At 53.3% G+C, this 70707-nt stretch overlaps 1 protein-coding gene across 2 annotated transcripts; it reads right to left on the bottom strand.

The window, feature by feature from the left end:
• Positions 1–15305: 15305 nt before the first annotated feature.
• On the bottom strand, positions 15306–66743 carry ACOX3 (acyl-CoA oxidase 3, pristanoyl). 2 transcript variants are annotated; one of them, XM_069496621.1, is made up of 18 exons: positions 66696–66743; positions 61001–61158; positions 60473–60706; positions 59387–59461; positions 58818–58907; positions 56264–56407; positions 50931–51019; positions 44688–44784; positions 41833–42015; positions 40127–40249; positions 38456–38576; positions 36416–36538; positions 36041–36154; positions 28860–28975; positions 23206–23380; positions 21975–22042; positions 19928–20014; positions 15306–17409 (listed from the first exon to the last, which is right to left on the bottom strand). In XM_069496621.1, exons 2-18 carry the CDS (start codon positions 61142–61144, stop codon positions 17290–17292), a joined length of 2103 nt encoding a protein of 700 aa, XP_069352722.1. In that variant the 5' UTR covers positions 61145–61158; positions 66696–66743; the 3' UTR covers positions 15306–17289. The 2 variants fall into 2 exon arrangements, with proteins under 2 accessions (XP_069352722.1, XP_069352720.1); XM_069496619.1 differs by lacking the exon at positions 66696–66743 and adding an exon at positions 66600–66680.
• Between the last annotated feature and the right edge of the window lie 3964 nt (positions 66744–70707).

Raw genomic sequence — 70707 nt, 5'->3', positions numbered from 1 at the left:
TACATCCTCTCCAGCGGCGCCAGGGCCCTCGGGCTCTGCTTCGAGTTACATTTACGTGATCATGCATGTATAAGTAGTGAATCCCTATGATTTCATGCCGCTTCAGCATCCACTGTGAATATAAGCGGGACTTTCTCACACTGAAGCAGGGCTCAGTCGCCCTTGACACAGTTTCCAGCCCTGCACCGCGTCCGGTACCCAGGTGTGGCCAATCCATTATCAACCTTATGTGACACCCTCCTGGTCACCTGTGGGGCAGCCGGTGTGACCTTCTAGACTCACCCCACTGACCCCTGCACCCCGCGTGGACTGTGCAGACATGCCACAGTGACACCTCTTAGTCATAGTGTGACCTCCTGGAACTTGTGTCTGCTTGCTTTAAACGCACCAATCAAACCCCCGCAGGAAATCTGTTTGGATAATGCCCAGGACCCAGTGAAGGTGTTGGCCCACGAGTCTGTCTCTCTCCCCCTTACTCGCTTCCTGACCTCTGGGTGTGGGCAGCCCCGGGGGGGGTGCAGTGTTCCCCCAGGACCTGTAAGTAACGGAATATCTTTCCATCTCGGGTCTCTCTAACCACTGAAGTGCTGCTCTCCATCCTAAAAACCCTAACCTGAGACAATCCCACCCAAATCGCACTCGTACTCACTGTGTGTTTGGTCAGGACGGTGGGAAGGATGCGGGGGTGGGGCGGGGCGTGAGAGACGCTAGCACCTCTGTGAGCAGAAGCCAGCGGTGAGCCACTAAGCTGAAAAATTCAGCAGTAGCAATATGAGAATATTATTTAGAAATATAGACGTAAATACAGGCATATCTTGTTTCACTGTGCTTCACTTTATTGCACTTTGTAGATATTGTGTTTTTCTCACAAATTGGAGGTTTTTGGCAATTTGGCACTGAGCTCATCTATCAGCACCATTTTTCCAATGGCATGTGCTCATTTCATGTCTCCATGTCAGCATTTTTTAGCAATAGAATACTTTTAAATTAAGGTATATGCATTTTTTAGACATAATGCCATTGCATACTTAATAGACTACAGTATAGTATAAACATAACTTTTATATGCACTGGGAAACCAAAAATTTGTGTGACTTGCTTTGTGGTGATATTTGCTTTATTGAGGTGGTCTGGAACTGAAATTGAATATCTCTGAGGTATGCCTGCACCAAAATAATTAGCTTTTTTACAAAAAGGAAGTGGTTGCCTCTGGGGAACTGTAATCAGGGTGGGTAGGGGTGAGGGGCATGGGCAGGCAAGCCTTGGCATTATTAACTCTTTAGGTTATATGCATATACAAACTTTTCCCATGATTTTTTGACTTTTTAATTGATATATACTAATGGTATATATTGATTGGGTGCATGCAATGTTTCAGTACATGTACACAATGTACAGTGATCAAGTCAGGGTAACAGGGATGTCCACCACCTCAAATATTTATCATTTCTTTGTGTTGGGATCATTCAAAATCCTCCCTTCTAGCTATTTTAAAGTATGCAATAAATTATTGTTGACTGTAGCCACCCTACTGTGCTCTGGAACATAGAACTTACTCTCCTCTCTGTAATTCTGTGCTCACTAACCAACCTCTCCCTACGCCCACCCCCCAACCCCCGTCCTTCCCAGCCTCTGGCATCACTTCCACTCTCTACTTCTGCGAGATCCACATGTGTGAGATCACGCAGTATTTGTCTTCCTGCACCTTCTTATTTCACTTAATGTAATGTCCTCCAGACTCATCCGTGTTGCCACAAATGACAGGATTTCCTTCTTCTTTAAGGCTGAATAGTGTTCCCTTGCATCTATGTACCACGATTTCTTTATCCATCCGTTGACGGACATCTAGGTGGATTCCATATCTTGGCTATCGTGAATTGTGCTGCAATAAACATGGGGATGCAGCTATCTCTTCAACATACTGATTTCATTTCCTCTGAATATATACCCAGTAACGGGATTACTGGGTCAAATGGTATCTCTATTTTTAGTTTTTTGAAGAACATCCATACTATTTTCCACCGTGGCTGTACTAAATTTACACTCCCACCAGTGGTGTATAAGAGTTCCCCTTTCTCCACATCCTTACCAGCGTTTACTATTAAGATTTCTTTTTTTGTCTTTTTGATGATAGCCTTTTTAATTACGGTGAGACAATATCTCATTGTGGTTTTAATTTGCATTTCCCTGATGATTAGTGATGTCGAGCATTTTTTCATATATCTGTTGGCCATTTGCATGTATTCTTTTGAGAAATGTCTATTCAGACCATTTTCCCATTTTTAAATCAAATTATTTGGGTTTTTTGCTGTTGAGTTGTTTGAGTTCCTTATACATTCTGGATATTAATCCTTTGTCAGATGGTTAGTAAATATTTTCTCTCATTCTCTAGGTTGTGTCTTCACTCTGTTGCTTGTTTTCTTTGCTCTGTAAAAGGTTTTTTTAGTTTGATATAATCCCATTTCTCTATTTTTTGCTTTTCTTCCAAGTGTTTTCAAGGTCTTACCCAAAAAATTCTTTTCCCAGACCAATGTCCTGAAGTGTTTCCCCTGTTTTCTTCTAGTAGTTTCATAGTTTCAGGTCTCACATTTAAGTCTTTAATCCATTTTGAGTTGATTTTTGTGTACAGTGAGAGATAGGGGTCTAATTTCATTCTTCTGCTTACAGATATCCATCTTTCCTTTCCCCAATGTATGTTCTCAGTACCTTTGTCAAAAATCAACTGGCTGTAAATGAGTAGATTTATTTCTGGGTTGTATATTCTGTCTCATTGGTCTGTGTGTCCATTTTTATATCAGTACCATGCTTTGGTTACTAGCTTCGTGTTATATTTTGAAGTCAGGTAATGTGATGCCTCCAGCTTTGTCCTTTTTGCTCAAGATTGCTTTGGCTATTCAGGATCTTTTATAGTTTCATATAAATTTTAGAATTGTTTTTTCTATTTCTATGAAGAATGTTACTGGTATTTTGATAGGGATTCCATTGAATCTATAGATGACTTTGGGTAGTGTGTATATGTTTACAATATTAATTCTCTCAATCCATGAACATGGGATATCTTTCCACTTTTTTGAGACATCTTCAATTTCTTTCATCAGTGTTTTATAGTTTTCCTCATAGAAATTTTTCACCTCTTTGGTTAAATTTATTCGTAGGCATTTCATTTTTTTGTAGCTATTGTATATGGAATTGCTTTATTGATTTCTTTTTTCAGATTTTTCACAATTAGCATATAGAAATGTTACCAATTTTTGTATGTTGATTTTGTATCCTGCAACTTTACTGAATTTTTTTTTTTATCAGTTCTAACAGTTTTGGAGTCTTTAGTTTTGTCTAAATATAAGATTACGTCATCTGCAAACAGGTTCAATCTGACTTCCTCCTTTCCAATCTGGATACTCTTATTTCTTTCTCTTGCCTAATTGCTCTGGCCAGGACTTCCAGTACTGTGTTGAGTAGAAGTGGTGACAGTGGGCATGCTTTCAACTTTTCCCATTCAGTATGATGTTAGCTGAATGCACATACAACTTTTATTTAAAAAGAAGCTTAAAGAAAAGGTTTTGTGATAAGCCATGATAAGGAAGCACTCACATGGCACCAGGAAATTTGCCCCAGGTGGGAGATAGAGAACATCCCCAGCCCGAAAGGCAAGAGGGAGGAAGAAGCAATGAGATCCAAGTACGCTGGGCTCCCTGGTGGAGAGTGGAGATTTTAGAAACCACTAGGTAAGTTTGGGGGTTGCCAGCTCCATAGACTGGGTCCACCTTCCCATCCACACAGGAGAGAGAATACCAGCTGAGCAGAAGAGGCCGTGGCCTGGCGTATGGAACTGTGGCCACTGGCAGCTTCTCAGCCCCACCTGCACCGCTAGGTCCTCGTGGACACGCACCCTTGAGGGAGGGCCCATGTTTTCCTCAGCCCTGGACACAGGCCTGGTGAGCGCGGGGGCTCCTCCCTGCACTGACTGGCTGACTTGGCCAGCCTCGTGTTATGAGGGGGACTGTGTCCCACTTCCTCCACCAGACGTCAAGTCAACACTGATTGTTTTTCCTATTTGAAGGCCACAGACAGGAGCGAAGGCCAAGACTCATTTGTATTCTGAGAAGAAGATGACATTCTGGTCCCTCCGCCCCCGTGTGGGAACAAACAACCCCTCAATATGGGGAGAGGCCAGAACCGTGCTCCCAGGCCCCATCTGTCCTTTGGACTCTGGGCTAATTTCCTCCAAATTACTGGCAAATTCCCCAATTCCAATGACAGCTGCAAACACTTTGTTTTCCTTCTTTGAGCCCCATAGCCAGACACACAGGGCTCAGTTTGCGAATCCCTAAATCTGCCTTGCCCCCTGTGTGCCCAGGTAGTGACAGTACTCCTAGGGGACCAAGGAACAGCTGAGGGGGCGCCACATGTGCTTGGCCCTGAGCTGGGCATATTATGGCCCGATTGGGCTCTTCCCAGAGTGGGGTCCACAGTGGGGCAGCTTCAGCGTCACCCCAGAGCTTGTTGGAAATGCCAGTCGCTGGCCACATTCCTGGATCCACTGACTCAGAATCTGCATTCGAACAGGTACCAGAGAGGTTAAAGTTCTGGGCACTCTGTATTATGGGATTCATGCGGGACTCATGCGGGATTCGATCACACATGCGTGGGGCGTCACCTTCAGGTGAGAACAGAGAGGCTCAGCAACGGGTCCACTGGCCCAGCCAGCGAGCACAGGTGCGGCCTCCACCCAGGGCCAGGGCTTAGGAGGGCCACCAGCCCCAGACTGGACTCCGCCTCTAGTGACATGCGAGGGCCACGCCGTCTGACCATGCCTCAGTTTCCTCACCTGTCAAGTGCCCCAGGAGAGGGCTCCTGCATTTCAACACTCCCAAGCCCTGACTCTGCTGTGGGACAGGCTGGGCCAGCGCCTACTCGGGAAGTCAGACAGGGCCCTGCCTGGGGGCTCCCAGCCCCTGGGGAAGACGGCCAGGGGGCTGGCAAGGACAGCAGGACATGTGTGTTCTGAGGCAACCACAATACAAGAGCCGGGCATCTGTCTGAAGCCCATTCCATCCCCATCGGCTGTGTGACACTGGGTGGTTACCTACCCTCTCTGTGCCCAGGTTTCAATGGGACAGTCACCGGGGGGGTGTAAGGATGAGATGAGTCACTGTCTGTCAGGTGCTTACAACGGAGCCTGGCACAGACCAGGCACTTGAGGTGTTTGTTAAGCAGATATTAGAGAAAAAGAAGTTCAAGGCCAAGTTCAGCTTGAGGGAGGAAGGAGAAGTGGGCACCAAGATCCTGGAGGAAGGGTGGCGCTCAGTGAAGCCTTCTTGGAGGAGAAGACCCTAGGCTGAGACCACTGGGAAAGAGGGGACAGGGTGACACGTGGCAGAAGCTGGGCCCCAGCCAGGCTGGAACAGACTCCTGTGGCAGGTGGGGAGAGACGGGCAAAGTAGGACGGCTGGACCCAGGCCTGCGGTGGACGAGATGCTGGGTCCTCAAAGTCTGAAACGCTGCCCGCACCTGAAGTGAGGTGCTTCCCACAAGCAATTCATCAGCTCTGCCTTTGCCTTCGGCAAGAGCAAGATGAAGAGCGCTGGCAAGGAGCAAGGGCCAGGGTTTTGGCCACTGAGGGCTGTATCCTGGGGCCCGGCTGGAGCTGCCCACGTTGAGGTGTTCCCAGGTGCAGGGGTGGGCCGACTGCAGGCTGGGCGGGGTGACAGATGTGATCTGGGGGCTGCTGGCACGAGAAGCCACAGGCGGGAGCCCATGTGTCCATGGCTCTGAGCAGGACGGGTGGCGGAGTGGGCCAGCGCTCTTTGAGGGTGCAGCGAGTGACAAGCTTTCAGGGGCACAGTAGCAACAGTCACACCTCTGTGCACAGGAACCCCGAGTGCCAGCCTCAGCCAATTCTAGACACGCATGGCGGGAGTGGTTTCCATTGCACAGACAAAACCGAGACCCAGGGACCTCAGGCACCTGTCCCTGGTCACAGGGCTCTAATGGCAGAGCTGGGGCTTGAGTCAGGTCCATCTGAAACTGGCTCTTCCAGGGCTGCATCCCAGGACCGTCACTCCACCCTTCAGTTGCTCAGGCTAAACAGCCTGGGAGCAGTTGTCACTTTCTCTCCCACAGGCTGTGCACAGCCCATCCGCAAGTCCTGAGGACTCCACCTCCTGCAGGAGCTAGAACCTTGTCACACCCCTACAGTCCTGAGCCACAGCCAGCGGGTGGGTCGTGCAGGCACCTCCCTCTCTGCCCTCTCTGTCCTCGCCGCCCTTGCCTGGGCCCTGCCCAGCGCTCTGCTGGAAGCACTTGCCACTGTGCAGCGTTCGGTATGTCTGCTCATCGGCTGTCTTTTATTTCTCACATCACCTGTCCCCGCTGGAATGCAGGCTCCGCAAGAGCAGGGCTGTTTTCCGCCCTCCACACCCACACCCTGGAAGCGCCCCTGGAGGGGCAGATGCTTGGTGGACACACGCCGAGTGGTGCTGAAGGACACGTGACGGACACACGACCTGATTTAAATTCCAAGGAGCCCACACTGGGAAATGACCAGAGAGGGGGGTGCTTTGATGGCAGGAACAGGGAGACACTGACTTGGCAGGCTCAGGAGGGCTCCCTGGAGGAGGTGAGCCAGCTGTAGCCGTGGCTGTCACACTGAGAAAGGGTGCAGTGTAATGACCCCACTCACCGACCTGTTAATCGGGGTCTGCAGAGGGCGGAGGTCTGTGACTCATTGTTGCACCCCAGGAACTAGCAGGCCCCCAGTCCATCGAGGCCTTTGTCCAACGTCTTCACTGGGCCCTTGTCATAGACGCGGCTCTGGAGACCCCGAGGAGGATGCAGAGCTGTGATCCAGCCCACTACCCACTGCAGCTCGTCCCTGGCACAGAAGCAGGCCTGGAGGTGGTGGGGATGGGTGGGCGATGGGGGTGGGGAGCTGGGGTAAGACTGAGGGTTGGTCTGGGAACAGCCCCCGGAGGAGAGGAAGTTGGGTGGGCAGTGAGAGGAATGGTGTTGGAGGATGAGGGAACAGCCTGTGCAAAGGCTCTGAGCAGGAGGCCCTCTTGTCCCCTGTCCTCAGAGGGGCTGATGGGATTCTGGGGGGACACTACTTGACCCTTCGCACAGCAGGTTCAAGCCAGGACGGGCCACTGCTCTTTTCAGCTGAAACGTTCCAGAGCAGCTGTTGGTGTTCACGTACCGACAGCAGCCTGGCACGTGGCCACTGAGAAGCGGGTGAGTGGAAGCGTCCAGATCCTGCTGGTCCTTTGGTTTTGGTTTTAGGGTGTGTGTGTGTGTGTGTGTGTGTGCGCGCGCACACGCGTGTGTGTGCCTAAGGAAAAACAGCTTCAAAGCCAATAGAAAATGGATGTTTTGGAGAAACTTCTGATACCTATAAACTCAGGGCAGGGCTCCAAAACGATCCACGCTCCCAGGGCTGGCCGCAGGGGTCTCTGCACAGCTGGCCGAGCTGCAGCGTCCAGGCTCAGGGCAGAGCCCAGCCCCAGCGGCGACGGCCCTGCTGCTGCCGGCCACAGACCTGGGCGGCACGAGCTCCTCCTTCCTTCTCCCAGGGACCAGATCACTGCCCTCCAGGCAGAGGCCTCAGCCCCAGCTCCCTCCATGTGTCCCCTACACTCTCCCAGAAGCCCAGCCCCTGCCAGCCTGACCTCGGGGCCAGGACACAGCTGCAGAGTCCCTCCACCCCCCATTTCTCTGCCCCAACCCCGCTGGGGGTGGGGCTGCCCGAGTGCTGGCAGTTCCCAGACTGTGCCCTCCTGCTGCGCTCGATTCCCTGCAGCAGCGGCGGCGCAGTTACCACCTGAGGAACTTGATCTGAGCTGGGCCCATTATCGCCCCAAGTTCTCGCAGGAGCCCCGCCATGCAGGGATGCTGCCCCAGTTTACAGGTGGGGAAACCGAGGCCAGCACGTAGGGCTCCGTGTGTTCTCCTGCCTAACGGAGACCTGCGGGATGGTCGGAGCAGCTCTGGGCACAGCCGCCCCTAACCGGGCACAGCCCGGGCGCCCGTCCCCAGGAGAAGGGTAAAGGCACTGCGGATGCACCTACACGCCCGCACCAGGGCTCAGGAAAGAAGCCCACGTGCTGTGTGTCCACACACGAAGGTGGCAACAGGCAGAGTTAATCTCCACCCTGGGTGGTCCGGCTGGGGTGGAACAGGCAGGAAGTGGCAGAGGGGCCAGGGCATCCGGTTCCAGGCGTGTGCGGGGTGTGAGAGCGCTCTGAGCTGAACCGTCTGTGTGAGCCTTCGCCTCTAGGGAAGGAGTGAGAGCGAGCTGGGGACAGGGTCGCCGGGCTGTGCACTGTGGGTCCAGGGCCCAACGCTGGGCCTGTCCTGCCCCGTCCCCCACAAGTGCTGCCGAGAGTTCTCAGGCCCGGTTTCTGCTTGGGCGGGAGCAGCGGTTGGAGGGAAAGCATGGCGGCGGGGTGGGGTGTCCAGGAGCCACCTGTCCCCCCATCCTGGCGAATTCCTGTGGGCCAAGGGATCAGAACAGAGGCAGCTGGCCTGAGAGGTCTGCAGTGCCGGCCGGGGGCTGAGGCCTGGCAGAGAGGACCCAGCAGTGACAGCCCACGGGGTGTGGCTGGGGGCAGCGGCATAGCTGGGGCATGGGGTCAGCTGGACCTCCCAGGTCGGGGCTGTGCCACGTCCCCCTACCCTTTTAGAGATGTCCTGCTCCAGTGCTCACCACACGGAGGGCTTTGTGGGTAGCAGCAGAGTTTGCCATAGAAGCAGGGGCAGCTCGCAGGGAGGCCACTGGTGGAGTAACAGGACGTACCGCCACGCCGACCACTTGGCCCTGCCCTTGTCCTGCAGCCCACACCCCCACCCTCCACAAGTTGGCCCGGAGCACAGGGGAGGACATGGGATTTAAATAAGCTTGAGATTAAAGTGGGACTGGAATGACTCTTGGCACCTGAGGGGGATGCACAGTCGTGAAAGGCTGGGAAAGGGAGGGTCCGCCAAGCCTCCGGGAACCGGGCCCAGAGACCAACGGCCACCCAAGCTCCAGCTGTGCCCAGCAGGCCTGCTCCACCAGCACGGTCTCCACGCCGCCTGGCCGGCAGGGCTAAAGGGGTCTTGGGAAATCTGGCTCTCCCACGATTGAGCATATGGGGAAACCAAGCCTCAGAAAGGGCCAGGAACTCGCCCCTAAACGGGAGGAACTGAGTCCAGGTCCTGGCGTCTGGTGTCCTCCTGCCGACACAAGGGCTGCAAGGACAAGCAAAGCACAGGGCCGGCGAGGGCGAGGCAGGACAGTGTCACAGCTGGACTTGTCAGGACTGTCCTCTGTAAGCGGTAAGCACAAACACGGCGGCCTGGCAGAAGCGGCTGCCAGCTGCAGGCGAGACGTGGGAGGGCCTGCGTGGTTCTCAGAGCGTTTGCTGGATTTGGCAGCCTCTGCGGCCGCAGGTGTGCAAGGTGCACGCAGCAGGTGCATGCGGCTCAATGTGGGCTGGAAGAAGCCGCCCCTTTAGGGGGAGGGATGGGGAGGCCCTGAGGTGCAGGGGCACTTCAGAAGGGAAAGTGTGCACAAAAAAGACCACAGGATGTGTGTTCTGCTGGAAGGAACAGCAACCCCGCCGAGCAGTGGCCCACACAGGTGGGGGTTTATCCCACGCAAGGAGAATCTGGGTGTGCAAGGTTAGAGGACTCTGGCTGCATTCAACTTTTCCTCCCCCCATCTCGTGTCCCCAGTGCCTCCAAACAGGCATCGCCTTTCCAGGCAGGCAAGGGGGATTAGCAGCAAGTGTCTCAAACTTCCCCGGAAGCCCCACCCCGAAACTTCTGCTCACACCTCATTGCCCAGACCTGGCGGCTCAGGGCGCCAGTCAGCCGGGGCTGCCAGAACGCAGCGCCCCAGACTGGCGGCTCAGACAACAGATGCTTATTTCTTACAGTCTGAAGCTGGAAGTCCAAGATCAAGGAGTGGGCAGGCTGGTCCCTCCTGAGTTCTCTCTCCTTGGCTTAGTCTTTGTCTTCTCTGTGTTCTCGCCTGGTCACCCCTCCGTGCATGTCTGTGTCCTAATCTCCCTTCTTGTAAGACACCAGTTGTATCGGACCAGGCCCACCCTAACAACCATTCTAAGGGCCTCTGCAAAGGGCCTATCTCCAAACACAGACCACCCTGAGGTGCTGGGGTTAGGACTCAGTATACGGATTTTGGGCGACACAGTTCAGCCTGCAGCACTGGCCATCGGGTGGGAGGAAGGAGCCAGGCCTTTCAGGATCCCTACAAACCCAGCCAGCCCTGGAGCTGGCAGCCTGTGCGTGGGAGTACGGAGGCCTGTCCCCAGAGGCTGTGACCCCTTGCTCCTGAGCCTACTAACTTGTCTAGACTAAGATGTCTGTTGCAGTGCGGTGAGGAGTTTGGGCTGGAAAACAGATTCCACCTGCCACGGTGGAACTCTTACACAAAGGTGAGGAGCTTTGAAATCCCAGTCGGTTTCCCTGGGGGGCTGAGCCCGCCAGTTTCTGAGCCCCATGGTGTTTATGGAGCACCGCCCACAGGCCAGCGCAGCGCCAGGCACTAGGAGCACAGAGGAGGCAGGTTGGAGGGAGAGGCCTGGGGACTGCGGGGGCCAGGATGGTGAGGCCTGTTCACCACAGGGTGTGGGGCAGACAGAGGGAGTAGCTCCTGCCATGGCCTGAGGTCATGAAATAGTTAGCAGAGGGGCTGTGGGCCTGAGGCCAGTGAGAGCCTTAGAAGACTCTATTGGGAGAGACAAGCTCAGGTTTGTGTTTGACAAGAGCCCTCTGGCCACACTGTGGGAAGATGAATTGAAGCCAGGGAGATGGAGGGAAGACGGGGGGAGGTGAGGGCTGGGGTGCGAGCGCCGCAGCCGTCAGAACTAGAGACGGGAGGACAGCTGGTGTGAGTGAACGGTCATCACTGCTCAACTAACTGCAAAAAGTTGCTCTAAGAGGACCAAGTGTTGGTTACTGAGAAATGGTGCCCACTGCCTTGTCCTGCCGTGGCCTCGGTCTGCCTCCCAGGGCTCCTGGGATGGACGGTACCTGCCTGCCCCCACTGGGTCTTCAGGACTGGGGAGGAAGGTGAGGCCCAAGTTCCCCTGCTCGGACCACCCCTGTCAGCCTGGGACCCGCCCAGACCTTTCCCTTCCCAGGCTGCTCCCCTGGCTGAGTCTGTGCCTGCCCAAGGCCCCTGCCTGCCATCTGAGGGCCCCACCTGTCACCTGCTGAGCCTGTCTCTCTGCAGTATGGGGGGAGAGGCTCACCAGATCACAGTGTCTGCATACAGCTGGTGCTCAGCAAGACTCTCCTCAGCAGCCCAGCTCCAGACACAGAGAGGGATGGTAGCTGAAGTGGTTAACGGGCTGCCTGGTGGGAAGCAGCGGAAGCAGCGGAATTTGCCAGACTGTGTTGTCAGAGTTTGCCAGGATGTCCACGGGGAGGCCTGGGCTTTCTCAGAGGCTGGGCCTACTGCCTCCCCACACACCTCCCGAGATAAGGCCATGACCTGGCAGGAGAGAGTCTGCCCACCTGGGGGTGGCTAGACAGTAGGCCACCATCTGCTGAGGCTGCAGGCTGGACAACCAAGGCAGCCCACCTTCCTGGAGCCCCAAAGACCACTGTGAGTTTAGAAATTGAGCCTGATGATCTTTGGCACAAGAAACGCTGCCTGTGTCCCTCCAGATGGTATGTTTTGGGAAGTCAGTGGCCCAGAGGGATCAGAGAGGTCCCTGGGCAGCAGGTAGATCTGGCTACCCACCCGAGGGTCAGCCATTTATTTGTCTTTGCAGGCTATTACAGAGACCACCTGGGCTGGAGAACAAGAGCTGCTGAGTACAGCTGTGCAGGCTGGGCACTGCACAATCTAGGGCAGTCGTGCACATAAGTAACTTCCCATGGCCATCTTGGTTCAAATGTAGCAGTCTTTGCTAGATTTGGAAAATAGCAAGTGACTTAGGTGGTGATGGGGAGGTAGGGGAGGGGCTGGGGAGGTGGGGGAGGAGCTGGGGAGGTGGGGGAGGAGCTGGGGGGTGGGGGAGGGGCAGGGGAGGCAGGAAGGTCCGTGCTGGCAGAGGTGGGCTGCCACAGCCCTCTCATGCCTTTGGAGTTTGTCCTCCCAGAGCTTCAAGGTCACGTCGGGAAAGCCTGGTGCCTGGTGGAGCTGGGGTTTGTTGAAACTGCCCTGGTCTTGGAGGCGGCAGGGACAGGATGTCACTCCCCGGTGGCCTGTGTGGGGGATCTTCTCCAGCCTGGCTTCAGCAAACACAGACCAGACGCCTGTGCTGCCAGTGGCTGGGCAAGGAAGCCAGGCCTGCCTCCTGGCTGTCCCCACAAAGGGCTCTTGTGCCCTGCGCTAGGCAGGAGTCACAGCCTTCTGGCAGGCCTGATGTGGGACACCCTGGGTGGGGGCTGGGGGACATAGTCCCCAGAGCTGTGTCCTTCTCCTCCTCCTCCTTGTCATCATTGCAGCCCCAGATAGGGAAACTGAGGCGGGGCTAGAGATGCGGCTCCATCCATCCTCTGTCCACCCTTTCGCTCCCCACTCACCCCCGCTGAGCACCTCAGGGGTGGGTCCTGTGAGGGGCAGCAAGGAGACACCCTGTCTCTCACAGGGGGACAGAGGGAAGGCAGTTCTGCCACACAGCCCCTGGCCAGCACCGCAGAAGCGGCTAACCAGGGTGGAGGAGCCGGCACCGGGGCTGGATGGGAGGAGGGTGGTCAGCGTCCAGGCAGAGCAACAGCACAAGCCCAGGGTGGACATAGGAGAGCCCATGTGACACAGAGAGGGCGCAGCCCACCGGTGGAGTGATGGGGCCACACTGGTAAATGCCAGCACTGGCCACGGTGGCCAAAACGGACCTCCTTCCCTCCGCCCCATCTGACCAAAGCATTCCTTCATCAACTCCTTCGTCCACTGCTCCACTCATCTGTCTCTTTGCTCAGCCACCCACCCTACAGTGCTCGCGGAGCACTTTCTCCGTGTGGCCCTTGCTGGGAGCTGGAGACGGATGACTCAGCCCTGGGCCCTGACCCCGGCGAGCTTCTGGACTGGTGGGGAGACTGACCGCAAACCGGCCGGAGCCGACCAGAGGAGGCCTGCCGGGCAGTTCCTTCTGGCAAACGCGTCACGGCTGGGCAAGGGAAGTGACCGGCCACTGCAGCCCTGATGCCAGGTGGGCAGCAAACTTTGCCGCCAACACCACGTCCACATCCACACGGAGGCTGCTGGCCGGGGAAGGAGGGAAGTAGCAGGAAGGGTGTGGAGGGGCCCCGCAGCTCTCCTGGGGTTGGGAAGGCCCAGATGGCTGGTGTGGAGGGGACGCTCCCACAGGGACAAAGGCCACGTGACAGGGCTCTCACACAGGCCAGTTCTCACAGAGGAAGGCCTGCCGGCAGCCACCTGAAGCTCATCCTATGGCCCCCTGGGATCCTGGAAAAGACTCATGTTGAGGAGGGAGAAGGGGGTGGGGGGGGAAGGTAAAAGCAGAGCCGGCCTTGGGCACACGGGCAAGTGCTCAGAGCTGCACAGGGTGGGACCCTGCGTTCTCCATCTCCGCATCTTTGTAAGTGCCATGGGGTGTCCCCCTATCCCCAGGGCCACTGACCACCCCCTTGTCTCCCCAGAATTCAGGCCCAGTGAATGGCCTGGTTCTGAGACCCTTGTGCATCAGAGCTGCCCCAGGCTGCAGGGAGGGTACAGATTCCTGGGCACGGCCCCTGGGGTCCAATTCACTGGGCCCCGGAGAGAGCGGCCCCCCCCCCAGGGAGGGCATTAATCTATTCGTGAGGGATCCACCCCCATGACCCAAGCACCTCCCACTGGGCCCCAGCTCCCACACTGGGGATCAAATTTCAACATGCCATCTGGAGAGGACAGATATCAAAGCTGTAGCACATGCAGCATCTCAGTCCACCCCTCCAACCCTGAAAGGCAAGTGGTTTTATAAAGGAGGAAACAAACGAAGAAAGGTTAAGAAATGTGCCCAGGGTCTCACAGCAAGTGACGAAGTTAGGGTTTGAACCTGGGCCGAACTCCCAAGCCTGTCACCATCATACGACCTCCATTTGACCAGAGTCTTTAAGAATCATTACATAGGAAAATGTTCCTAAAACTATTTTGTTTTTAGAAGCCTTGCTCTGGAGCAAAAAAAAGTTTCATGAGATGCCAAGAATTTCTGCAAACTGAAATAACGTACCTTAGAAGCCACCCCCAGGGAGGGCGTTCTCGGGTTGTTTTCACATCCCAAGCCTTCAGCCCTTGTAAGACTATCTGCGTGTTTTCTCTTGCAAAGCAAGCAGGTCAGCACAACGCGGGCTTGAGGGAATCTGAATGTGGCTGGTGAACAAAGTTCACTCCGAGCCCGGGAGCGTGTCTCAGAGCAGGCGCGGGACAGTTTCTACACAAGTCACCTCGCACTCCTTGCCTCCACAGTGTGGGCTCGCGCTGCCCACTGCAGATTGGGAACAGCGTCCTCTGAGGATCCCAAAGCAAATGGGGTCGCCTGCTGGGCTGTCTGGGGCTGCAAACCAGTGGAGGTCAGTCCTCTCACTGGGATGAGAATGGGCGTGGGGCACTCCTGGAAGCTCCGGGAACTCTGGGTTCTCACATGGAGCCACACTGACCTCCTGGGTTTAGGATCAAAGCCCAGAGCCCCAGGGAAATCCTCTGATGTAAGCTGCAGTGACAGCAAGTGGCCCAGGCCTGGAGTGCAAAAGTGAACCAGAGACTGCCCTGGGACCACGGGCAGCACAGGACCTCCCAAACTGGACACAGCTGTCACCCACACGTCCCACAGTGAAAAAGAGCAAATGCCAACCACCACCAAGAGACTCAGCAGCAACACCAGGACCTCAACGCCAAGAAATTAAGCTCCAAGCCAGCCCCGCCTAGTGCAGGGAGCCTGTCTCTCACCCTCCCCGGGTGAGGTGGTCTCTCCCGCTGTGGGCATCTCCTCACTCTCCCCCGGGTGAGGTTTCTCCCTCCACAGGCATCTCCCTCAGAGAATCACAGAGATCTCTGGCCATTGTCATAGCCACCAGCACACACTGGCCTCTGTCGCCAAGCGAGATCTCTTGCCAGGTCCCCTGCCCAGTCTGTCTTTCCAGGCCACACTGGTGTGAGCAGCTGGTGGCATTTCCTGACGTAGGGCCAGGCAGCAGTGCCCACAGTGTGGAAGACTCTTCCACCAGGGCCAGCGGGTGTCATTAGACAGGAAAGATAAGGACAAAACCATCACCATTTGCTAACAATATAGAAGGAAAACCAAAGAGAATCAATGAAAGACTACAATAATTAAATAAGATTTTAATAAGGCAACCAAAATAAACATACAAAAATCAGACAGCTTTTTATCAAAAACAACTTGAAGAATAGTCTTAGATGGAAAGATGACTTACTATAAAGATATAAATTCTCCTGATGGTGGGGCAGGGGGCGTGGGAGGCGGAAGCGCGCTGGGAAAGCCAGCCAGGGGCAGCAGGAGCTCCAACTCCTCACCAGTCGGAAGAGCTACAGATCTAGGAAAAGCAGCCTGTCCACAAACACACAGCCGCATGGTGTCCTGCGAGGGGGACCCCAGCTGGCAGGCCCACCTGCTCTCCTGGGCTGGGGACCTGGGGTGGGGGGCTGGCCTTGGGGACCCCTGGGCCTCTGAGGCCCTCCCTCTGGCATGTGACGTGAGTTTGCACTCACGGCCACCCCATCTCCACTGGCGAGGGTCTGGGGTATCTTCTTTTGTTCCATTTTCTTTGAAAGCAGGAAGAGTGGAGTATAAAGCACAAAACACTGAAACCATGAAGAGTTTACTTCAACCCAGGGAAGCTTCCAAACCAGAGGGAGGTGAGGGTGGGGCTGCTCCCGGTTACGACCACAGTGGACACCAGCAGTGTCTGCTGCCCAGCCCCGTGCTGGGGCCTCGGGCTCCAGGGTGGTCCCCTGGGCCAGCTCAGCCATCCTCTGGCCACCTGCCCATGGCAGTGGTTCAGCCTCTCGGGGCAAGTTTCCTCCTCTGAGAAACGAGCTGGCCCAATCAGACAATGGACTCCAAGTGCCAAGGTGCTCACTGCAGTGGGCCCGAATGACCCCGCGGGTGCCCCAGGGCCCTGCAGGAAGGAGGGTCTGCACCTTTTGTAGCCAGGAAAACCGAGGCTCGGGAAGTCAAGTGGTTGCCAGCGCTGGAAGCTCAGTCTTTAGAAACAGATTCTCAACCATGTCCCTTGGACGCTCTGAAGTTCTCCGGGCTATTTGGAAAAATAAGAACTGGTCCTCATTGGTTCAGCACCACCCCAGGAGAGCTTGTGTCACATCTTTGCTGGCCCATGGTGACCCAGGGTGGCCACGGTCACAGCGTGGACAAGGTGACAGAGGGGCCCACACCACAGAGGTCAGAGGACACTGAGTGACCAACTCTCCTGCTGCTGACACAGGCCTCGTGAGCTGGACTGACTCGAGGTCGGGCAACGCTGAATCGGGAACCCACGCGTGGGAGCTCCCAGCCGAGCCCGTGGGCCGAGGGGGAGGCAGGAGTGGCCGGGGCAGGCTGCGCTGACCCCTATCTGGGCTGCAATCGGACTGTGGCCGGCGCTGTGGGGACAGGCCACACTCGTGAAAGGGTTTGCTGGGCACACAGCACTCAGCACTTCACCTACGTTGGGAATGAAACGATGAAACACAACATGTGTGAAGTAATTTGTGAACAATTGAGGGTTGGAGACTAAATTGTCCAGACATTCAAATCATGACTAGTTTTTCCTTTGGAAACATTTCCTCGATAGAAACTTTCAGTTCCACAAAAAAAGTATTAAAATAGATTTTTCCCCCTTAAAAATCTTAAACTATGGCATTTGGTCTCTGTGCAAACAGGTTATAATTTGATTATGTGATAAAGAGAGTGGAGCTAATAGAGCATCGGACTGGAGTCCCCACCTCCTTAGCAAAGCAGAGCTCTGCAGAGTCGTCAGATCAGAAAACCCCCCATTAGGAGCAGTCTGCTACGTCTCGGGCAGCTGTATCTGAAAATTGAACATGCAAAATTCCAGTTATCCCAAGTCCCATACTTCATCAGGAAGATGTGACCATCTAAGTTTCCTCTGCACCCCGAAGCCACAGCATCCCAGGTCAGCCCTCCGGGAACCACCTCTGGTCACCTCTGCAGGGAGGAGCCAGGCAGCGGCTGAAGCATAGAGGCGCACGTTCAGAAAGCAGCGGAAATTTCTGGTGTCTTCTGGAACTTGAGTTTGACGCCCATGAATTAATTAGTTCAATTAGCTTCATTAGATTTAGCTGAATGTGTGCTGGTGCCACTACAGCTTTGGTTTCAAACTTCCTACGACGGGTTTGTTGTGGGAGAACTCGGACCACCAGGATCCCCTCTCCAGCACGCCGCTCTCCTGGAGGATGCTGCCCCAGAGGTTCTTGTAGAGCTGCAGAGAGACAGATGCTCGTAAGCGGAGGGCAGACACAGCAAAGAGACGCCGCTGATGGCCCAGTGCGCAAACGCAACTCCCCTTGTAAGTTTTTGTTAAAAACACAGGAAATTCTCTACTGTTGCTTTTTAGAAAAATCTTAAGATGATTTCATTTATATGAACTTTAAGTAGAAAACAATTAGAAAATTCAATTATATGAAGTACCATAAATCATATTTATGATGAAAGTCACTCCTCGCCCTTGCCTTTGGAAATGACTACGGAGGGTGGGACTGTGCATAGGCAGGCCTTGTTGTGTGGCCCCCGGGTCCTGGGCCACCGCGCCTGGCACGCACTGCCCTCTTGTCCTGCCTGGGCACCAGCCCACCGGCACTCCTCTCCGGACTCCGGACTCCAGGGGAGAGCTCTTATCTCAGAGGGAGGTCGTGAGAGTGAAACGTAGCTGAGAACTGAGACTTTGGCCACTCAAGACACAGAGGGTCAGAGCTCGGGCTGAGCGGCGGCCAGGGCAGATGACCCAGTCCATGGACTCGGGGAATGTTCTATTTTCCATCTGGCTGATGTCCACCAATTTTACTTTTAGGGAACTGCTCTGCCCGCACCTGCTAAATGCGCTCCCCAACTCCTCCAACGCCGTGCTAGTCTAGGCTCCCACAGACACACACTCAGGCCACTCCTCTGCGGCTCACAAATTCCAGGTGACATTTCAGACTTTGGAGCTCTGGGCTTCATTTAATGATTGTCTTAAATAATCTCCCACAGATGTGTTTGTTCATCTAAAGTGAATTTCTAACCTGGTAGCACCTGGTTAAAACATCAGTTCCTTAAAACCAGGAGAGACGCACGTTTTATAAACCATCCTGCCAGGGGATGTCTCCAGTTGGTGCCGGTTTTAACTATGACTATGAACCCCAGAGTCAGAGGGGGTCCCTCTGTCACGGGGACAGGCTCTCCTTTCCTCTCGGCCACTCCCCTGCCTCCGCAGAGCAGGGCACAGTGCTTAGGTGCTCTAGCCTCTCGGGGTGCCTTCTGTGCGGGACAGACCTGTGTGCTGGAGGGTCCTCCGTGGCAGACCTGTATCTCCTTCTCGAATGCCCACCCGCCTGTGTGCCTGGTGAACAACCCACTGGGCTTCTCCACATCTCGGGTTCCTAGCAGGAAAGCGGACACGATCGCACACACCATGTGGGACCTAGGAGGATGTCCGGTGGCCAGCACCCCTGCTGCAGGACAGCAGGCTGTCCCTGGCCACGACTGTGCCATCATCGTTCCTGCTCCAGGAACTCTCACCTCCCATCCTGCACGCCAACCCCTGGTCTCATGGCATACCTGCCCCAACCCAGGTGAGGCCAGTGCCACGTTGAGGCCAGCACCTGCCCCGCCCTGGATAAGTCCGTACGGCCTCTTAAAGTGCCGATCTCAGCACCCCACGAGGGCAGATGGAGGCTCCCGCCTATTCATGTCCAGTCTCCACCTCAGCAGAGCCCCTGGTTCCACAGATACCTGAGCAGAAGGAACACGGTCTTGGGGGGCTGGGGTGGGATAAATCCTGTTCCAGGGCTCACAACCATGGGACCTCAGGCACGTAACCCGAACACTGCAATGCCACAGCCCTGCAGCAGAGGAGGGGCCACAGCCACAAGGGTGCAGAGGTGCTGGCAGCCACCGAGGGAACCTGTGAGCAGCAGGGCGCAGACATTGCCACTCGGAGAGGGAGACTCGCAGGCTCGGGGTTGAGTGCCATGGGAGTTACAGAGCAGGGCCAGGACAAATGCCTGGGATGACACCGGAGCTGGAGGCTGGAGGAGGCCTCTCGGAGGAGGTGGCATTTGGGCTCAGGCCCAGTGAACAGGAGCAACAGGCACAAAGGCCCTGGGAGGCACCAGCCCTGTGGCGGGAGGGACGAGGGAGGGCTGTGAAGCTGGAGTCAAGGCTGGGGGTGGGGGACACGGTGTAAACAGGCCTGGAGAACACAGAGGCCTCGGGGCTCATCTGGGCAGTGGCCCGACTCCACCTGCTTCCTAGAAATCATTCTGAACACGGCGGGCAAGAGGAGACCTCGGGGAGCCCCTCGGAAGCTGCCAGGGAAGCACAGGGGCCGAGGGGAGAGTGTTGGGGGCAGAGACGACAAGGGGATTCGAGGTGCGGGAGAGACTTGAACGTGAGAGGCCCGCATGGCGGCAGGTAGGGGGTCCCAGGACTGGGGCGGCCACGCAGGAGGGGAAGGGATGGAGGCTGCAGCGCTATCCCTGCACAGGCCTGTGATGACTTTCGACCTCGGCCTGCAAGGGCAGAAGATGCTCCCACTGCATCGCATCTCGAGAGGAAGAGGCAGCAGGGCTGGCAAGTCCCCGAAGCCACGGAGCCAGTGGCCAAGAACCACGGAGCCAGTGGCCAAGAACCACACTGTGATCACCCCGACTTCTCCTGGCCCCTGTCAGCTCTGCAGACTCAAATCAGCCCCCCGGCAGCCCCGCCCTTGGCCCCAGCCCAGTCCTGGGGGCTCCCCTCACCTCTCCGTCGGATTTGCCAATGGGTGAGTCCAGCACAAAGTCAGGAGGAGCGATCACGTCTACCAGGGCAACTGCATCGTCTTTCAGCTGTTGGAAAACAAAGTCCACACACTTGGCAACTGCCAGGAATTTCCATAGTGACCAGTGAGTAACACCCTCGGCCCGACGGTTGCTATGCCCCCCAGCAATGGGTAACCTGAGCAGGCACACACAGCTCCGTTACTAACATCATCCTTTTGCTGGCCGGATTACAGATTCCCTTAGTGTATGTGCATATTTTGACCATGTTGCTATCCACTCAAGACTTCCAATGCTTGTTTTTTTCCCAACAAGGTAGGGAATGCTCATAAAAGTGACAACTCTGCAGCTCACTAATTAGCAACTGTCTTCAGGTGTTTGTCTCTCATCCCTGACTTACCTGGGCAGCTGATGTTCCAACACAGGAAAGTACGTCCAGAAAATATGTAACAGAGAAAGTATTTATGACACCTGGAAAAGTCATACTACTACGAAGGCTCTTCAGCTGCAGTTTTACTACTCTCCTGTTCCATTATAGAAATTATTCTACAGTATGACAAATAAAACTTATGTGAGAAGACTCCCAAGTATTTCCTTGAAATGCAAAAAATTTTTATTAAAATAACTTATTAAATGCCACAGCCACACCGCGTAGAACACTGGAATGGGGAACCACCTTAACGACATAGATCAAAAACGATGGGCCAGCACAGGCAACAAAACCATCACAAACAGCAGGGAGTGCGCCTTTCTGACGGAGGTGCCGCATGCGCCCTCTGCACGGGCCCAGGCCAGGCCGCCGCTCCGGAGGGGAAGCCCTCGGCAGAGCAGGGCTCCGAGACTCCCAGACCAGGGGTCGGCAAGCGCCTTCTGTAAAGCGCCAGGTGGCAGATGTTTTCGGCTTTGTGGGCAGTGGTCTCTGCGACCACCATTCACTTCTGCCACAAAGCACCAAGATGCCCGAAGACGATGCTCAGGTGGACAGCAGGACCCGGCTGTGTTTGCCGGCCCTGGCCTAGAAGACGGCCAGCCGGCACTACCCCCTGGATGGCACAGGCCTCACCGAAAAAGCAAGGACCAGGCTTTGCCAATGCCGGGTGGAGGCATGGTGTGGACAGGCACACACAAAGCCGCCTGCAATGCCAGCCTGCCTTGGCCACAGCCACCAACTGCCTCAGCAGGCGCTGGAGGGCAGGTTAACAGCGGTGGCCTTTTTTTATAAACAGCAACTCCGCACCGTGGAAGACCCAGGACAAACCCTCCCTGTCACTGCCTTTCTTTCAGAGGAGTGAAAGTCTGCAATTACAGACACAGCGATGGGGGTGTACGGAATGAATCCCGGGAGAGGCTCAGAGCCAGTCACAAGGGCATTCCCTGGTCCCAGGTCCACTTTGAGAGCAGTGAAAGGGGAGAGACGAGGGAGCGTGTCCAGTCGCCGGAGGTGCTAAAGCGCAGGCAGCACTGATCCGGGTCCTGCCACGGAAGTGGAGTGACAACTCAACCGACAGCAGCTGCACCACTCAACATGGCAGCCATGGGCACAGGTGGCTCTTTATGTTAAATTCATTAAAATTAAAGGACACTTGAAATCCTTGGCGATACCAGGCATGTTCCAACCACCAGCAGCCCCATGTGGCTGCAGTGACCGTGGACAGAGCAGCCAGGACGTCCCCGTAGGAAGGCCCTGGGCGTGGGGCTGGCCATTGACTTCCTGCACAACGCACTAAAAGAACAAACAAGGCAACATCACGGGACAAATTTAAGTTGGAGCTCGAGTAGCCCAAACACCCAGCGTGGCTGCAAGAGGCATACGAGGGGCCGACGTGTGCAGACCCAGAGATGCCCTGTGACTTTCTCTTTTGCTATTAATATGACAAAATGTCTGACATGGGCGTGTTTCTTGCAGTCTTCCTGTTTCCCCGATGTTGAATGCATGGGATGTGTGGGAGGCAAAGGTGGAGCGCGCTAACACGTGGGCGACTGCACGTAACACAGGTGAACGCAGAATCGGGGAGGGTGACCGGCTTACCTGGGAACACAGGGTCAGGATGGCGCTCTCCACCACTTTACCTGCCTGCGGGCTGGAGAAGTATCCACCTGTAAGCACAAGCCCGGTCACACTCGGGTCTGGCATCCTCAGTCCAAAGCAACAAACCCTGAGGATGTTTTCCAAATTCATCCCACCAGAGGCCTGTTTGTGTGGGGGGCCTTGTGGTAGGGGGTGCTACCTGGAGCTCACCCCAGCAGGACAGGCCTGGCAGAGCCGGGAGGCTGGGCCAGTTCCTTCGAAGGAGCAAGTGCCAAAGGGCCTCCCAGGCAGAGGAGCCTGCGCACACAGGAGGCGCAGGGCGTGGGGGTGCCCAGAACCACCGCCCATGGTGGCAGGGTGGGGCTGAGGCTGGGAGGGGCCGTGTGAAGCCCCTGGGGGACTGGGCAGGTGCAGCTCTGCTGTGGGTTCTTAGCAGGTCCAGGGAGAGCACACTGATACCCTTGAGAATGCACTTATGGTGGAACCTACGCTCATGATGATTTCTGAAGACAACTGTCTGCCGCCCAGGAGTTTATCTCAGACAGCAAGAAGGCTCCTGCTCTGCCCTCAACCATCTGCCTAGACCCCCTCACGCCTTCCTCAGTTTAACCTGTGCACTCTCAGGCCTCTGGTCTGTGGGGCAAGAGCTGGTTCTTGGTGAGGGAAGGGGATCCTGCCCTTCATAAGCCCAGGTACATACAACATGTGAATGGGTACACGGCGTGTCTGTAGTAGTAAAAATTCATGGGCAGGGGAATAGGAAAAAATATTTAAAAAGGCTCTTTAGGGGGCAATATTAAAAAAAGGTTGAGAAACACTGGTTTAGCCCATTCCCTCCAGAACTCCAGGAATCAGCCCAAGCACTCCTCCTCCAGGAAGCCTTCCAGAGTTCTGTCTGGGCACTCCTAGGCTCATGTCTATCTGGGCCCACAGGGCCTGGAGTGCAGCTTCGGCAGAGCCCAGCACACCACCCCATGGGAGCACCCTGGAAGTACTCTCCAAGCTCAACAGGACCCTGAGTGAAGGGAAAACTGCACGTCATCAGCACCATCCGGCCACTTCTTTGCCCCTTATGCTGGACTCACTGTGGGATCTGGGCTCTGTTCTGTCCCCAGCCTCCCTCAGCTGTGGTAAGTGCTCAGCAAGTCCACGTGGAAGCAATGCCATGCCGGGAAAGCAGAGCTTCCTAGATACAGCGGGTGCCCAGTCCCCAGGGGCGGTGGGGCCTCACCTTGGTAGAGCACAGCCGTGTGCCGGCTCAGGGACCACAGGGCATACAGGGCGTTGAGCCGGCCCAGCACGGCCCGCAGCGAGGGCGGCACACCCAGCTGGTGCGTGTGCTCGTGGAACCTTTGCACCACTGTGAGCTCCATGAACGCCAGGGCCAAGGAGCGGCAGTAGTACACCTGGAAAACAAGACAGAGCCACCAGTGGCCACGGGAAGGCAGCGCCGTTTCAGCCGCAATTCAGACTTTATGGTGGAAGAAATTCAGGGACACACGCTTTGGGTCTGTGTTCTGGTGCGCGTCCGAGGGGGACAGTAACATGAAGTGAAGCAGTGTATGGACATGACATGGTAGGAGAAATGTTTTTCTAAAACACAAGGGAAAAGGCCGTGCAAGGAGAACCCAGGATGGGAGCAGGCTTGGGCCTTGACGTGCTGAGGCCTCAGGCTGCTCCATGGCCGCACTCAGCTTGGTTCGGTCTAGAACTTGGGGTGGCACCAGCATAGAGTGCACAGGGCCTGGGGCAGGCTGGGGACACTGCTGCTGCTGGAGTGTGCCAATGTCCCAGGAGCCCTGTTGAGCTCCTCCAGGAACCCGGCCGATGGTGACTTCTCACTGTCCAAGGGTATGGCCACAGGCCTCTCCTCCAAAGCTTCTAAAGCCACAGTCTCTCTCCCACTCACATGGGAATGGCCACAGAGGGGCCAAGGTGGGACAGGCCCCAGCGAAACCCTGTGCGCATCACAAGACCTGGTGCTGGCTGGGTGGGCAGAGCAGGGACTCACTAAGAACCTCTCACTCCCAGCTTTTTCTTTTTTGACCAACACCCAAAACAATTGTATTACATTTTCTTTCCTCATCTCTAATTTATCATCTTACCAGATTTTTTTAAATTAGGAAAACAACATATGCATTGCTTGTCTTAGAATGAGCACACACCACTTTTGAAATTTAAAGACTAATCCAGCAAAGTGAAGAATGGGGTGGAGATGACAAACTGCCACGAGAGACCCTGGCCAACTGCCTGGCACATGACGCTACCCCCAAACCTTTTGCAATGAAGTGGGGTACACAGCAGCACACCAGGGAGGAGGTGCTAAACCCAAGCAGGTGACCAGGGAGGGAGCCTAATTTCCAAGGCCTGGCCTGGACTTCAGGAGCCAACACAGGGTCTCTGGCTGCGATACCCACTGAGACCAGGAGCCTCGGGAGAACAGACGGGGGGAAGATGCTTTTGCCCTGTGCCGGCTGCCAGCCTTACTGGTCCTGGCCAAGACCCCTGCTGGGCCACACACACTACAGGGCGGGCCATCCACGGGTGCCAGGAAGGCTCCTGTCCTGCTTCCTGCTGTGCAAGTAGCAGGAGGGCCAGCTGGGGCCTTGGGTGCAGCTTGGCTCAGCCCTGCTCCTGCTCACGCACGGTGTGCACATGCCCTTGGTTTTGGCAGGATCTGGACTTGTGCTGGGGCAGGGGGAGGGGGACTGCAGGAGGGATCCCCACTAGGAGCAGCATCTAGATTTCCTGGAGCTCTGCTGAGTGGAGGTGGGGCCCTCAGACCCCTCGAAGAGCCTCTGCCAGGAGGCCGACAACGCATGCCATCGCGGGTGCTGCTGGCCGGGCACCACGCTACCGGCTGCCCAGGTCACCCCACCCTCCCTCAACCCATTCAACGAAACGGGCGGGAAACAGCCTGGACCCAGGGAGCCTGGCTCCTGCGTCCGCTAGAGCACAGTGATGCTGTCAAACCCAGCAGCACCCTCCGAACATGCTCCCACGCTGTGAACACCTCTCCTCTTGCTGCACGTGTCCTCTGAACCCAGAGGGAGGCCGATCCCAGGGGGCCTGGGCATAGGCAGGAGGCCATTCTCAGAACTGGGGCCAAACTCTGTGCACCCCCCTAGCCTCTCCCTCTTTTCACCCATGTGGACTTTCCAGTATTAAAGTGATGCTGTTTCATCTTGTTTTTCTGTGACAGTGACACTCTTCAATTTCAGCTGTGGCGTGGGTCAGACAGGCTAGTGGCAGGCTTGGGAAGGCAGCCCACCTGGAACCTCACTGCTGTCAAAAAATGCACTGTGAGTCCCACTGGGTTCTGGAACACAGATCCGGCAGCTGGCGGCAGCTAATGGCCTGGTCCTTGGAGGTAGGCAGAGCAGCTTCCAGACCCAATAGGCTTTGCAGATGTGTGTTCGGGCAAACGGCTTGACGTCCCCAAGCCTTAGTGTCTTCATCTGCAGAGGGGGAACCCCCAACGTTGCTGAGGAGCAGGCGAGATGGCTCTGGCGTGAACGCCTGCACAGCCCTCGGGCAGCACTCGTGCTGGTGGCTCTCAGTCCCTGGGATTTGGCATGTGTGGTGCGGCTTTGTGTTCTGCGAAATGTCCAGAGACAGCCGCCAGTCACCTGAACAGAGTCTGTCACTGCAACCAGCAGATCTGGCGACAACATGAACCAAGGTGGGTTGGGGCAGCAAGTGGCCCCACGGTGCTGACTCGGGGGATGGATGCCTCAGGTACAGTCCCCCAGCCACGGCCAAAGCGTCCCCAGGTCTTAGTTATGGCCGGTGCACTCAGGCCAGGCGTGTTCACGGCACCCGAGCCCCACTGCCCCCAAAAGCTGCACCACAGACTGGGCAGTGGGCTGGGGCTCTGCTCCAGGGAATCTTCCGGAACCATCTCTACTGTCCCTCTGGAGCCACGCTGTGTCACTGTCCCCAGTTAGAACTGTGACAAGGCACTTCCTGGACCTGGTGGAGCTGACGGTTGGCTGTCACTTTGCAGAAGTGAGCTTGGCACACCATGGACAGGGGGCCAGAATGCCTGGCCTCACCCTCCCCACATTGGTCCCAAGACCAGGCTCCCCATCATGAGCCTCCCCAGCAAACACCAGCCCAGGAGAGGAAGTGGGGTGCACCATCTGGTGCGCGCGAACGCCCCGGGATATCCATATTTTAACAGGTGATGGAAACTTCAGGCAAAAACGAACCCCAGGCTGTCCAAGTCCAGACGCTGGCTGGGCAGCGTGGGGGGCTCACGGCAGCAGACCCGGGCATTTCTCTCAGCCTCAACAGCCTTAACTAAAACATGAAATGACATGTGTAATGAGCCCAGTGTGTGGCTGCAGGGAGAAAAGATGTCCCTATCTGCCTTCTGATGGGCACATCTCTGGAGGGTCCCCAGGAACCTAACCCTAACGGGTTGGTCCCGGGGTGGAAAGGTGAGGCGGTGTCGGGGTGGGGAGACCCTACCACACGCCCTTTTATGTCTACTGGCTGCCGAACACGTGACAGTGTCATCCACTTGAAACGTGAGAGAGATGCATGCTTTAAGACCCTACTGTGTGCGTCTGGTAGACACTAAATGGCACTTGTCATTGGCAGGCACAAGTAAACCAAAAAAGTTAATAAACATCCCCCGCCAGGTCAAAGAGTAAGCATACTTTTTAACAGAAATGGCCAATAACTGCCCCGAAGGACACAGCTGTTCACCCTCCACTGAGCGCCACTGCCCCAGCCCGACAGTCTCGACGTGTGGCTCCAACCCGCAGCTCCCTGGCCATGGGGCTGTCCCAAGCCAGGCTGACGCCAGCGCAAAGGAGCTCCGTCCCGGTACTCTCTGCCAGTCACATGCTACACGCACTTCCCGGGTCTGCTGTTCATCTTCTGGTTTTGTTTAGAGTGTCTTTTCCTATTCAGAAATGTTGAACTTTTGTGCAGTTAAATCTGACAGTTTTCTTTTCTTTTATAGCTTCTAGGTTTCCTGTCTCTCTCAAGAAGGCTTGTCCCAAGGGGAGGTTATGTAAACATCCTCTGCAGTTTTCTTCCCATGCTACACCACGGGCGAAGGGACCGTGTCTCCCTCAGGTCCCCTGGCGTTCAGCCCAGGCCCCGAGAGCTCTCAGCTGTCGGAAACGTCCCTCTCGGGTCTGGAACACGAAGCCCCCTGGCGGTCATTACCTTCCCTTCCAGGCCTCGTGGCTGTGCCTCAGGGCTTGTGCCTGTGGGTGTCCGGTGGCTCCGCAGCTCTCCCCAGGGACACTGTCTCAGCTGGACACAGGACCAGGGCCCCTCCTGTGCCTCGAGACTCACTGACATGCTGGTGCCAAGTTCCCTAGTGAAGACCTGAAGGTGAATTGTTTCTCAACGCCCGAGCCCCACACTCGGGTGTTGTGAGGTCTCCTGCCAGGGTGCAGCAAGGCTGGGGCTGGAATGGTGTAAGCACCTGCAGAGATCTTCCAGGAAGTTTAAGGAACCAGATGTTGTGAGGAACAGGCCCCTCCTGTGCTCTTCATCTCTTCAGGGGTCTTGATTCATAGCTCAGGGCGGTGTCTCCACGTCCACCTTAGAATGGCGACTGGACCTGCAGCGGAACCAACGGGCACCACCGATTTCGCAAATGACCAAACCTGCTGCGCCTAGGCCAAGGTGGGTGCAGAAAATGGCCATCCCAGAAGGGTCATTTCAAGCCTCCGATTTCTGGTCACTGTGGCCCTAAACCAAAAGTTCTACTGACCGTGGCCATCTACTGAATTCATTTCTTTTAAGCCATAAAGTCAATGTGGGTTTCCTCGAGCTCAGCAGGAGGCTGTGAAGTCAGGAGCCCCTCTCTCTTCACTGCAGCCTAAAACTCCTGGGCTCAAGCCATCCTCCCATCTCAGCCTCCCGAGTGGCTGGGACTACAGGCACATCCCACCACGTTCAGCTAATTTTCTCTATTTTTAGTAGAGATGGGGTCTCTTGCTCGGACTGGTCTCGAACTCCTGGCCTCAAGCAATCCTCCCTGCTTGGCCTCCCAGAGTATCAGGATTACAGGTGTGAGCCACCGTGCCTGCTCCCCTTTCTTTCTTCTTATCTCCTCACCCTGGGCAGGTGTGTCCAGCGGCTTCCTAGAGATACCGACCAGAGGGTGATGCTGCCCCTTGAAGCAGTAGGGTGTGGGGCCTGGGGCCTTCGCAGGGGACAGGCAGACTCGGACCGGGTGACGGGGTGGCTTCAGTACTGAGCATGACACAGCCTCGCTGACCACGCCGAGGAGGAGGAACAGCAGCATCTCGCAAGCTTCTGTGCCTTCCTCACCCACGGCCACCCTGAGCGACGGCCTCCCATGTAGCTACGTAAGACAGAAATGGATTCACAGGACAACCAGACTCTGGCCACAACGAGGTGTTTTATAACAGGGTGTCTCTGCACTGTGGGGGGCCTGGAACGTGAGAGACAGCCCTGTCGAAGTGTGAGAATCAAAGCACTTCCCAAAGCCAACTAAAAGTCACCCCTGGATCATCTCCACCAGCCCCCTCGGTGCAGGCAATAATGACTTGAGAACAACCGAGTGCAGAACACGGTGACCCCTGTGAGTCAGGAGCCTTCTGAGGCCTCACAACGGTGTCCCGGGCTCTCCCCCGCTAACGTTCCAACTCCAGTAACAGCTCTGGTTATGGGCCAGATGTCATCAGATGCTGTAAGTGCATCATCCACCACTCCTTCCACCACCCCTTCCCATGTCACAGAGGAGCAAAGCAGCCGCAAGAAGTCCAGGCTATGCCCACGGCTACAGGATCCCGAAGGCCTGCAGCTGCCACAATGTTTGACTGCTCAGGGACACGACGGCAGAGGAAATAGAAGTAAATAATACAAAAAGCAATTTTTAAAACAAACACATACCTGGCAGTTGTTCCTTGCTTCAAAGTCATTGCTTCCTGATCTTTTCTCTCGAATTAATTTTTGATAACTTTCTTGGAGCAGGTAACAAACCAACCACTTGTACGCCGCCAAGGGGACTTCAAAAAACAAGAAACAGAAGGAAAAAAGTAACAATAGGGCATCTCATGTTTGTCACACAGGTACTCGCGGACCAGATGGCACTGCAAGCAGTCTGCAGGTCCGATTCTGCAGACAGAGAAACTGAGGCACAGGGAGGGTAACTGTCCAACGCCCCCCAGCCAGGCGATGGCCAGGCAGGGGTAGGCATGGCTGAGGGTGTTTCCTGGCTCAGCCACGAGGCTGTCCTGGGTCCCACACCGTCCCAGCAACCCCAGAGGCTGCAGGGACGCACAGCCAGCTCAGGGGCCAGCACCTCCTGTGCAAAGAGCTATACGTTCCGGCTTGTGTGTCACACCTGTCTGTATAAGACGGCCCTGTTCCCTTGGTGTCATCAGGGATTCGCATGGGCTTCAGGACAACTGCCCGGCAGATGGTGGCCAGGGGTCAAGGGAAGGGGGTGCCTCTGTCCACTTTGACCCCTCACTGGCCAGCTGTGGAGCTGGGCACTGACACCGGGTCTCCTGAGAATACACCCCATGCACAGGCCCCCCGACAAAGCTGTAAAAGGTAGGAGGGAGACGACACTTGGAACAGGGAGGGACGTGGCAGGGTGTCAGACCAACAGGACGCTGGAGCTCCCCTTCTCTCCCCTCCCCAAAGTGGTGGTGCCACATCTATGGGCCACCCTCGTCACAGCTCAGCTGGCACTGACCTCACACAGCAGTCCAGGAAGGCCCTGCAGGCAGTGCTGTCACCCCCACCGGAGAGGCAGCATGGTGGGTGAGTGGGTGGGGTTTACACAGGCGCTCGGCCAGGCCACGCTTTCACCACCCGCTACCCGGGCACTGAGCCCCTGGACCCGAGCGACCCCGGGCTGCAGGGAGCAGGGAGCTCTCTGCTTGGCAGCTGCTCTCAGCTGAGCCCCCAGGGAGGGGACGAGATCTGGCCATATTGGGTCTGGGCCCCAAGGCGGGGCTAAGGGGGTCTCGGGATTTCCTGCCACGTCGCACAGCCCAGTTCCCTGGAGAGAAAACACCCAACGTCTGCAGGTGCCCGTTGCGGCACAATCGCCCGGCTGCTACACCAGTGAATCCTCAGAGCACAGCCGAGAAGCCCACTGAAAACCAAACCAAACTGCTTCACAGGCAGCACACAGGAGGGAGAGGGGGATGGACGCAGGTTTCTCTGACCCCCATGCAGGGGAAAGCTGGAGGCGTCCTCCGCACGGGTGCTCCCAGGAGCAGAGCGCACACACTGAATGGTGGTCCTAGAAGAGCCGTCCACCTTGTGGCCCCCAGAGCTTGCGAATGGTCCACAGATGTGGTTACATTAAGGGTATCAAGGTGAGGACATCCTGAGCCAGGTTGGGCCCTAAACCCAATGACAAGTGTCTTCAAGAGGGACAGAAAAGGAGACATCAGAGGAGGCAGTGGTGACCATGGAGGCAGAGGCTGGAGTGACTCGGCCACAGCAAAGGACGCCTGGAGCTGCCAGTAGCTGGAACAGGCAGGAAGGACCCTCCCCAGAGGTCTAGGGGCACAGCCCCACCAACACCTTGGTTTTGGATTTGTGCCCCTGAACTATCAGAGAATCAATGTCTGTTTTTAGCCCCCAGTTCGTGGCACTTTGTTCTGGCCACTGCAGAACTAACACGCGGGCTGCCCTGTGGCCACTCCTGACCCATAAATGCTGCCCTCAGGATGCTGCTGGTGGCAGAGGCCCTTGTGACCCCCATTCTTGGCGCCTCTGAGACTCTGCTGCTTCTCAGGCTCTTCCCAGCAGGAGGGGCGGTCAGGGACAGCTGGCAGAGGTGGATGCTGCAGAGTCATGTTTTCTTTATGGACAACAAGCGACAACAGCAACAAGACCCAAGGAATGGCCTGGGCCAGAAACTGCTTGTGCGAGCTCCTGACCACACCAGAGGCCCATGTCCCACAACACATCCGCACGGCTCAGCGTCCCTCCCAAATACCACCTAGGGGTGTCCCTCTGCAGTGGACTCTGCACTGCTGTTACCCGAACTTTCCAAGCTATTTCCACAACCAGATTTAACACACAATGCTTAACGTCAATGACCAGTTTAGATTTTGCTTTGTGCTTCCAACGAGAAACAAGCTTGATAATGAGTTGGGTTTGCACAGCAGTTTTTTTTTTTTTTTTTAGAAACTCCACTTTTAGCTCTTAATTTTTCATGAAAAAATATATCACATTGTTTTGATGTGTTCACGTGGAGGGGAGAAGATTCCCCAACACGCATGTAGAAGCACACGCGACAACGGCAGGTGAGTGTGGGGTGTCCCGTGTATAGAGCTTATTTGAAAGCAAAAGACTAACAGTGAAACAAATCGTGTGGGAAACGGGCACCATATGGCAGTAAATTCTCTTGCCTGGGACGAGGCTGCTGACAACCCAAGAGCCCACACACAACAGCTTCAACCTTCGCGCTCAGACCTTGCTGGAGTCCCTGTCACAATGGCCCTTTGCTGAGCCCTACCAAAGGGACTCTGAGGCTCCCCGAGCCACCCCTTGACCCCTCGGCCGGCCCTGGGCTTCCCCTGCCCTGGCTCTGGTCTATCCTCAGCCCCTTGCCTGGCGCTTTGCCACGCACTGCCTACTCCTCCAGCCCCACGGGCCCCAGCGCCCACTCCCGGGGCTGCCGGTCTGCCCGTGCCTCTTAGCCCGGGGTTTCTGGACATCTCAGCTGTACAGGTCCAAACCTGAGCCCCTGGGGGCAGCCAGACTCCCCTGTCACCCACCTTCCTGCCTGGTGGGCCGCTCGGTCTCAGCTGCTCTCTAGGGCTGTGCCTCCACCCGGGGCTCCTTTTCCTTGCGGGTCTCCCTGTGCCAGGCCCCTCCGTGTCGCACCAGCACTCCTGGAGCAGCGTGTGGCTCTGAGTCACATCCCGGACAGTGAGACACAAGCCCCAGGTCCCCTGAATAGCTGGCAGCTCCCCAGACACACCACACGGACACTCTGAGACCCACCTCTTGTGCTGGCTTCCTGGGAGACGTTCCTTGACCCACTAAGCCGGACCTCACCTCGTCTGTTGTGCCCAAGGGTATGTCAGGACAGCGACCCGCCACACAGCAGCCGGCCCCCACCCCGGCCACTCCATGAGCTGGGACCTACCAGGTGTGGCAGAAGAGAAACTGAGGCCCAGAGAGATCAAAGCCTAGCTCAAGGTCACACCGCTGGGGGGCAGTGCTGACCAAGTACCTGAGCTCCAGTCCAACCTCTGGGAACAGTGTCTGCCCATGACACGCCACTGCTGGGTCACGTGACCCCACGTGGCCTCATTGCTCAGCCTACGTGACCCCATGTGACCTCACTGCCCACACACGACCTCGTGTGAGCTCATGCTCACATCACGTGATCTTACTGCCCATACATACACACATCTGTCAAACAGTAAACACTGCAATTATTTAACATTAATACAAACGAGCCAACTAAAGGAAAAGAAACTGGGCTGGCAACATGAACTGACAGTGCAGGTCCTCAGGTGCTCAGAGCCATTTGCCAAACACAACTCAGCACATGGTCTCTGCAGAGAGGAGATGAACCCAACAGAAAGTGACACCTCCCCCGCCCCAACTCCACTAAGAATCTGACCCCTGAAGGGTCAGGGCCCAAGGCTTGATAAATCTCTCCATCTTCCAAACAGGTGTCGCAATCCTGGAGAAGGCCCGCCTCTCTCCAGTTCTGCAGAGCTTGAGAGTCTTAAGTCACTTACGAAACGTTTACCAAAGATCAAGATGACGTGGGCTGTGCAGTCAGCCCAAGATTTGGGGTTTAGTGACCCAACGCCCCAATACGAAGGGGCTGGCCAAGCCCTGAGTGCCTCTGTGTGTGAAGACTCGTGTCTCTGCCAAACCACTTGCACCCAGTGAATGTCACTTGCATTTTTCCCTCCAGAAAATGTTTTTTACTTTGTTGGATCTTGCAAAAATTAAAGCAGTTGTAGGAAAAACAAATGACATCAGTTTGGCATTTCTCCTGATGCTGGTATACAAAATAGCTTTTGCCTTCACGGTTTCGGCGGAACAGAAGGAAGATGAGCAGGGCATGAAGACACACATGTCGGTGGATCATTTATTTATGTTCTGACTTTATAAAGAGTAATGGTTTTAGAAAGAAACTTTTGGTTGGGTAGAAGTTATTGTGATGATTAAGTCATTTTCAAGTTCTATGGAAACATTTGGGAAGCTCAGAAAGCAACTTGCAAACATCAGAAATAGATCTTTAAGCATGTTCCTGTTTCCAATTAGCCCTTTATTTTATTTACTTTTTTTGAGACAGGGTCTTGCTTTGCTGCCCAGGCTGGACTGCAGTGGTACGATCACAGCTCATTGCAGCCTTGAACTCTTGGGCTCAAGGGATCCTCCCGCCTCAGCCTCCCGAGTAGCTGGGACTACAGGCATCACCACGCCTGGCTGGTTTTTGCGTTGTTTTTTTGTTGTTGTTGTTGTAGGGATGGGGTCTCGCTGTATTGCCCAGGCTGATTTTGAACTCCTGGCCTTAAACCATCCTCATGCTTCGGCCTCCCAAAGTACTGAGATTACAGGAATGCGCCACTGATCCCAGCCCCGATTACCCCTTTAAAAACCTAGATTAAGATCCACAAGGTTAGTTATAGTCAGGAAAGTCATAACCCTGTGTGGTGACCAGCAGACATGTTTCCTGGTTGCTGATGATGTGGACAGAGCAAAGACAGTGGGAAGTCAGCCTGGCCTGGGCTTGACTCTTGCTTCAGCCACTGCTCTGGTTCTCTGTTCCGGTTTCCTCTCCGATAAATGGCAAACGAGGAAGCAGTCCTGCAGGAGTGGGGACAGACGAGGCGCACGCTCAGGGCTGACAGCTGCTGTCGTCACATCAGCATTGTTCCCAAGGGCTGGCATGTGCCCTCCACATGCACCTGGTTGGTGGCTCCTTCACCCTGAGGATACAGGGGCTTTCCAGAACCTCCAGGGGACACCCATGTTCTGGTCTCCTGAACGCAAGGCCAAGTGCCTCCTCCACCTCCAAAATTCTGCTAAACGGTGCTCGGTGAAATACATGGCGCCCTGATGGGGCTTCCTGTCTAAACCCTAAACCGCACACGGTTGTGTGTAATCATCCGTGTTACTGAGCACTTCTCTGATGCCAAGTGCTGTGCTAAGTGCGGTATCCGTATTAACTCACTCATCTGTACAAAACCTTAGGAAATAGGTACTATGACCATCCCCAGGCCACAGAAGAGGGAACCGAGGCGGAAGGGTGAGGGACTTGCCCAGGCCCTGTGGCTGGCGGGAGGAGGGCCTGGATCAAACTCAGGCAGCCTGGCGGGAGCCTAATGCCTCACCCTTGCGGAAGGTGGGCTGCGCCCCCACCTGTCAGTCCCGCTGTACAGCCAGCCGGTTTCCACCCGGCCCGCAGGTCCAAGTTCAGCCTTCATCTTCCAGAGTCAGGCTTCAGACCCCAGGAGACAGGCGCCGTGGTGGCCAATGAAGAATGTCCCTAAATACCCACAAATGAGGTGATGACGCTATCAGATGGCGCTTCCACTGTGGCTTGAAGCTGTTCCTTTTGATGTGGGATTTGGCAAGAGAGAGGGAGACCATGGTGGGAGGCAGGCACTTCCTGCAGAGGCCTGTGACACCAGGGTGTCGGGAACCTGGGGCCACTCTGACCTCGTCCTCACTGCCCATTAGGAAGGCTCCATGGGCTGTAGCGGAAGATCTTGAGCTCTGTAGTCCCAGGGCCCGGGGCCGAATCCTGCCCTGCATTTAGTCCCCGGACCTGCCTAGCTGGGGCAGCCGAAGCTGAGGGAGCCTTTTGTGGCGACTCCATGGAGAGGGGGTCTCATGGCAGCCCTCGTGCCCAGCCACCTCTGGGCCCTCTCTCCACCTCCGATGCTATGGTCCTGCTGAGGCCACCTCAACCATCAGTTTCCACAGAGCAGTGAGAGGTGATTTTCTCCCAGGGTAACATTTTCAAAACATGAATCATCAAAACAAACACAAACCCAAGTCAGTGGAGCCGCCCTCCTGCCTGTTGGCACCTGGTAATGTCATGGCACCAGAACAGAGCAAGGCCCAACCTCTGCCTCCTCCCGAGACGTCCTGCCCTCAGGCGTCCCATGGCCACCCCCTCCTCCCACAGAGCTCTCAACTCCGAGGACACATCCCTGCAGAGGCTGTCCCTGGCCAGCCCAGGCTGCCTCCCTGCAGGCTTCTGCTCCCTGACGCTGGGGGCCTTGGCATGTGGCCCCGTCCCATCTCGACTGCACAGCCACAAGAGCAGACAGCTGCGTCTCAGGTACCTGCACACCCACTCCTGGAAATGCAGGTGTGAGCAATTGACCAACGTGAGTAGGATTAAACCGGCAACGGCATGAACACAGCTACGCTCCATAGAAGAAATCCGGCGTCGAGATCGAGTACGGTTTGCAATGAAATGTGCTTTGCTTCCTCACTGCTGCCACGGGCCCAGCGTCTCATTCCCATCTCTGCAGGGACAGACCCTGAGTGGGTGAGGTGGAGCCTGCAGCAGCTCCCTCAGCACACAATGCGGAAGGTTCTCCACGGCTGGCTCTCCCCTGGGCCCCGGGAGCGAGCAAGGGGCAAGGTGTGGACACAACCGAGCCTGTGCCACAGGTTCCAGAGGAGGAACTGCGTAGGGTACACTGAGGCCGGGAAGGGGTGCCCCGAGGGTGGGAAGGGGCATTTCAAGTTGGAGGCAGGGGTGGGTGGAGGCAGGTGGGGCAGGTTGGAAAGCCCCAGGCACTCAGCCCAGTCACCGGGAGGCCATGGGGCAGAGACCAGGCCCCCGAGGGGAGGCGAAGGGAAGGGAAGGAGGGAGGTGTGGGGCAGAGCACGGGTACCTCCACTTCACCTTTGGAGTTAGCGCCTAACTCAGTGTTGGGCACACACAGACACTGAGTTAGTAACGAGCCAGGTAGAAGCTGCACTCGGGGCCCTGCTGCCACTGTGCCTCAGCTCCCGGCTGTAACCGCCAAGGCCGCTCCCCACGGCATGGCTCATTTCCTGGTGGTTTCCAGGGAAACCCTCTGTCTGCACGACCAAGGACAGCGAGTGTTTACCTGCAGAGTCCAGGCAGTCAGCAATGCTGGATCCGGTGAACCTCTGGCCAAGGATGTCGGGATAAGCTTCTAGAAAGTCCACTGTCTTCAGAGGGCTCTGGAGGCGAGCTCCATCTAGGATGCACATCCCGTGACTTTGGTGAAAGACACGGGACCCCAAACCACAGAGAGCATCTGGAGGACACACCCAGCCCCCAGCCAGGGTTTGCGTCTCAACACCCCTCCCCCTACCCGCAGCCCATCATGTTGGAAGTCGCTAAGGCATAACTTTTTCTTCCTGCAAACGCAGGGGACATCGTAACAGAAAGCTAATCGGTGGGGGCCAAAGGAATCCCCAGGTGAGCTCTGGGTGCCTGGCGTGCAGAGGAGCCTCACCTTGGAACCGGCGTGCCAGGAGCCCCAGAAGGTAGTTGCTCGTCTGAAGCAGCAGGACGTTGTTGTCACCCTCGTATGTGCAGTTTGGGTCATTGTCATCTCTGAGGACCCCTAGTCGGTTCACTACAACGAGCCCATGACATCGCCATCATTGCAGATGCACATCACAGAAACAGCCACCACTGTCTGAATCTCAGAAGCCAGGCCCAGTGTAACCAGGGAGGCCCCAGCAACGCTCTTGTCCCAGCCCAGCCGTCCCCAGCATGGGGGTCACTGTCAGACGCGAACAGTCTCAGGGGGCTGCCCTTCTTCCTTCTACAACCAAATGAACCCTTCTTTTTACACAAAAAATTCCAAATATTTGAAGACGACTCTCATTTTTCTTTTGTTTCTCCTGCCAGTTAAATAGCCCAATTCCTTCATGTATTTTAATGCATCGGGTCTCCCTCCTCTGCTGGAAAATGTTCTCCGCTGTGAGGCTGGATGGGAGGAGCCCCACAGGACAGAAGGAGACTGTCCCACTTCTCCCACTCACCTACAGGGACTGATGGGGCTGCGGAGGGTGTGCGACATGCTGCTGGTAGGATGTGCTCACCCAGAACCTGATCGCTTTCCCCTGACTTGCTGTCAAATCGCGTCTCCCCTCCCCTGCCGGTTCAGCCACTGAACATGAACAGCAAGAGAGACCTTACAGGAAAAACCTGCAATTGGTATTTTAAACCTAGATAAAGGCCTTCTCATTTACCCCTGTTGACTTTGGTCTTATTGGTCTCAGGCCAGCGTTTGTACACGAAATGAACCTTGATTCAGTTGTTTTTGTCTTCCGCAATACTGCAAGATTCAATTTCCTTATTCTATTTAAAAGCAGAACAAAGCTGAACTATTTATAGCATTTCTATGAGTTATAACAACAAATAAAAACTACTAAGAGCATAGCACAGAGGACAAAACACGTAGATGAGTAACTCATGCACAGCCGTAGCTACCCACGCGTCGTAGGTGACAAGACACAGGGTGTGGAAGGATCACAGGGCCATGCTGCTGCCCACCCCATGCTGGAGCAGGCACACGCCAGGACAGCAACAGGGCAAACAAACACTGAGCCGCAAAACTTGGCAAGAACCGAAAATGCTTTTGTAGGTCAGCAAGGTTTTTGCCAATTCTGTTGCTCTTTTGAGTGTGTATGTGGCTTCTCTGAACAACCAGTTTTTAACCAATTATTTAAGATCAGCACAAAGGAAGTTTTGTAGACTTGCAAATAATGACAGTGATTCTACTAATAACAATAGCAGATAAAAATCACGGGGCACGTACTACATGCTAGATCCTGTGCTAACACCTTCTATGCATTAATTCACTTAATCCTGGAGAGAATCCACGCTGTGGGGACACGGTTACCAACCCCATCTTATACACAAGGAAACCGAGGTGCAGTGAGGTCAAGCAGCTCACCCAGTTACGACACCAGGGAGGCCACGCCAGGACCTGGCCCCAGGCTGGCTGGTCACCCACTCTCTTAGCCACACACCAGTTGCCTCAACAACAGTTCATGCCAATAAAACTAACTCTTTTTTCCCTAAATTTAAGAATTTTCTATCAGAATAAAACTTGGTACTAGTTACACCAAGTCATGAACCAAAGAGTTAAATTCAAATAAACAGATAACCTGCTCTCTGCTCTGGCTTTAGTGGGCTCATTTCCACAGCTTCTCCATACTTCATCATTATCCCCAGATTCCGACCAAGAAACACCAGCATCAGAACTTGCTCTATAATGGGCCGGATGGGAAATATTTCAGGCTTTGCAGGCCACACGGTCTATGTCGTGACAATTCAACTCTGCTGCTGCAGTGTAAAAACAGCTGTAGAAAATGTGTGAATGATTGGGCATGGCTGTGTTTCAATAAAACTTTATCTACAAAAACAGCTGGCAGGTTAGATTTGGTCCTTGGGCAGGACATAGTTTGCCAACCCCTGGTCTAGAGCAAATGGCACGTTTAGGACAGGAAAACACCCCCGCCCCCGCATCTCCAACACCTACTGGCCAGATAGCCGTGTCCTCCGCACGCCTCCCGGCATTCCTGAATTCCTTGCTGGGCCGTCCACGAGGCCAGGGGCTTGCCGGCCGATGCCAGAGCGTGGATCTCATGTCCAAGCTCTGCCTTTGGGTAAAGGAATCCAACAAGAACAGGTGAGAAGACACTTCTGACAACAAAAGTCATGGGTCAGCTTCAGCACTAGTACCAAAGGGCTGTGTCCCCTCCAGTCCAATCCAAGATACCCCCACAATTTCAGGAAAGGAAATCCAATTTTAATTGAAAACAAAAACGCCTTCATCCAAGAGTGGCTACACCGAGGTTTCTGCACACGCAATGAAAACAGACCCAGGGCTCTGTCCAGCAGGTAAACCTCAGGGACTTCACGTGTGTCCTGAAGCAAACTGCAGAATGGGCACCACGACCAGCTTATACAAAGTTCACAAGTGTCAGAGAACGACACGCAACAGCAGGCTGCAGTCACTTGTGACAAAACTACGAAGAAGGGCCCGGGAGTCAGACCCGAGGCTGGAGACGGCACCTCCCTGAGGGGAGAGGGAAGGGCTGCGGTCAGTCAGTTCCCAGGTTAAGGGCACCCGACGTCGGCCTTGCGGGGGTGCTGGCGTCCTCCCTCCTGCCCAACACGTGTGTATAAAGATTCTTTTGCTTCTACTTGACATCTAATAATTAAAACAATTAAGAGAAAGAGACACACACCCCTGCTAAACAAAACGATCGATTTTACTAGTGTTTTCAGCTTCAAATAAGGGGCTACTCTTAGGTCCTGCTGTGCCAGGGTTAAACCACAAGTTGCAGAAAGAATAAAGTGACACTTTACAGCATTATTAACAGGAGAACAATGCAAACGTCAGCTGGCAGAAGTTGCAGTGACTCACGCTAGGGAAGAACAGGCCACCTCTTCATTTCTCACGAATGCTCCCCACTTAGGCCCCGCTGGGCTTCTGGTCTGCTCTGCAATGAACCCCGGGGGCCGCCCCTCCCATCCCTGCCTCTGGACTCCTCCGCGTTCATGCTGAACGTTCTACAACAGGCTCGCTCGACACCGGCCCTTGCCCACGTGGAACACAGCCCCTGTCTGCAGCATTTCTAACCCGTTTCCAAACACATTTCTTTGACTCACATCTTACTCTCACTCAGGAGGCAGCAGGGGGACTGTGGAAAACCTGCTCGCAAACCATGCACCAAGAAATTAGCAACGGACTCCTCCTCACGCAGCGGCTGATCTCAGCGGATCTGCATGCTCGTTGCTGGCACAAATCCTTGACTGTCAACTTGAATCCAGTCGGCTGATTCAGACCTTTGTGCGGTTGTTTATGGAAGGCTTGGAACCATGAAATCTACTGAGGGGCTGGTAGTGCCGATTTTGCAAAACCATCATGTTCTCAAAAGGAGACCAACAGCTGAACTCACAGACCGAATCCGGAGTCGTGTCAGCACATCCTTAAAGCAGGGACAGGGACGTGGCCCTGTGCCCAAACTTCAAATCTCAGTGGACGCCCAGAGTTTCAAGCAGGGGGATGACTGCAGGGACACGCCCTAGGCTCTGGCCCCATAAACACATGGACTGGTTTTGTTTTGAAATAAAGGCTGAATCTGTGCTGTGCAGCCTCTGTGAAATTCGGACGACAGTGCTAAGGAAAGGGATGCCACCTCACCTGCCTGGCACTGCGGTCTTCTCCCAGAAGGCCCCGCTGTAGCTCCACCAGGTCCAGGAAGAGGGACTTGGAGAAGTGGTGTAAGGCGTAGGCAGCCGCCAGGTAAGGAAGCAAGCGCCATTGCTGGAACAACAGACACCCGTGTGAGCACACCCCAGTTCCCACTGAGGGCCGCTGCCCCGGGGGACTGTGAAGGCGGAGGAAGGGGAGGCTGTCAGGGCCCCACTCTGTCGGTGCTGAGGCCTCCCCGTGTCTTCCTGGTACTCGAGGAAACCTTCACCCTGACAGGCTTCCAGTTCGGCCAGTTCACCCATCACCCTGGATGTACAACCTCAAACGCAACTCCCTGCACACCCACCCCTCAGAGCTGTCCCGTCAAAGTCACTTCAGAACAAAGCGTCCGTCTCCTTGTGAATGGGAAGGCCACCATGCTGGGGGCCGCCATGCTGCACAGCAGGTGCTCTGTGGGCCTGTGCGGGACGTGGCTACCATGCCCTGCCAGACAGGAAGACAGAGGGCAGGCGGAGTCACAGCTCCTCGAGGGGCAGGGCCTGTCCTTTTCCCTTCACACTCCTGGCACAGACCAGGGCACATCCACTGCCGGATGGCTGGGACGCAGGGAGGGGATGCGCCTGGAAGGCACCAAGGAAACCGTCACCGCCGTGGTCTGACATGTCCCAGGTACCACCCAGGCTCTGTGCCAGCTGCCCCACGTATCAGCTTCTTTAACGCTTACGCCCACCCTGGGAAAGTCACAAATGAGGACAGCAGAGCAGAGAGGGTGGGGACCATGCCTGAGGTCACACAGCTGGTCAGGTGGACCTGGGTCATGAGCACAAGCACTGTGGCTCCCAGCGCTCACTAAGCACTGAGTACCCTCAGCACCCAGACGCACGTGACCACACAGGCCACGAGACTGGCACAGGGTGGGGTGAGAGCTGCACAGGTTCGAACCAGGACATTTGCTAAAGCAGGTTCACAGCCACAGTGAAAGGGATGCTGAAAGAAACAACTGCAATTGTAACTGCTGTTACAACTTTTTTGAATTTCACCCAAATATATCTTTGTTTATGCAAAGCTTGGCCCAAGACCTGGACGGATTTAGCTACTAACTTTGATTGGCGTCTCCTGGTTGGTCCTCAGTTCCCTACCTGTAAACTGGGAATGATAATTCCAACCCACCTGCTGCAGAGACCAAACACAGAGCATGTAGGGAGGGCACTATACGGATGTCTGCTGCGGCCGTTTACTTCCCCTCTGCGTGTGATCGTGTCCGTGCCTGTCCACAGCTACCCCTTCTGCTGCTCTGAACGCCATCACAGTGCACAGGGCTGCACCCTCAGCTGCTGCTTCTTAAAAGTTATCTCCTTGGAATAATTTCTTAGGGATGGTTTGACTGTGTCAAAGAACATGCCCAGGACATGGAATGCCACCACCTGCCCAACCTGTACGTGCAGTGGATGCACACACCTGCCTCCTGGCCTCACTTCTGTCCATTTTCCTCATTTGGCTACTTCGTGTACACTCCTTTTTGATTAAAGACCATTTACTAGCAGCCTTGCTGCCTGAGATGTGCACTCCTGGTAACTGTCTTATTAATTCCATGAAGAGCTTTGACCAACTCCCAGGAACCAAATTCCAACTATCTAAAAAGCAGTATATTTGCATGCATAATAGAGGGAAAGTGAAATGATGGAAACCTGTACCTGCAATTGATACTCAAGTACCGGTATTTCCTCCTCCTGTGTTGGGCCAAACTGCCGCCGAGTGGCTGAGAAACGAAGAGCTATGGACACGGCCAGTTGCAAGTTAACGACGGACATGCCTATGATGGAGACTCGACCCATGGACAAGCTGCCCAGGGACGCTCCGAAGCGCTCTCTGACGTCCTGCGAGGGAAAGCAGACGCTGAGCGTGAGCCAGACCGCGTGGCCACCTTACAGAGAGCAGAGGTGAGGGCGCACTCACGTGTTCCCTCAATGTTAACTTGTGCCCACCCACCCAGACCCTGCCCCCAGGGCACACGGTGCAGCAGGGTGGACCTGTAAGGCAGGGACAAGTGTCATTAGTGAGCTGTGGATGGGATGGGAGCACCCAGAGGAGGGGATGCCCGCTACCTGGAGAAGGGCCGCCCCAGGCAGAGAGCAAGCACAGCACACACATGCGGTGCAGGAGTACTGCCCCATGGGACCTGCAAATCGTCCACCTGGAGGATCCACTTCCTTTACCCTGGTGACAATGAGACATGGCCTATGCTGCCAGAATGGGGTAGTCTTTGGACTGTGATTCCATTTCTGGCTCTGAGATTTTGTCAATAAAATGTGTTCCCCTGGCTGGGCGTGGTGGCTGGTGCCTGTAATTCCAGCACTTTGAGAGGCCAAGGCAGGAGGACTGCTTAAGGCCAGGAGTTTGAGACCAGCCTGGGCAACAAACACAGTGAGACCCCGTCTCTACAAAAAATGAAAAAATTAGCAAAGCCTGGTGGTGTGTGCCTATCGTCCCAGTTACTCAGGAGGCCGAGGCAGGAGGATCACCTGAGCCCTCGAGTTCAAGGCTACAGTAAGCTACTGCACTCCAGTCTGGGGGGGCAGAGTGAGACCCTGTCTCCAAAACAAAACACATAAAATGCATTCCTTTTACTCCACTCCCCCTTGAATTCTTCTCTGCCCATCAAAGGCAGCCATTCTAAGGGGTTTAATGCTGTGGTCCCCAACCCCCTGCGCCGCAGAGCAGTGCGGTCCATGGCCTGTTAGGAAGCGCGCCACACAGCAGGAGGTGAGTGGTGGGCGACTGAGTGAAGCTTCATCTGTGTTTACAGCCGCTCCCCATCGCTCACGTTGCTGCCAGAGCTCCACCTCCTGTCAGATCAGCAGCAGCGTTAGATTCTCACAGGAGCTCGAACCCTACTGTAAACTGCACACGTGAGGGATCTAGGCTGTCCGTTCCTTAGGAGAATCTAATGCCTGATGATCTGAGGCGGAGCCGAGGCAGTGATGCTAGCGCTGGGGAGCGGCTGCAAATACAGACTATCATTAGCAGAGAGGTTTACTGCACAATAGATGTAATATGTTTGGATCAGCCGTAAACCATCCCACCCACCCCACCGGTTGTGGAAAAACTGTCTTCCATGAAACGGTCCCTGGTGCCACAAAGGTTGGGGACTACTGCTTTAATGGAAACCTTTGCTCCTCGCGCTCCTGTAACATGGGCAGTTCCTCCGTGCATCTAGTTCGAATCTCCCATTCAGCATCTCGTCACACACAGCAGGGTCTGCAACAGTGGCCGTTTCCAGGCCCAGCAGTGGGCTGTGGGCACGTCTAACCCACCACCCTCACCAGATTATCTCATCACCTCCACACCCCACCCCTTCCTGTCTCTCCTAGGTTCCTTTCTCTTATCATCTGGGCCTTTCTTCCAAATCTCTGCGGCATTTGAGTGGCAATCTGCCAAAGCTGTGTGTGCCTGAGAGCATTTCTCACACTCTCACATGGGAATGACAGCTTTGCTTAAAAATACATTTTAAGTTATTTTTCCTCAATGGTGTCAAATATTATTTCACAGTCTTCTTGCATTCAGTGCTGTGTTGGAGAACGCTGAGGTGAAAGTGATTGTTATTCCATTAGAGTCAGTCTGGAAGATTTCAGGATTTTCTCTTAATATTATTAAATTTCTCTACCACGTACCTGGGTGTAGGGCTTTTCCCTATTTTTCCTCTTTGGAACTCCACGGGTCCCTCCAATCAAAGGTCTTCCTTTCTTTAATTTAGAGACATTTATCTCCTTTGTTTCTCAAAACTTTGTCTCTTCTTCATTTTCTTTAATCCTGGCCTGCTGCCGTCTAGAGGACAACTTCCCAACCCTAGTTCATTTCTCCTGCATGTGCACCCCACCTACTGTGCTCTTTCTTTCAGTTATTTTATTTCTACATGAATTTTTAATTAATTTTACACTAGTATTTCCATGTTTTAAATGACTTCTTGTTTCCTGTTGTTGACCTTGCTCCGTATCTCCTAAGTCTACATCTCTCTCATCTTACATCCTTGCTCTCCGCCGCCATCAGAGGGTGCATGTGGTCCGGATGCTCCTCTGCAGGGTCCGTGCTTGGGACACTCCTGGTTCCCAGGGGCGGTCAGCTAGGACTTGGGCCACCTCTGCCCAGAACCACGCCACTGTCTCTCTTCTACTCTCGATGCATGGAGGGGGGATGGTTCTGGACACCAGAAAATTCTGTCACCCCCCTGACGGCAGTTCACCAGGAGACCCTTCCTCTTCGAGCCCTCAGGCAGTGCTGGAAGGGGGCCCCGGGGGTGGGGGGATGCCCCCAGGCAGGTCAGCCAACGCTGCTGTGAGGCCCCGGCTCACCCCAACACCAGCATGGGGGCTGTGCCAACCCAAGGGTCCCCTTTCTCGTTGGGGCACCAGGATCCACACCAAGAGAGGTGCCCCCGCCAAGCTCGCCACGGAGGGGTGTCCCCTAGGGGAGAAGGGGGGCGTGGCGCCAGGCTGTGGGGAGGGCTCCTGGAAGCAAGCGCTGCACAGACCACCCACCACAAACACCGCACCTTGAAGGGGCTGAGGTAGGTGCCATCGGGGGCGACGTCTCCATTGCGGTTCAGGAGGTTCTGGCGGGGAATGCGCACCTGGTGGAACATGGCGAACCTGTGGGGAGGAGGCAGGACTGCTGTGACAGGGATCACCCCAAGGCCAGCTTCAAAGGTGACATAACCCCAAAGGACAAAGAAAACCTGAGAGCATGTCAGGGGACAGGGAAGCCCAACAAACTATCTAAAAAAGTAAGTTAAAAAATAAAGTATTCAGCAGTACTCATGGTATATATATACCACGTTTATTAACCCACTCATGTATTGATGGGCAAACACAATATATGAAACCTAAATGTTTATACCTCCGTAACATTCTGAAATTTAAAAAAAGTTAAAAAAATAAAGTGTATGTGGTGGGTTCTACGCAACACAGGCTGCCTCATGTCGACAGGCATCCACGCCAAGTCCTCTCTCCCACCGGCCCCTCAGGGCTGAGCGTGGGTGTTCAACAAAAATTCAACAGGAAATGCCATTTTAAAGATTGGAATCTCCGATTCTCGTACTTCAGTCTCAAACCGGAACCTGCAATACAACGTGGTAACACCAGCAAATTGACAGTTAACACTCCCTTTTTTTTTGAGACAGGGTCTCGCTTTGTTGTTGGGGCTGGAGCGTCACCGCCTCTCCTGTAGCCTCACAGCCTGGGCTCCAGCGAGCCTCCTGCCTCGGCCTCCCAAGCAGCTGGGGCTGCAGGAGCCGCCACGACGCCCGGCTAAAGGTTTAAGGTTCTCAAGTCAAACAAAAGGACTGTTCTGGCATGAGTGCTCAGACTCAAGCAAATTCATTTCTTTTGAACTGCCAAGAATAGGATTATATACACATCAAGGACCATGACGTATTAATAATCTATTTTTTTATGGTTGTCAGGTCAAGAAAACCTATTTCACAACAGTCTGGGGAACAATCTATGCAAACTTATGGATATTACATAAACTGTGCAAAAAAAAACCAAAACCCCAAACAAATGTAAAAATATCAATAGTTCCCATAGCAACTTACTGATTACTGACATCATTTGCCACACCTCTGAGAATATTCTTTTACTAAACCACAGAAAACACTATGTGCAAAGAACCACCGTACATGCAGGGCGGGAGGACCCACTGCAGGCGAGGAGGGTGCATCCTCCCCCCAGCTGCTCCTGCCTAACCCCAACACGTGGGTCCCCATCGGGGTCACCCCCAGCCATCCCAGGCTGTCAGCTCTGCTGTGCTGTCAATTCCCCTCCCCTCCATCCCCAGCTGTACCTATCCCCAGGTGCCACTCAGCCCCCATCTCCTCCTGTTTGATTCACTGGCTCTTTCTAGACGTCACCGACTCAGCCTGCCCTCCACTTGGGAGCAGAAACTTCTCCAAGCAGCCACCGGAGTAGCCTCACTCCCTGTGAGGCTCTTCGATCCCCGTGACCTTAGGAATCCAAACCCACAGAACAACGCAGGAGGCCGCCCAACCTGAGCTCAGCGGCTCCTCTGCCGGCACTGCCTCCTGCAGCCACAGCCCGGTCCCGTCTGCCTGTGACGCCTCAACCCAGCCGGGCTCTCTGCTGACCTCCAGCACGTGCTGCATGTCACTGTGAACACCCAGGTGGTCTCAGAGTGCAGCCTGACTGGCCACGTCCCCGGGAGCCATCACGATCTCCACCCCACCCTTCGATAGGTACACAGTGGGCCCCAGGGCACCCAGCAGGGGCCCGTTCTGTGGCAACTCTCAATTGTCATTGTTCCTCGATGAGCCCACTCCTTGGCTTGGGCTTATTCACCTTTTTATAACATCATCTGAAGTGCTGGTGCCATCCCATGACCTGAGTCCTGGGGACGGCAGCTGCCAGCACACCCAGGGAAGAGCAAGGACCCTGGGCCTTGGTGCAGGACGGGGCTGGGGAGCCCTCTCAAATTCCTCAGGGGACGTCCAGGAGACCTGGCAAGAAGGGATTCAGGCCAGCAGGCCCTGCGGCTGCCCCTACACAAAGTGCAGGCCAGTGGAGACCCCTCCCCAGAGGCTCCCCCAGCTCGAGCCCCCAAGCCGGCCTGACCGGCACATGCTGCCGCCTCAGGTGTCTGTGTGGGTGGCAGCCTCGCCCACGCCACAGCCACACAGATGCATGCTCAGCACGCCCACTCTGTAGGAGGACCTGGCCTCAGTGCCAACAGCCCCATGTGTTCCCGCCTGTTACTTGAAAGCTGAGGAATGCTTTTCCAAGTGTGATTCTGTAACAGAAAGTGCCCTTTTTAAGGAGTGGAAACTCTTCACCCACTCTCGCCACGCAGAGATGGAACAAATCTGAATATATTTATCCTTGCTAAAGTATTCCCTCGACTTTAACGGAAAGCGAAATTCCACACATTCTCTCTTGATCGCTTCTGTTCTACAAAAGCAGTTCCGGAATCAGTCAGATGTGGCCAACTGGTGGGCCAACCTGCACACCAGAAGCCAGTGTCCCCAGCGGGCAGGGGGACATGCATGGGGTACCACACATGTGTGTGTTACAGGATGTGTGTCATGGAACACATGTGTGTAGCACTGGGCAGGTGTAGGTGTCATAGGGCATGTGTATGCACAGCACAGGGCGTGGACACAGTACAGGGGACACGTGTGCAGCACGGGAGGACTGTGCTTGGTGCCGAAGACCCACTGCCCCCGAGCTCCAGGGCCCCGCACGTGCCCTCCTTGCTGGGCCTCCTGGTCTGTGTTCCAGCCGTTTGCTTCCTCCCCTGGGGCCTCCCAGGGCCCCCAGCCCAGCTCCACTGGACAGGCCATCCAGCTAAGGGGCTTCCAGCCACTTCAGGATGGGTCCCAGGCCCAGATGCCTGCCGCACCTCAGAGGAAACACGTGGAAAAGTACCTGTGGCTCACCTTAAGGGTATGGCTGAAACTATCACTTGAAAAGATCTTTGTTATTTTGCTTCAGAGCTATTAGGCTAAAATTAACCTACACAATTTAGGTTTGCTTCCAATTTCTAGGCAGTCATCCAACATACTTGGAAATTCTTGTAAAGTGACAAAATCTAACTTACAAATTGTTACCACTTTTCTCAGAACAGATGATCTTGACATTAGTATTAATAAAAAAATCACTGAATTATGACACTGACCTTTAAACTAGCACAGAGTAAGCAGGCTGAATTGCGCAGAGAAACCCCCTGGGGACTTGAGCTGGTTCTCAAACCACTGCAGCACAGCGCGCCCCCTGCCGGGCGCAGAAGAGCCGGTTTCTGTGCAGGAGGAGGGAGGACGCACCCTGCATCGCACCTGCTGGCTCACACCCTAGCAAGTCACTCACAGCAAAGGCTCAGGGGTCAAGTAAGGTTGCTTCCAATATCCGTTGTCTCCTGCCACTGAGCGTGCAGAAGACACGGAGGGACGGCTTTGTGGGGCCAGGACTCTGGTCTGGTGGAGCAGAAACTGCTTCCTTAGGCTGTCGTCATAGTGCCCTGTGGCAATACCAGGGGTGACCGGCATTCCTGGGTTTTAGAAGAGCCTTTACTGTATCGATGTGATGTGTTATTATAAGTGGCTTCATTTAATGCGCCTTAGAATATTGCCCCAGTAAGAGACGTGTATCCAATCTCTAGAAATATGAGTCTATTTGAGGGAAACCAAGTGTAGAGTTTTTCTGTTTCTGTGATGTTCCAAATAATGTTAAGGATTCAAATTTGTTAAATGGAGTGAACAGTCAGCAGAGATCCTTGATCAAACCTGATGTCACCCACAGTGTGTGACAATTTACTACCATGCGCCCAAGGAGAAGGCACCCGCCAGGCCTCATGTGCACATGCAGGGCCCTTAATGGGCAGAGAGACAATGTACGTGTTTTCTGAGCTCCAGATTGGAACATACGGACCTAATGAAAGGATATTAGTTTTCGAAACCCAGAGCAAGACAGTCCCTTCCACGCCCCATTCCCGGATGAGCTTGAGGCTTCTCACCCTGAGGCCAGAGTCAACTTTCTCAAACAGGCCGAATCACGTCACTCCCTCCAGTGGATTGCTGGGGGCCTTCCCTCCGCCCTGAGGAGAAAGGGCCAGAACAGTGAACCTGCACAGGTGCCACGCGGGCACCACCCACGCCAAAGGCCTCCCACATGCCCTGAGAAAGGACTGATTTAAAGGAATTTCCAGGCTGGGTGTGGTGGCTCACGACTGTAATCCTAGCACTCTGGGAGGCTGGGGTGGGAGGATCACTTGAGGTCAGGAGTTCGAGACCAGCCTGAGTAAGAGCAAGACCCCGTCTCTACTAAAAATAGAAAAATTATCCTGGTGTGAAGACACATGCCTGTAGTCCCCCCATTCAGGAGGCTGAGGCAGGAGGACTGCTTGAGCCCAGGTGTTTGAGGCTGCTGTGAGTCATGATGACACCACGGTACTCTAGCCTGGGTAACAGAGCAAGACTCTGTCTCAAAAACAAAACAAAACAAGACAAAAACGTAAAGGAGTTTCCAGCCCTAGGTGGTCTTCCTCCTTTCTGCTGTCTCTAAGGTTAACTAGCAGATTCCTGATATAAGCTAGAAAGTGAGAAGTTCAGAATTCTGCAAGGTAGGTGTTTGTTAGGTGGGTTTTGTACATAGATGTCTTGTTTTGCTTTTAAACATCCTTTTGCTTTCTTCTCAAGCTGACACTGAGTAAAAATCAAAAGTTTGTAAACCTCTCTGGTGCAGTCTAGGGCCCTACCTATTTTAAAGGCCCAAGAAGAGTTTTGAGACACCTCCCAGTAACAGAGGGAATGGCTTGGAAAAAAAAAAAAAAAAAAAACCCAAAAATACGTTCTGTCTTCTTAACAAGGCCTTCACTCCTTTTTGAGAACTAAAACCTGCATCCCTGCCTCAGGCCAGTGGCTGGGAGGGGCAGGTAAATCTTTTGTTATTTGTGTTACAGGAGATTGCCCAGCCCCCACCTGATAAAAGGACCTCCTGGCTGGAGGTCAGGGGATTGTCTTCTGCGGAGATGGGACGATCAGAATCATCTACTGTACCGAACAGTAATTGCCTGAAGCTGAGAACTCACCCTTTAAAAGCTCTATATTTTGCTTATTATGAGGATGATGGCATTTCAGACAGGAGTGTCCATCCTCCTCCTTTGCTGGCAAAGTAATAAAATGTCCCTTTCCTTCCTCCTCAAACCACTTGTCCTCCTTCTGATTCAGCCTTGTGGACAAGTGCTGAGCTTTCAGTAACACTCCCACCACCCCGACTTCTTAGGAGGGACAGATGAAGAAATTTCTCCATGGTGGGGTCCTTGGAAGCCACCTGGCCCAGCTCTTCTCTCTAGAGATGACCAATCTCCTCCTTTATGCCCGAGAACCCAGGCGTGACAGCCAGTTGGTGCCACCCACCGAGGCAGCATCCTCAGTTTTCTAGCAGCAAGTCTATAACATTCTGGGGACATAACGCAGGACACCAGACTCAGGAACACCCCGGCTTTGCTCCCTCCTTAGTCAGAAATTATCTCGTGGGCACAGAGGGGCCTCAACCCTGCAGGGCCAGGTTTCCTGGGAAACGTGTGTGGAGTTCCATGTGCACACCCAAGGGCCAGGAAGAACACCCTGGAAGGGCCGGGCACAGGGACCACTGTTGTTGCGCCCGCTCTATACAAAGTTGGTCAAGATTACACAAATTGCTAAATCCAGATTCGATTCCAAAGCTTGTGCTGCTGATGATCAGGAGGTCTAAATCCTCCCAGGGCCCCCAGCCGAGCCCCAGGGGGGGAAGGGGGGGGAGGCCGTCAGGCGGAACAGACTTCCTCCCAGCCCCTTCAAGACGATCCTGAGGCCCAGAGGCCCTGCCTCATCTCAAGAGCAAACTCGCATGAGTACCTGTGGCCTGACACACCCGGATCTCCCACCACAGAGCGCGCTGCTGAGGTGGTAGCTAGGGGCAAGCAGAGGCAGCCACTGCGGACACGGGTCCCTCAAGCTCAGTGTGGACATGCGCCGAGGCCGAGTCCCAGCCTGGGACACTGATGTAGTCACTGGCCCCACCAGCACAAGCGGGGCCTGGGCCCGATGTGGGAGCAGGAGCCGCCGCCGGCCGGGCAAAGTTGCTGGGTGCAGCTCCAGCAGGACACAGAGCTGCCCGCGCAGGGTCAGGTTCGGTCCCCACCCTCTGAGTCTGCGGGCAGGCGACAGCACTGACGGGCCAGTGGGACCCCAGGAGTGGCGGCAGCGCATGTGCTTGTGGGAACCTCAGTGCTGCGCGGTGTCACTCACCCGTTATCCAGGCCGTTCTGCCCAAGTTTCTTCCCCATGTCGCCAACCATCACCCCTGGCATGGGAAGGAGGGTCTTTGGGTCCCGAATCTGTGCAAAGCCACAGAAAGCAAACAGTGACTGTTACGATCACACAAAAAGCCAAATAAACGTGTTCAAACACCCCAAGGGCACACTGTGGGTGGCTGTGGGTTAAACCGTGTTCTCCAGCAATGACATGTCTCAGTCTCAGTCCCAGGACTGGAGAACGAACCTTATTTGGAAATACGGTCTGTGCACATGTAATGAAGTTAAGGGTACTGAGGCCTTAAACCACATGGCGTGTGTCCTGTGAGAGTCGGAAGAAGAGGGGCCGTGTGAGGACACAGGAGTGCTGTGGTCACAAACTGACGAACACTAGGAGCTGAAGGGACAGGACGGTTCCTCCCCTCGAGCCGCCAGAGGGAGCGTGGCCCTACAGAGGCCTTGATTTCAGACTTCTAGCCTCCAGAACCAGGAGAATAAATTTCTGTTTGAAGCCCCCCAGTTTGTGATGCTCTAATACGGCAGCCGAGAGAGACTCACACAGGAGCAGCCAGTACGTGCCACTCAGACAGAAGACGTTGGGAATTTCATACTCCATGTTTTAGATACAGGATTTTCCTTTGGATTTTAATAAAATGATGAAAAGACTATGCACATACGTGCTGTGGGAGAAACAGCCAAGATTATTTTGGCAAATCTCCACTCTTCAAGGTAAATTTCCAATAAGTATACTGACCTAAAAACCATAGACGCAGCCAGCTGACGCTTGCTCGACACGGAGCCTGAGGGAGAGGACATGGAGCTGTGTTCCTGGACACTGGAAGCAAAGATTCCCAGCCAGGGGGCTTCCACCTTCCCCTGCCCCACCAGGGACACTGGGCAATGTCTGGGGAGATTTTTGTCGCCCTAACCGAAGGGTGCTAGCAGCACCGAGTGGTAGATGCTGCCGTACACCCTTGAGCGCACGGGGCGCCCCCGCCAGGCGTTACCCACCCACATCACTAGTGCCCAAGCAGAGAATCCTGCTTTAAAGAAATATGGAATTTGTACTATCTAACTTAGCTATCTGTATAAATTGCTAGCTTTTGCTTATTTCTGTGAAACAACTATCGAACTTAATTGAACTTTAAAATAAAGATATTTAAAATTTTAAAAAGGTCTAAAACACAAATGTAAAACATCTTTGCCTTTTCCTGAAGTCTTTGAATAAGGCTCAGTAAAGATAAAGACATAAAAAAAAAAAAAACTTTTTAAAACCTTTTGAAATAAATACCATTAAAAAAGTTGGAAAAAAAGTAGAGGTGAAGAGGACAGACACATCTATAAAAAAAGCTGGTATTAATAATTTTCAAGTAAACAGAAAGACACTGCTAATGCAAGTTTTCAGTTCATCTAGAAATAAATGATATGATTATAAATGTCATTATACCTCTTGAATCAAGGAATGATTTCTAAAGTCAAGAGCAGAAGTAATGTTATACTTATCTCAGAAATATTTAATTGACCAATTTACACATAACATTTCCATGACATTTAGAGACTGCCAACCTGACACAACAGACCCGCAAGGCATTACAACCCTCAGCCAAGGGTCTGGAGTGTGTGTCACACTCTAATCATCCCGAGATTACTCACGGCCGTCTTTCCTCACCCAGGAGCCTGTGAACTCCACGAGGGTCGGACCTGAGGCTGTACCTGATCGGCACCAGGCACACCAGGCGCTTTGCCGGATGGAGGATGACACCATCCTACTGTTTTTAACAAGACATAAAAAAGTCTAAAACGCTGAGGCTCTGAGGTCTAAAAATCAGACACATTGAAAGAAGCTGAATTCCAGTCCAGGCAATTTCCATAAGAAATTCACTTCAAGTACAAATCTGTGCTCACAGGAACAATGTGCCTTAGGTGACAATGATACTGGATAAATACGGTCTTTGCCCCGGCTCCTGGCACACAGCTCCCAAAATTCTCGAATCCTGGAGTGACAAGCGTGGCTTCTGTATGCTAACGAGATGGCTGGGGCCCTGAACAGCGTCAGGAGGGGACTGGTCACCAAAAGACCCAGACAGGGTTGGAGGGCTGGGACTGTCGGCCCCACCCCGATCTCCATGGAGGAAAGAGGGGCTGAGGGTCGGGTGGTCACCAGCAGCCAGTGGTGTCATCGACCATGCCTGCACAGTGAAGCCTCCAGGAACCCCGAGGACAGGGTTCAGGGAGTCTGGACAGCTGGACACTCGAGGTGCCTGGAGGGTGGCGCACAGGAGAGGGCGTGGGGCTCGCGCCCCTGCCACAGGCCTCGCCCACACATTTCCTCATCTAGGTCCATCTGCATCCTGTGACATCTTTATAAAAAGGGGTGAGTGTCAGTGAATGTCTCCCGAGTCTGTGAGCTGCTTTAGCAAACTGCTCCAGCCCAAGGAGGTCCGAGCACAGGCCACACCTGGACCTGCGCGTGTCGTCTGCAGTGGGGGCTCCCGTGGGGCTGAGCCCCCCGAGGGGAGCGGAGGATGGCTCCAGGCAGACAGCGCTGGAACTGAGCTGCATTACAGGACACCCGGCCTGTGCCCGCACAGGGGTTCACCTGGTGTCAGAAGTGCTGTGTGGCTGTGTGAGAGAAGAGGAAAAACATTTTGTTTTTTTTTTCCTGTATCCTTACAGTAATGAAAAAATATATCTGGTCTACAGTAGCCCAAACATACAGGTAAACTGAAAAACAAGGACATGAGTGACAAAGAGCAGGTAAAACTAGACTTCAGAACTGAAAACCTTTGTGCATCGTCAAGAGAGTGAAAGGCTACCGACAAGGGGAGAAAACGTGGGCAGCGCCACGTCTGATGAGGGTGCGTACGCAGAATTCATGAAGAACCCTCACAACCCTCGACAGACAAACAACCCAATTCAAAAACAAACATACAAATGGACAATGGCCAGTGAAAGGTCAGCCTTGCTAACGAAATAACAGAAAAACCATCTCGCTTCTCAGCAAGGGCTCAGGTCAATGGAAGGAGCTCTCGCTAACAGGCACCCAGGGGGAGGGGGGGCTGTGTTCACAACATCTGGAGAGAGCTGAGCAGACAGAAAGGAAATGTAAATTCTTCTCTGTTACGTTCCCTAGACCTATCACTTTACAGCCCTGAAGGGTTCCCAAGCCCCAGCTCCTGCCCGAAACCAAACCTCAAGGAAGATTGTGGACAAGATCTTTGACATCCCACAGCCGCTTCTGTTTTCAGCTCACTGTCAGAAAAAAGAGAAGCAGTGGATGCAGCAGTCCCAGCCAAGTAGGAGACGGCCATAAAGCACCCTTCCCTCAAGCGAAAAGCCCGAGTAACCAGTTTGTGGGCCTAGCACACTCTCCCTCTTTCACTTCCGTGTTGGCCCTTTTTCCATCTGGAGAAAGTAAAATAAGCTTTTCCTTCTGTCTATCCTAAGCTCTGTGTAAGAAATTTTTCTCCACTCATGCTATGAGCTCCTGGTAAGTTCTCCGCTCTCACGGCCCGATCGTGCACAAAAGCAGAACTCTGACCCAGTTTGCAGCAACCAGCCCAGGCAGCAGAACACAACCCCTGTGTCAGTTGGCCCCAGGCAGCCAGGGCCTGCGCAATGACTGAGAGCTTCCAACGTAGGACCAGCCAGAGGGAGCCAAACACATGCCGTGACCAATCCCGCGGGATGCCCCACTACTGGGGAGCCGCCTCCAGCCTCCCAGGCCAGCAGCTGCCACTCAGGACAGTGCTCTCTCCCACCAGGCAGTTTCCCACCCTCTGCCTGTCTCTGAGTCTCTGCCAAACTCCAGTGACAGCGGCCGACCCCCTTGCTCCAGCAAGCACGGACTGCACAACCTCGCTGTACTCACTGGGTGATCTCTGTTTGTTGGCACAGGGCAAAGGATTTGAACAGACGGTTTTCCCAAAGAGATGTACAAACGACCCACTGGCACATGAAAAGATGCTCAACTTCACTGGGCATTAATAAAATGCAAATCAAAACCACAAGATAGTACTTCACACCCACTAGGATGGCTACTAAAAAAAAGAGAAAAAAAACGAGTGTTGTGAGGATGTGGAGAAACTGGACACCCCATACATCACAAGTGGTAAAGTAAAATTAGCCACCATGGAAAACAGTACACAGCCCCTCAAAAAGTTGAACATAGAATTACCACGTGATCCAGCCATTCCACTTGGGAACATACCCAAAGGGACTGAAAACAGGCATTCAGACAGACACTTGTTCACAAATGTTCGTAGCAGCCTTAGTCATAACAGACAAAAGGTGAAAACAGTTCAAATGTCCATCCGTGGACACATGGATAACGAATTCCTGAACAGGAGTGAAGCAACAATTCATGCTACAGCATGGAAGAGCCCTGAAGACACTATGCTAAGCAAAAGAAGTTGGACACAAAAGGTCACATATTTATTACTGCTTTATGTAAAATGTCCACAGTAGGCAAATCTACAGAACAAAAAGGAGATTAGTGGTTGCCAGGGGATGAGGGAGAGGGAATGGGAAGTGATTGCTTATTAGGTATAAGGTGGCTTTTCCAGAGAGACAAAAACATTTCAGAATCAGAGGTGGCGGCTGCCCAACATTGTGAGTGCACTAATGCCACAGAATTGTTCACTACAAAAGGGTTTCTGCATGTCATGTGAATTTCACCTCGATTAAAAACAAGCCCTGGTGATTTTCTTCTGTCAGAAGAGCCCCCCCATCAGAAAAGTCTCACAGGACAAAAGTGTCAGCATAGGGTGGTAGCGGTTGGGGTGTACTTAATTCAGTAACAAGTCACCCCAGAGAGGAAGGTTCTAGACGAGCTTCTGGAAGCTCCAGGTCCAATGATGCGGCCATCAGTCCTGGGAACCCCCTTGACGACCATGTCCCACCTGTATGGGCCCACTGGGGTCCCCAAGTTGGACTTTACCCCAGAGCTCCTGGATCCCCCTCAGACGTCCTAAACAGAAATCTCAGGAGGGTAGTGCCAGGAAATCTAGATTCATGACAAGTGTCAGAGGTCCTGCCAACACAGCCTCTAGAAGGATAGGGGGGTCCTCCACCAGACAACCTGAGGCCTGCGGCCCGACAGCCAGCAGCGCTGGCCAGGCTCTCTCAGGGGTGGCACTGCTGGCACTCTGGCTGGGCTGTCCTTCCCTGGGGCAGGGGGCTGTCCTGTGCGCTGCAGGACGTCTCTACTCACTAGATGCCAGAAGCATCCCCTGCCCTCAGTTGTGACAGAAACACCAAGTGTCCCCTGGGGTAAACACCACCCCCCTGGGGACCGCGCCCCAGTCGGCCAGTGCGCTGGTATCCTACCTGCACGATAAAGGGATGCAGCCCATGGCACTGGCCCCCCGGCACGTACAGCTGCGCAAACACCACCGCGTGAGTAGCAGTCTTGCCCATATTGCCCACCCAAAATTTGGCAGCTTCGAAATCGGGGGAATGTATGATGAATTCCTGCACAAGGGAAAAAATGCTAAAGTTATAATTAGCAACTGAAACACACATAGAATTATTTTCCTTTTTCATAGATTCAATTTTCTACATTCAAGATCTTTGAAGCAAGAGTCCAAATTGATGCTATTTATATATCTCATTTCCTGTATGGCACAGGCAGGCCATATTTTTTAAACAGGGCACATTTCTGGGTCTTATTTATGACTTAAAGAAGAATCTTCCTGTGGAAAATGATAACAAACGTTTCAAACAACAAAACAGGTGCAAAGTATTTTGTAAGCTGGCAGACACCCCAGGTCACGGTCGTCATCATGCAACATCTGCTCAGAGGCCGTTCCAACCACGCTCTTTAAGCAGAATCCTCTGCCCTGCTTAACACCGTGCCATGTCCCCTACTGACTTCCAACCCAGGACACACCATTGTTCTTTCGCTCTGTCTCCATCTTCTCGCTCCACGATTAAGGGCTATACCCCAAATGCCCCCAGCGCAAGGCAACTCAGAAAGTCAGAAGGAACGCAGGAACTCATGGTTGAGCGGTGGCCTCAGTGTTCAGCTTTCGGCTAGAAGGGGCGAGGACAGGTATCCCAGGGACACGGCGGCGGGTGCTCATCGAATGGTTATCTTGCAGATATTGAGACACCATGGAAGAGAAAGCTGGGTCGGAGGAGGGCGGGCTGCCAGCTGCGCCCTCTGTTCTCTCAGGGTCTTCACCTACCAGGGTGAGTGGGCGTCCCAGCCTTGGCCAGCCCTCCCCACCTGCCTTTAGCACCTGGCAGCTCCGATACCCCCACCTGCTCCCTGTCCTCTGCAGGTGCAGATGCAGAGTGCCAGGCCAGCTCCCATGGGGCCCGTCACTATCCCAGCCTATCCCCTGCACCCTGTCGTTCCAGCCCCCTCCATGGAAGGCACCCGGCATACCAAACTTCCCCCAGCACATGCCCGTCTCCCTCTAGCCTGCAACTTCATGACAGCAGAGACTTGTCTGCTGTGCCCACCACCTCCTGCCCAGTCTCGGAAAGCTGTGTCTAGCACACAGCAAACGCCTGTCGTCCAGATGAACACAGTGCCAGCAGCCCTGCACCAGGCTCCCAGGGGCCTCATCTTGACGGATCTGATGTCACGCTCCCATCTCCACTTCACCCAGACACCAGGAAGAAGCAGGCAGAGAAGGCAACTGCTCCTCAGATGTCAGGCTGCGCCGAGGCCACCTGGGTCCCGTCCTTCACCTGCCAGGGAAAATGGGCCTCACCCCCGCTGGCACTGCAGGGCCGAAAGGACAGCATAGGAGAAGGGGCTGAGGGTCAGAAAGACCTGGGTTCAGATAAAGATACTGCATGGCTCAAAAAACAAAAAGCCCAAGAGGTGCCCAGCTTTCTCTCCATCCCACTCTGACGTGGAGGCCCCTCCTGAAACCCCACCATGGCAGCCTGCGTCACACTGCATGGGGATCCCCTCTTACTGTCCCCCGCCCCACCTGGGGGCTCTGCAGTCCATTCCTGTGTCCCTCACGCAGCACCCCAGCACAGAGCCCGCAGCCACCCGCGCTGGTGAGTGAACAGGTGAATGAATGAATGAAAGAACGAAGGATGAGGAAACGCACGGGCGCAGAGCTTCACTTTCTGCCGCAGAGCCCTTTTCCACCACCACTGCCAGCAGGGAGAGAGGTGAAGGGCTCCCAAAATACCAGGCAGAATACACAGCCCTCAGGGACAAGTGAGGGGACAGGGGGCACAGCAGGAAGGGAAGATGGGCCCTCCTCATCCTCTCCCCCTGCCCCAGGCCCCATCATAGCACTGGACACCCCGAGACATCACCAGCCCCTCTGTGTGTGGCCAGCCACCCCCTCCCACCCTGGAAGTCCCCTGGAGAGCAGGGCCCAGCCTGCAAGTTCCCAGGCCCTCCCCGCACCCGTGTGCACAGCGCTCAGTGGGCCCATCAGGCAGTGGCCACAGTGCAGATGTCACAGAGAGGTCGAGAAGACGGCAAGGCCCAGAGGAGCCAGACCAGGCAGGCAGGAACAGAGCCCAGCCCAGGTAGATGGGCAGCTATGGAGAGAGGAGGGCCGGGCAACGTCCCCACACTGCTCACTGTGCAGGACACGGCAGTCGGACCTGCTTGCCAATCCCATACCACAGGCCGCATGGCAAACCTCCTCCCTGCACTCAGATCGCACACAGATGCAAATCATGAATGCTCCTGTAAAGGTCACAGTGGGCACCAGTTCTGCCTCTCAATCCCGTATCTCCTGAGCTCCCACTTTCCAGCGTGACGAATCCCAGCGTGTTTTATAAGGACACATACAAGGACAGGCTTCTTGGTTTAATTATGTCTTTGTTCATGGCAATTTTATTTGCACTCATGACGTTTCATATGCTCTAAACTCAGAGACAAGAGGAAGGGAACACCTACCTCCGTGGCAGGGTCGTAGTGAGCGGTCGTCCGAATGGCCTTGGTATTGCTCCCATGGCTTACTTCGGTCAGGGCAAAACATCCAAAAATCTACATGTTGAAGCATAAAACAATGTAAAGCAAGAAAAGCTCCCTGAGCACATTCCTGGAGGGACCCACCACCATCTGCTTTCCTTTAAGGGACTAAACTGTGGATCAAAGCCCCAAATCCCCATTCACCCCACTAGTGACACGACTGGTGACTCTGTCACGCTGGCCCACACGTGCCCAGGCAGAGAGGACGGCAGCCAAACCATGCTGGCGCAGCCTCTCTAAGCAGCACAGTGGCAAGAGCTGCTCCGTCAGGAGGAAGAGGAAGCCATTAATGTCTGCTCACACACTGCCAGGACTCAGGGCACCACGTCTGGTGAAGAATCATGTTAGCGATTCGCTGAGCAGCCGCAGAACACCGTAAACAAGGAAAGCACAACACCCCCGGGGACCCTCTCCTGCCGTCTTCCCTTTTCACACATCTTCACAGGGAACAGGTGGGAGAACTGGGCTCACAGCTCACATGAACCTGAACTTACCTCCATACTGAAGACCTTCTGAATATATTTGAAATGCCTTTCAGAACCAGACATGTAAATTGCTGATCCAAAAACCTGAAAACATAACATCATCATATCAATGTGAATAGATGCCAGTTAGGAAAAGTCCTGCTGGTCGGGCACGGTGGCTCACGCCTGTAATCCTAGCACTCTGGGAGGCCGAGGCGGGTGGATCGCTCAAGGTCAGGAGTTCGAGACCAGCCAGAGCAAGCGCGAGAACCCGCCTCTACTAAAAATAGAAAGAAATGATCTGGACAGCTAAAAATATATATAGAAAAATTAGCCGGGCATGGTGGCACATGCCTGTAGTCCCAGCTACTCGGGAGGCTGAGGCAGGTGGATTGCTTGAGCCCAGGAGTTTGAGGTTGGAGTGAGCTAGGCTGACGCCACAGCACTCTAGCCTTGGCAACAGACTCAAGACTCTGACTCAAAAAAAAAAAAAAAAAAGAAAAAGAAAAGTCCTACTATTCTGGAAGTTCACAAGTGACAGTGCACTTAACACACCACCTCTGCCCCAGCCCCATATCAGTTCTTTGCACCACGCCCTTCCCCAGAGGAGGAGAATGAAGCTCCCAGAGGTCAGCCAATAGCACCGACACCAGGCCCAGGGTTTCCCCAAAACTCGGCGGCCCTGGGGCCCTGGGTTCCTATTATCGATAAGGCCTGAGAACTGCAGGGGGACACGAAACTCGGCGGGCAGGGTGGTAAGGGAGGGAGTGCGGGTGTATGGAGCAGGGGTCACCGGCCCACCACACAGTCCAGGCACAGATGGGGCAGCGCCGCCTCCCCAGGTTCATGTCTACCAGCATGCTGGGAAGGCAGAAAAGCACAGGTCCATTTGTCTTTTTTTTATACATGTATAAAGCAAAAAAAAGCTCCAAAGCTCCTCTTCTTATGAGATTTTAAGCTTCATAGCACTGTATTTTATTCAAGGACTTATGTGTGCAAATTTGCAAATGCAGCTGAAAAAATGGAGAGTTTGACTCCCACATGGCCCCGGGACAGAGCTCCCTCACACTCAGCGAAGTGCGAACGCGCTTTCCCTCACCCTCCGCGCACGCTCACCATGGTGTGGAGGAAGTATTTGGCAGCCAGGGACCAGTCATACATGCCCAGGCAGTGAATGAACGCCAGCACTTTCAGAGGGCTCCTAAACACGTCTTCCGAGCTGAGGAAGTCGTACTCAAAGATCCGCCTGCAGCGAAGGAAGTTCAGCTCACGGTACTTCTCCAAGGACAGATGGGCGCCATGGGGACGGGCAAAGAGAGGATCGCTCTCCAAAGCTGAGAAGATGGTTTTCTGAAAACACAGGAGACAGAGATTGCTTATTTGGAGGCAAAGATGGAATCTCAATACATCCTTACTTACACAGTTTTTCTCAAGGCCAGGGGCTCCACGGGACACAGTCTGACCCAGAGACACTCAGAGATAATTCCCCTATTCCTCCTCAATGCCCTGAGGCCCACCCTGGAGAGCAGAGGAGAAAGGCCAGCCTCGCCCCACAGAGGAGGGGCTTTCAGAGCCATAAACCCAATTTTGCCAAAGAACTGGTCACTAACTAGATTCCACATCACATAAGCACACACAGCTCACCTTAAAGCGGAGCATGTCCTCGCCTTCCAGGAACAGTGACAGCTCCTTCCAGCTGAAGGAGGCTCTTGCTCGGTAGGCGTCGAGGGGTCCTCTGGGGAAATCTGGGAGCAGAGCATCAGGGCTTCCTTCCAAAGTGGGCACCATTGCTTGTCGCCAACCTGCATAAAATACACAGCCTGAATCAACATGTTCCATTCTACGGATCCATACCACCCAAGAACAGTGAAACCCACCGCGTTACAACTCAGAGAAAAACAAACTGTAATTCCAAAGTGACAGCAAAAGAGAAACACCGCAGCACCCGTGTTCCCAAAAGAGAAGGCAAGAGGAACTCTCCTGACTTTACCCCTAAACGAAGGACGACAAAGACACAGAAGAGCGACAGCTGCAGCCTGTGGCCAGCACTGCAATACCTCGAGGTAAATGGGCAGGGGCGACCAGGGCTGCTGGGGGCAGAGCCCAGAGTTTTGTTGGAGGTTTGGTTTTCTGTTGCCAGAGCCATGCCTGAGAACATGTCAACTGCTGGGGACACCCAGGATGTGCAGACACCCCCACCCCCAGGCTTGGCAAACCTGGGGCCCAGGAAGTGCTCCCTCTGGAATCCAGCCAGTGCTGGCCAGTCCACTCCAGCCACACGCGACAGTACCTACTATCCCCACCCACCCTGGCCCACCTGGACACAGGATGTCTGGCCCATGGCCGGTGACTACAAGTTTTTATCTTGTTCTCTTCTCAACATATAGGCATCTGGCTTCCCACTAGCAGAGCAGGCATCTGAAACCCAGCTCTCTTGACCAAAGGAATGTTCTGGAATTTTCTGAATAGACTGGGTCCTTTTCCAAGTGCCTTGGCTAATCAAGGCATTGGACAGGAGTGGCTTGTGAACCCAGACCTAGGAGAACATGGGTGTGAATCCCCCAGCTTAACTCTTTAAGGCCCAGGGGAACTTGAAGGGTTCCGGCCCAGCAAGGTCTGACCCCAAAGTTACGCTATTCAAGCACCACCTTCAGATATAGGAAAAAGCAGCACAAACTAAACCTAATGCAAGCAGAAGGAAGAAAATAATAAAAGATTAGAGTAAAAATGAAATAGAATGGAGAAAAATCAATGAAAATAAAAGTTGGTTCTTTGCAAAGACTGGCAAAATTGGCAAAATTTTAGCTAGATTAACCAAATAAAAAAGAGAAAATACAAATTTCTAATTGGGAATTAAATATAGGACATTTCCACTGACTTTACAGAAAGAAAAAGGATAAGGGAATATTATGAACCACAGTGTGCCAACAATTAGATGAAATGGGCAAGTTCCTAGAAAGTCTATCAAAACTGACTTATGAAAAATAGAAAATCTGAACAGACCCATATTGACTAAAGAGATTCAATTAGCTATCAATATTTAATATTTAACTGACCACAAAGAAAATCGAGAGGGTTTCAATTGTGAATTTTGCCAAACATTTAAAGAAGATTACCACTTATTCAAACTCTTTCAGAAAATGGAAAACATTTCCCAACTCATTGTTTGAGGCCAGAATTACCTTGACACCAAAACCAGCCAAAGACATCACAAGAAAACTATAGACTGACATCCCTCGTGATAGAGATGCAAAAATCCTCAAAAACATTTTGGAAACTGAATGCAGTAACATGTAAAAAAGATCATATGTCATGACCAAGTGGGATTTACACCAGGAATGCACATTGGTTCAACATTTGAAAATCAGTTGATACACCATACCAACAGAAAAAAGGCACAAAAAATATTTATACGTGATCATGTCAACAGATGCGGAAAAAACATTCGACAAAGTCCAACACTCTGTCGTGATAAAAACTCTTGACAAACCAGGAATAGAGAGGAAGGTCGTCACCCTGATAAAGGGCATCTATAAAACTCCACAGCTATCATCACACTTAAATGTGAGAGGCTGAATATCTTTCCCCTAAATCAGGAATAAGACAAGGCTATCCATGTTACCTCTTCTACTCAACACCGTACTAGAGTCTAGTTCTAGCTAATGCAACCAGACAAGAAAATGAAATAAAAGACATTCAGACTGGAAACCTATTTTTATTTGCAGATGACATGATCTTGTATAACCTAAGAAAATCCTAAGAAATCCACCAAAAAACTATTAGAACTAATAAATTAATTCAGTCAGTTTGCAAGGTAAAGATCCATATACAAAACTCAACTGTATTTCTATACATTAGCAGTGAACAATTCAAAAATGAAATGAGAAAAACAATTCTATTGACAACAGTATCAAAAAGTAAAATATTTAGAAATAAATTCAACAAAAGAAGTGTAAAACTTATACTCTAAAAACTAAAAAAAAGTTTGAAAAAATTAAAGACCTACATATGTGAAAAGATATCCATATTCATGGATTAGAAAACTTAACATTATTAAAATAGCAATACTCTCCAATGGATCCACAGATTCAATGTAATCCCAATCAAAAATCCAGCTGGCTTTTTGCAGAAATTGCAAAGTTGATCCTAAACTTTACATGGAAGTGTAAGGGGCCCAGAAAAGACAGAACAATCTTGAAAAGGAACAAGGTTGGAAGAGTCATACGTCCTGATTTCAAAACTCACTACAATGTTATCGTAATCAAGACATCGTGGTACTGGCATTAAGACACACACATTCAGGTCGATGGACTAGAAATCGGAGTCCAGCCACAAGCCCTTACATGTACGGTCAGTTGCTTTTTGATAAGGGTGCAAGATAATTCAATGGAGAAAGAACAGTATTCTCAACAAATGATGTTGGGACAACTGGACATCCACATGCAAATGAATGAGGTTTGAACTACTTCCACGCACATATGCAAAAATTACCCCAAAATGGATCACGGACCTAATTGTAAGAGCTAAAACTATAAAACTCTTACAGGAGTCAATCTTTGTAATCTTAGGTTAGGCAAAGCCTTCTTAGATATGATACCAAAAGTACAAACAACAAAAGAAAAAGAAGATAAATTAGACTGCATCAAAATTAAAACCTTTTGCTGCAAAGGACACCATCAAGAATCCTAAAACTCAATAATAAAAAGACAACTCAATTAAAAAATGGGCAAAGGCTTCAAACAGACATTTCTCCAAAGACATAAAATAGCCAATAAACATACAAAAAGATGTTTAACATCATTAGCCACCAGGGAAATACAAATCAACAACACAATGAGACACAATTTCACAACCACTAGAACAGCCAATGTCAAAAAATAAATAACAAGTATTGATGAAGATGTGGAGAAATCAGAACCTCCTACATTTCTGGTGGGAATGTAAAATGATGCAACCAATTTGGGGAACAGTTTGGCAAATGGTTAAACATAGAGTTACCATATGACCCAGCAGTTCCACTCCGAGGTATGTACTGAAGAGAACTGAAAACATGTCCACACAAAAACTTGTACATGAATGTCCATACCAGCATTATTCATAATAGCCAAAAAGTGGAAATAACCCTAATGTCCATCAACAGATGAATGGGTAAACAAAATGTAGCAGAACCATGCAAAGGAATATTATTCAGCCATAAAAAGGAATGAGGTACTGACACATCCTACCACATGGATGAACCTTGAAAACATGCTGCAGGAAGTCAGACACAAAATATCACATGTTGCATGATTCCAACTACATGAAATGTCCAGAATAGGCAAATATATAGAGACATAAAATAGATTAGTAGCCCTCAGCAGCTGGCGGGAAGAAGGAAATACAAGCAACTCCTAATGGGTCCAGGGTGTCTTTTGGGGCTGATGAAAACTTTCTGGAATTACATAGTGGTAATGGTTGCACAACTCTGTGAATATACAAAAAATTCACCGAACTGTACACTTTAGATGGGTGATTGTATGGTATGTGAATTATATCTCAATAAAGCAGCTTAAAAAGAGTAAGGCACATCTCTCCACAGAGACCAAGTGCTCAAAAATGCTAGCTGTAACTCAGGAGGCTGAGGTGGGAGGATCATTTGAGGCCAAGCCAGGAGTTCAAGACCAGCCTGGGAGATATGGTGAGACCCTGACTCAAAAAAAAAAAAAAAAAAAAAAAAAAAAAGGCTATAAAATCCAAAGGAAACTCTGCATCTTTCTTTCTGAACTTTCCTGCGCATGGCCCCTCCCTGTGGTCTAGAACATTGCACTCTTCCTCTTCAGTCTCCTAGCGACGCTCATCCTCAGCCACTCTCTTGGCATTATTTCATGCACTTAAATTGTCCTCAATGTGTGGAGAACTCCCAAATCCACGCCTCCAGCTCAGTGCTCCTTTGGCAGTTGACTGGATACCCCTCCCCTCTCATACCGCGGAGGTTCCCACACTCTGAATGCTCAGCACTGAACTCACCCTCTCCCCTGACCCAGCCTCTCCCCCAGAGCCCCAGTCCACACTGCCAGTGGCCCAAGGGCTACTCAAGCTATAAACCTCGAGTGTCATCCTAGAATTCCCCTCCCCTTGTGCCCTATAACCAAATCAATTACCAAGACCTCTACCACACCTCTTTAATGCCTACAGAATCCTTTCCTTTCTTTCCACCCCTATTAAACTCATCATAATAATCTCCAGTTGGCCAATACTGCGTGCAGGTGAATGTGGTGAGCAGCTACACCACCTCAAGTGTGCCTAGCAGCCCAGATGCTATCAGTATTCTCATTTTCCAGGTGAGGAAACTGGAGCTTCTTAGCGTGAAGTAAATTGACCAAGGTCATACAACTATTATCTGGCATAGCTGGCTCCAAATCTCTTGATCCTAACCAGCATTTAAGTCCCCTATGGCTACCATGACAAGGGTCTCGGCTCCTGGAGTCCGTCACAGTTCCTGGAGTCCACCCATACCACCAGCCCCTCCTATTTCTCCACACCTGCCCTAAAACTGCAATGGAAAATTCCTTGCTCTCTCCGCCATAAATCTTCCCGACACAGAAACCCCTACCTCCAGCCCTAAAAACGTATATAAACCCACTCAAACTTCTGGGGGGTGCGACTTCTCAGGTCTCTCTCTCTCTTCCCACCCCCCCCCCCAGGTCCCTCGCCCCCCGGCCTGGGTCCCGTTATCCCCACCCGGGAGCGCTCCAATAAAGCCTCTTTACTTATCCCTTTCAACTCTCCTTGTCTTTCTTTCTCTGGCGCCGCCCAATCCAAAAAACCTTACACTTAGCAAACAAGGTCTGTGTGCCTCAGGGGAGGTAACGTGGTGACGCTTGACTGGTGCAGGTCTGCTACCTACGCTGCTGTCACCCAAATAAGGCACTTGAACAGTTAATGGCATGGACGTGGGGCCTTCACTATCCTTGTTCTGCCAACAGCTGCCTCCAGTCTTTCTCCTTATGAAGTGCTAGAGACCATTCTAGAACGCCAAGCTGATCATGCTACCTTTCGGAACCTCTGCGGACAACTTAAAAATCCTCCAGCCGCCTCTCTCGTTGGCCGCTGGCCCGCACAGCATCCTTTCTCAGCAATCCCGGGCCCCCTGCGCCCCGGGCCTTTGTACCTGTGGTGCGCCCCCCCCCGTAGTCCCCCCACAGGCCTTTGCACCTGCGGTCTCCGCCCAACCTCATGGCCCCCCTACCCCGGATATTTGCACCTGCAGTCCCCCCGCGTCCGGGAGTTCCCTCAGGCCCCACTCTCGGACTCCCCAACTCCCGAGCCCCGCACCTTCAGCGCACACGGCAGAACGCACTGGAGGTCTGTCGATTCGCGAGCACTTCCGGCAGAGCGAGGACCAGCTGACCGCCGCGCCTCTGGGCCTCCTCCTCCCCGTGGGCGAGGCCGACCCCGGCCGCTCTGACGTCATCCCGCCGCGCCGCCCTGTCGCCTGCGGCCGCCGGAGGCTTAGCTGGCTGGTCAGGAAGCTGGACCTGAGCGCTCCGCCTCCCGCCTCAGGCCTGGCTGGGTGACTCCGGCAAGTCGCTGTCGCTCTCCAGGTGCCTGTAGTCCTGAGATGCGGGCTACACTGGTCTCTGAGTGTGGCCGGGAACATTCCCGCCTTAGAAGCCCTGGGAGCTCTGTTCATTGCGCCCCGGAGCAACAGAACTAGAACCCCTGGCTGGGGCCTGGGCATCTCCAAGCTGGTGCACACGCTCAGGTGCGCTGAAGTCAGTGCCCGGGTCGCCCATGTGGCCAACTCAGTAGCGCGCCCTTTACTCTCCTTGTTCCTGCCCGTCGCTCCTGCGTCCCGGGGTCGGCTCCACTGTGACTACCTGCACCCTCACCCTTGTCGCAAGGGCTGTCTGGGGATCCAAACTATTAATAACACCCCCCGTCTGAAACCTCCAGAGATGCAATCAACCGGATTTAGCAATTTGCCATAGAAAGAACAAGGAAAAGGGAGCAGTCCCAAGGTTTCCATTTGAAGGAAACTAAAAGAAGACAGGCAGCACAGTTACTGGGAAGAGAAAGATAAGTTCACTTTCAGAGATGTGTCACAAACGGTTAGGATGGTAGGACGTCTGGATGTGGATGCTCAGCCGACGTGTGGAAATCTCTCTACTCCTGTTCTACTCTGAAACAGCTTCTCCTTAATTCCATGAAGAGGTTTTTCTTCACAGTTATCACTCTTATTCAGAACAGGCTTACAATTGCGAGTTATCAGTTGCAAAAGCAGAAAGGGACTGAATGACAACCAGGGACAACCAGATACGCTGCTAAGCAGTCCAGGCCGGCATTTCCAGCCTGGGGTCTGGGGCAAGTGGTCCTGAGTCCACAGGAGCATCCAGGATTGCCTGCAGACCAAATCAATCAGGGTCTAATAAGAATACACACTACTGTTGAGAGTAATACCCATTCAGTGCAGAATTTGCACCTTTGGGTTACAATTTCTACCAAAATTATAACTACTAGTAAGTTAGGTTCGCATGTTTTACTGACATTAGAAAAACATCTTTTGGCCAGGCACAGTGGCTCATGCCTGTCATCCTAGCACTCTGGGAGGCCGAGGCGGGTGGATTGTTTGAGCTCAGGAGTTTGAGACCAGCGTAAGCAAGAGTGAGATCCCGTCTCTACTAAAAATAGAAAGAAATTAGCTGGACAACTAAAAATACATATAGAAAAAATTAGCCGGGCATGGTAACGCATACCTGTAGTCCCAGCTACTCGGGAGGCTGAGGCAGTATGATCGCTTCAGCCCAGGAATTTGAGGTTGCTGTGAGCTAGGCTGATGCCACAGCACTCTAGCCCGGGCAACAGAGTGAGATTCTATCTAAAAAAAAAAAGAAAGAAAGAAAAAGAAAAACATCTTTCCACTGGGAAATTGTTCGGGTTCATTGAAGGAGTGAGGGAAAGAGAAGCCGTTTCTAGACAGACACTGGAGGGCAGCTTAAAGGAGAAGACCTTGAAGCAAGTGGTGGGCCAGTCCAGGTGAGAGGTGAGCTGGCCTGAGATAAGGCTAAGTGGAGTTGGAGGGTGGGGAGGGAGCTGAGTGACTTTCCATCAGCTCTATTTAAGTTAGGGTGTCATTACAATATGACATGGAGGAAACATACAAAGCACATGTTTCCAGCCTTGGGGATGTCCTCAGGCTCCCCTCTCTTTTACCACCCTCCTTTTCTCACATTTATCTGCCTCCTGACTTGTCAGAGCTGGCTCATGGCAAGTGTCAGCCTCCTCACTTCACTCTCTCTGTTTAGTTTCCTGAATTGATGATTAGGTTTAAGATTTTTGTTCCCAGCTTTGACCATGGCTTTACCCCAGGACTACCCCTGCTCATTTGCTTGTCCATCCTGCAGCACCCCTCCCCAACGGTGGTTCCCTCCTAGGCCTTAGGACACTGGCAGACCTGAGAATGTCACTGGACATCTCTACGTGCAATCAGGTGGACACTGAGACATACAGAATGGTGGTGAGGTTGGAAGAGAGGACAAGGTCGTGCTCCTGTAAACTAAACTAAAATTCTAAGCCCACCACTGACTAAATGCACCCCCTCTTGTCCAAGGGGACCCCAGAGAAGCCTTAAAACTGAGTTCCCAGCCATGACAGGATGAGAGGTCAGACACTCGTCCCTTGCTAATGGCCGCGATGCTTTTTTTCCTTAGGGCCAGACCAGCATTCTTTCCCAATAAAAGACCACCAGCCATGAAGTGGTTTTAAACAATCTTTGGAGCATGGCAGAGAGGATTTTCATGCCCTTGTCTCAGCTTTTTCACATAGAGGAGGCTGTTTCTGAACATGGAACCCATAAAAGGGCAGAAAGCTCCGTTGCACAGGTGCACGTTTCTCTTTTCATACACATTCATGACTCCTCCTACAGCTTGTTAAATATGTATATATGGCCACCCTGCTTAGTATAAATTCCTGTTCCCATTGTTCCTGCCTCAAAGCACATGACCCTGGCTTGTGGCTGGGGTCCCTGCTTTCCAGCCTGCCAGAATGGCCACCCACAGGTGCAGCCTTTCATGAGAAATAAAGCTCTCTTTTCCACATTATGAACTTCGTTGTTTCTTCAGGTAATACTCTGCTCAGGGTTGTGGGCTGGGACCCGGGTGGATGGAAATGTCACTGAAACTAGCATAGCGGGAGCAACTTGGGAACAAGAAAAGGAGTTTGGTTTTGTTAGCTACCTCCTGGCAAACTGCACTTGTGGAACCCTGGTGTGAGCTGTAGAAGAAGAGGGGGCTCTTAGGGTAGCTCAGAGATGGTGATCCCCAGGAACTCTGCCATCGGTCCCCACCCACCCCCTCTTTTGCTCATTTTGACATCCATCCCATTTCCTTCTGGCACACCCTTTGCCTGCTCCCTGCTCATTTTTAGTCATTTGCTCAATTGGCCATCATTGGCAACTGCAATTATTTGAACACATTGTTAAAACTAAAGTTGCCTCCTACCCTCTGGCCATTTGTCTCCCTTTGTCCCCTCCCTTCTCTCTCTCCCACCACCACCTCCCTTGCTGATTTAGAATTTATGGAAGCGTGTCTGGGAAGGAGTCACCGGCGTGCAGGACTGGGAGTGGCCCCATCACAGCTCAGCCACCTCCTTCCCCCCAGTGAAATCACGTTAAGTAGTAGGCAGTGAGAATGGCATTAGAGAAGAGTTATGGAATATAAATGTAAAGGAAAATAAAAATCTCAGGACCACCCCCCAATTCCTGATGCAAAAGAGAAGGTGAAGCCTGGAGGCTGAGTCCTGCAACACCCCCTTCCACAGCAACACCCGCTACTAACATTCTGCATCAGACAGGTCACGAGGAAAGCTCAGAGGTCTCAGGCATCGACACATACTGCCCCACAGACCATTCCTGAGGAAGTTCCTTGCTGGCCTCGCATGTACACGGATATGCAAATTGTAACTTTGGGTCTGCAGACTAAGCGCAGATCCTAAAACTAAAATCTGTTCGATTCCACATTATTAATGTTGACTGCAGGTTTATCTTCCCAGGTGCAGAACAGAGATAAGATATCAATCATTCTTCCACCTACCCAGGGACATACATAATCGATGCTTCCTTCACTCCCTTTTTCCCTTTTAACATTCCCCTTGTTTTATGTAAAACATAGATTTCCTGGGCCCCACAAGAATGTAACCACTGTTACATTGTAATGCTGCCTCATCAGCCCCCATCCCCCCCCACCCCGCTTTTTCCTTCTCTCTGTTGCCTTTAAATGCTGCAGGTTCCAACTGCCCCTTTGGAAAAATGACCATAGCTTGTCTGTGGTTCGTGTTTTTCCCAGGCACGTCCTCAACATCTTGGCTCAATAAAC

The sequence above is a fragment of the Eulemur rufifrons genome, chromosome 20 (assembly GCF_041146395.1).
Source record: "Eulemur rufifrons isolate Redbay chromosome 20, OSU_ERuf_1, whole genome shotgun sequence".
NCBI classification, from domain to species: Eukaryota; Metazoa; Chordata; class Mammalia; order Primates; family Lemuridae; genus Eulemur; species Eulemur rufifrons.
Note: the sequence above shows the minus strand (reverse complement) of the source record. Positions and strands in the feature narration are given on the sequence as shown.

Coding starts and splice junctions, on each gene's coding strand:
- ACOX3 (XM_069496621.1), bottom strand. CDS start 61,144: ATGGTGCCCACTTTGGAAGGAAGCCCTGATGCTCTGCTCCCAGATTTC. Junction 58,908..59,386: donor AGAAGGTCTTCAGTATGGAG/GTAAGTTCAGGT, acceptor TTCAACATGTAG/ATTTTTGGATGTTTTGCCCT. Junction 44,785..50,930: donor CAGAACGGCCTGGATAACGG/GTGAGTGACACC, acceptor TCCTCCCCACAG/GTTCGCCATGTTCCACCAGG.